Source organism: Eretmochelys imbricata, chromosome 21 (genome assembly GCF_965152235.1).
Source record: "Eretmochelys imbricata isolate rEreImb1 chromosome 21, rEreImb1.hap1, whole genome shotgun sequence".
In the NCBI taxonomy this organism is placed as follows: domain Eukaryota; kingdom Metazoa; phylum Chordata; order Testudines; family Cheloniidae; genus Eretmochelys; species Eretmochelys imbricata.
This window is the reverse complement of record NC_135592.1, coordinates 11,653,194-11,703,699: the sequence shown is the minus strand read 5'-3', so window position 1 is coordinate 11,703,699 and position 50,506 is coordinate 11,653,194. Positions and strand designations below refer to the sequence as shown.

The 50,506-nt window shown below is 50.9% G+C and overlaps 1 protein-coding gene across 1 annotated transcript; it reads left to right on the top strand.

The window, feature by feature from the left end:
* The first annotated feature begins 14,307 nt into the window (after window positions 1-14,307).
* On the top strand, window positions 14,308-46,185 carry TULP1 (TUB like protein 1). The gene is made up of 13 exons (XM_077839353.1): window positions 14,308-14,430; window positions 30,182-30,311; window positions 30,858-31,007; window positions 32,595-32,708; window positions 34,041-34,154; window positions 35,403-35,543; window positions 36,116-36,213; window positions 36,808-36,978; window positions 38,971-39,083; window positions 41,763-41,871; window positions 42,324-42,422; window positions 42,840-43,011; window positions 46,052-46,185. Exons 1-13 carry the CDS (start codon window positions 14,308-14,310, stop codon window positions 46,183-46,185), a joined length of 1,668 nt encoding a protein of 555 aa, XP_077695479.1.
* The last annotated feature ends 4,321 nt before the right edge of the window (window positions 46,186-50,506 follow it).

Below are 50,506 nucleotides of genomic sequence, written 5' to 3'. Positions count from 1 at the left end.
CCTGCAGGCCACCAGGTTAGAGACTAGGCCAAGCCTGCTGCTAAGGAGTGTTTTCTTGTGTGTTGTTTACTGTTCAGATGTTCTATATGGCACCTAAACACCTCTGCCTGTGGAGGTGGGGTTCTCGACACTGGCCACCCACAATCTGCTAAACAGTCTTCTGAGTGTCTGCTGCGTAACGTTGCTGACTGCAGTCCTTGTCAGTTATCGCAAGCTAAATAGGGTTGGGCTTGGTCTGTATGTGGATGGGAGATCGGCAGGGTACACCTTGGTTGTTCAGGTGGTGGCACTGGTTATTCAGCAAACTGCTCTCTTCCCTTGGACTGCTGAATCATAAACATGCCCACCCCTCCTATGGCTGGGGACGCTGCGCTTCTAGAGGTGCAAACTTATGGATGATACAGTCAGTTTCTTGGCTTTAATGAATGTGGCCAATTTAAATCTTATTGCACCTTTTTGAAGAATAAGAGGTCTGAGCACCAGCGTCCTGGCTAAATTCCCACTTGCCTACAGAGATCTGCCCCAGTGTTCATCATGAATGGTTTCAGAGGTTCTCTGGGCCCTGTTTAGAGATGGTTGTGTTACCAGGAAGGGGCAGGATCATGGAGGTGTCGTCATACAGCCTGGCAGCTACCTACTAGTGCACAGCAAAGCTATGAAACCAATAGGAGAGGAAATGACGAAAAATCCTGTATTGAACTGAAACTGCAGAGGGGAATTTAAAGGGGCCAGGATGTATGGGCCAGAAACTGGAATTCAGACAGGATCTGTTAGCTGACTGTAAGGCTGTCCTCAGTGACTTGAGAGCATGACTGCCATCGTCAGGGCAAACTGTTAGAACCAGGGCACAAACCCCAAACTGATGGTGAGTCCTACACTTGGAGTTCACAAACCACTTATCAAGTGTAAATCCTCATGGACTAGAACAGCCTGAACCTGGAGTCACAGACAGTCCCCTAGGGTACTCTGATCTCGCCACCCAGGTAAGCACACTTTTGTGATAGATATAGACCCTTCCACCAAGGGTCACAGCACTATTCAGGTTAGTCCCCGTCCTAAAGGACCTGTCAGTTACCCTAGGTCAGTCGCACCTTTGATCTCTCACCAAAGACAATGCTTATAGCCAATCTTACAATAAACTATATACAGCATGATGAATGGGAAGAGGAAATTAGAGAATTATTTACAAGGTTAAAGCAGGTAAACGTAAAGAGACAAATGAGTTCCAATCTTAAGTTTCAAAAGGTCATAGAAGCTTCTATGAACTGCAAGCTCTGTGTGTCCGTTAGGGCTAACCCAGGCTAAGCAACTGAGGATCTCTTGCTTATGCCTAGAAAAGCCTTGCCCCATGGAATCCAAGCAGCATAGCAATAATCAGTTCCCTTTTTTAAGAGGTTTTATACCCGGAGCTGCAAAGCTCAGCTGATGGTGGGAGGGGAGAATCCACTTGCCTGACTCACCCTCAAGGGAGGAGGGCAGAACAACCCACCCTTTTGTCCTCTTGTTGATGGTATGTAAGGAAATGCCCGTTCCAAAAGCTACAGATGCTCTAAGTGAGATTAAAGCATGCAGCAATTCATGTGCATTCAGTAAAGTCTAAACACATTCTTAGAAGGCTAATACCTGTTTGAATGATGGTAACATGCAGGTGAGCCAGACTGATTCCAGCAACGTCCTTGTCAACGTTCAGTTGAGACATGGGGATTTCGGCATATCCTGGCACCTGGCCTGCCAGTGTCCCATTCACATCCTGTCTCATGAAAAACGCCATGTGATCTTTAATGACTACACATGTGATCGGGACCATCTCCAAAAGACGTGACTTCCACCAGCACGGTGCCACCTGGCACATTGGTTTGGTCCAGACTCAGAGGAGAGGCCACTAACTCCATGAGACCTTCCACCGAAGTATTGACAACTACACTTATCCCAGTTTAGGTGAGAGTTGACAAACTCCTAAAAGCTTCCCTACTGGCCAAATTCTGCTCTTCAAAACCAGTCAGCTGGATTGGATGCCTTTAGCATGAACAAGGTGCAATCTTGCTAGTGTTATTTCTTATATACGACATAAGAAATGCTTTGCGCAGAGGCTATCCATGCCCTTCATCAAATACAAACCAAGCTTCACAAGATGTAGAGGTAGGGGTGTGTTTGCTGCTTCTTCTATAAATGGGGGCCAAGATGGCACAGAGAGGCTGAGTGAATTAACACAACGAGCCTTAAATAGAACTGGGACAAAAAAACCCAGACCTCCTAGTTCCAGTCTCTCAACTACTGACTTGGATTCCCTCCTCTACAATAACCACGGGTGATGGATCAGTTTGACCCAGCACTTGAAAATACAGGTCAAAGCACTGATTTGTCACCATTGTACATGACATGGTTCCTACCTCAGTGTCAAAGCACCTAAGAAGCACTTTGCTGCATGCTATGCTTTGTAAAACTCACCAAGCCGGGTGTGGGGGGAGAGGAGTGTTTGTGTATCAAGCGAGAACATCTCATAATGTGACTTCTTACTTAATTTATAGCAAAACTTTTCCTATAGTGGCAGTCCGTTCCTACGTTGCAAACAGTTTCTTAGAAGTGTATACGTAATGACTGTAAAAATAAGATCAGAAGTGAAACTGAACCCCCGAGAAGCCGTGCATGCATGGTTGGGTTTTACTTGCGGTTGTCTGTTTTTACTAAGCATTCGGGTAATGAAAAATGAGTGTGTTGCTTTGCTGACCTCATGTAACTTGAGCACTGGTCTGTGTTTAACTGACCATTTTGCAGGGTGCTGAGACAGTCAGTTGAGTGAAGGCCTGTTGGCTATTTTATTAAGTATCGCTGCCATCGGGGTGAAAAGGTACAACAGTAAAGGAGCCCAGTGTTTTGAAAGCTGTGTACAGCATCACCCACTGCTGAGATGCAGCCGCCTCTGGGGCGGACGGTCTAATGATGCACGGCGACACTACACAGCAGTTTTAAAATGAGACACGAAGGAGAGAGTTAGGCAGAATGTAGTTATGCACGTGACTGGAATTCAATCAGGATGCCTGGGCTAACTCCCTTACCCTTGTGCAAAATATGATGGATGTCTAAGGGCCATGGCTGCTTAGCAATTTTGGTTTGACATCCCCTGCTGGAGGAGATACCATCAGCAGCACATCACTCTACTGCCATGCTGGGCAGTTGGCTGAGGACTGGCTCAAAAGGGAGAGCACCCCCTGATTTGTTAGCCTTCCTGCAATGCCCACCTTTATTGGCTTCTGGGGAAGCGGTGGGTTGGAGGGACTGAACATGGGGGAGCTGGGGTAGAGTTTTCTGTGCTCTGGCAGGTGGTTGTGGAGAGGAGAGGCGCGGAGGAAGGATTCTGGTGGCAAGGAAGCCAGTGTTGGAAAAAGGATTTGAAGGAGTGGGAGGATGTTGTAGGTGAAGGAGCTGCTCGTTTGGAAGCTGTAAGCTGTGATTGCCAAATGCCAGTCAGAGTGAATCACTTGCTAAGAATAATGCATTAGCCTGGTCAAAGAATAACAAGAGCAATTGGTTTGGAGAGGGTGTTTGATGTGGAGGGAAAGGGCTTACACACTGCAGTCCTCCCTAGCCTCAGCCCATCACACGGGTCCCCTTTCCTCTTGGAAACCACGACATTCAAATAAATAAATGGTATTGTGATGCCACCTGGTGGCACAAGATGCAGCTGGTTAGGAAATAAGACCCAGCAGAACACACCATGAGCATTAAGTAGGATGGTTGCTGCAGATAGGTCAGAGTTGTACTAACCTAAGGGTCAGAGTTCAGCTCTAGGCGCTGGGTTCGAGGGGGGATCGTGGCCCATTCTTGGAAGCAGTGCTGCTGCATAACTCAACTCCAGCAGAGCTGAGAAAGCTTCAAGAGCGTCACCGTATGCGTTGTGTGGTCTCGGTGCTTCCTGTCTTTGCCACCTTGCTGTTACCTGCGCTTCATTAATAAACCATCACTGCCTTAGCAGCCAATGGCCTTAGCATCTCCTGAGCTCTAGACCCCCGGGATTTTACCAAGTGTTGCTTGTAGCAATGTGGGCTTAGGGGAGCATTCGCCTCCCAACAGGAATATTCTTCCTCCAAGATTGTTTTGTTCTGTTGAACTGTTCACATTCTGCCCCAACATGCAGGGATTCGGACTTCGGTGATTAGCACACAGGGCACCATTCAACTCTGACTTACACCAAGGTAGATCAGAAGTAACTCCACTGAAATATGGCTGAACCAAGGGAGTAGCTGATCCCATTCCTACAGCTCCAGTTCGGTGACAATGCTTCTGTCGCCTTGAGAAGTAGGAATGGGACCAGAAACTTGCCTCTTTGGCTAAACAGATGGGGAAAAACAGTGGCTAAGTCCCAAATTGTCCTCCAGGCTACAGGATTCTGGAAGATAAAATGGAGAAAAGAAACCAAAATCTGGGGGTGAAGCCACTGCAGGAGTTGAGCTGAGAAATGACTCAGGGAGTCGTTCATGGTTTAGTAGTGGAAATGGTACGAAAGTTTCCTATTCTAACACATTTAAATGAATGAAACCAACATGATTTAACAGTGGAATGGCTCAGGATACGTTAGGCTTGAACCAGTGGCTGCGATTTCCTTACTCTGGTCCTTGCTATAATAGGGGAAGAGTTTATCTCCAGTGGACAGACATTTTGACTCCTACCACCTGTAAACAAGGCCTTGGTCTTCATATTCACAGTCAGAAAACTCTAGGGCGCCCAACTCTTGACGTCAGCAGACAGCCCTGAGAGACGATGCACGGCCTGCTGAATGAAAAATAGCTCATCGGTGCTGACAATGAAGCCGAATACAAGAAATTAAGTGCAATGACATGATATCTTGCATCCCTTCGGGCTAACCTAGGGAATTTTGGAGCTTTCCCCATAGCATTTCTTGATAAATGTTTTTTGTTTTGAGTAGGTTTCTGTTGCATTGTGCAGACCCTCAAGTGGTCACAAGAAACGCTACCCTGACTCCCAAATCGGATGCACGAGGCTAGAGCCCTGTTGATTTCGCTGGAGCTCTGTGCAGGCGCAAGGGACAGGATCAGGGCCTGACTTTCCATTACCACCAACTGAAGGCTGCACATGCTATAGATTTCGTCTTTCAGTCTGTTTCCATCCCATTTCTCCGTAAGTTTTTATACCATCTCTCACTCACATTGTGCTGGCTTTGGGACAGTCGCGTGACAATGGGAAAGTCAACAATACCATTGATCTGCCCTGACAGCTGAGTCGCATCAGATTTAAAAACCAAAACCTCTGTCACCTCAACAGGTAAAAAAGACCCAATGACCCTGCTCAGTCAGGCAGAGATGTGGTTGCTTGCATAATATGCAAACGAAGTAACTTCAAAGGGAATGCCAGATGCTATGGAGTTGCACCCCTGTAAATACATAGATGGATTAGATAGTACAGCCAGCTGCTAGCAACTAGCCTGTCTGTTCTTCAGGGTTCCTGGTGATGCTGTTATACAGGAAAGAGGGGAGAAGGTTCTGTCTTCGATCAGAGCACTGAATGGTTGTATCATTTCCTGGGATCCATTCACCCCCCTGGGTAGAGAGGGTTGGAATCCTGTCGACTCTCCTGTCATCTGTGTTCACGCTGACGGAGGGCAGGCACTGGTACTGCCTCCTCCCAGAGGTTCCAGGCCTGGAAAGAGCCCCGATTCAGCTCCTTGTATGGGTGCTTTGGCTACATGCCCTCCATGCCCGGCACCCACCCCATTTCTGGGCTTCTCCGGCTGGCTCTGAGCCCCAGGGTGTGGCTGGCAGGGCTGGATTAAGGTTATGAGGGACCTAAGGCTAATGGGAGGGAAGTCATCAAACATTTCTCTCCAGATACTTCTGAGTAAGAGGTAGCATGGGGGATGCTACGCTCTCCTCCTGGGGTTCCTTCCTCCTATGTAGTAGAGTGCTCGTCTGTATGAGGATGAACACTGCAACATGCTCCATCCTGCTCACCTCTTTCAGCCTTGTGCTTCTACCCGCAGCTCTCCACATGGCAGAGTGCAAAGCCAAGCCCTGCAGGTGTTTCCTCCGAGCTATGGACTCTACACCACAGACCCTGTCTCACTCTGGGAGGCAGCCAGCTTTTATTATGTAAAAGAAAACCACTCAGGTGTAAAATCCACTGAAGTAGAGGAAGTAGTAGTGGGGAAATTACATTGGGTGGTGTTGTATTTTAGGCTGTCTTGCTCTGAAAGCTGCCTCCCCATGTTGCACTAGCTGAGGACAATGAATTACTGTTTTCACGGTGAACCCAAATAGTATTTGTGGGATGATACCCAGTTTGTGTCGTTAAACTGCAGTGATTCACCACATCAGGCCATTCTGTCACCAAGCTCTGCCACAGTGAGAATCATAAAATAGAATCGTAGGACTGGAAGGGACCTCGAGAGGTCATTTGGTCCGGTCCCCTGCACTCGTGGCAGGGCTAAGTATCATCTATTCTAGATGTGCAATCAGCAGCTCTGACATGCGGTTTTTTAAGCACGACCAGCCCCCTGCAGTTTGCCTTTGTTTGTTTTAAGCTTTCTGTAAGAAAAAGGTACCAGAGAGAAGTGACACAGATCTTCAGATGGCTGCCCAGTCATAATATTTAGCACTTCTGTGCTATGTTAGTTCTTCAGAATCACTGTACAAACATTAAACAGACTTAATCTAAAGCCTTTCAGCTTTTGAATGACGAGGAGTTGACAAAACAGACTATTCCCTGTTGTGTTCTCTGCTCCCCTGAACAAAAAGACTTCACTAAAAATCAGCATCTTAAAAGAACCATTAAGGATCTTTCAAAAGAACAGTCCAGCCAAGGCTGCTGTGGTGACACCCTTGTTACATCAGGTCTGGTGTTTGTTTAAGGCTGGTGTAGAATGAAGGGAGAGCTTCCTGTTTCGTTTGCATGTGTAAATCAAGCAGACCTTGCTTATTTTTTTTTCCCTTAAAGTGCTCAGAGTTTAGGGGAGGAAAGTGAATGAGATTCTGCTTTTACCAGGTGTGAAAAAGCAGAAGGGACTAAAATCTATTCTTGTGCAAAAATCTGTTCTCCCTCAAGTCAATAAGGCTACACAGGTAACTGTGAGCAGGAGTTGGCCTGTGTTCTCCTTCCCTTCTCAAATCACATCCCATGCTTACCCAACGTTTTCCACTTGGGGAAGAAGCTAGTTTGAGTTGGGGCAGAAAAATGAGGACTAACTTCAGGTTTATTTAGCTTTAAGATTTTGGAATGAAACGCCAAAGAAATCAAATGTGAGGTACTTTTATGATGGATTGAACTGCTAGAGAACCAGCCTCTAGCCTATTCAGCCAGTCTTTCTATCATAGCCTGCTAAGAAGTGGATTTAAAATCCTTGAGGGAGCGGGGAGGGAGAAACCTACAACATTGTGTGTTGAGCTTCCTCCAATGCTTCTGCAACCTCTTAAAAGTACAAAGATGCGTTGGCCTGTGGAGCTAGGCTGAGCGTAAGTAAAGAACTTGGTGACCTGTGCATCCCAGTACAGAAAAATACATCAAAGAAAAAGGCTGGATGTCTTTGATTTTTAGTACAGTTCTATACAGTATTGCATACAGTGCATCGTAACTCTGAAGCCCCTCACTGGAAGGTTCTGTAAAAGTTAAAGGACTGGTATCCAGAATGGGATGGTTTGGTTTGTTTTTCCTACAAATGTGTGGGAATTCGTTCCTTCTACGTGGGAGGGGCAGTAGTCCTGACAGGAGCTGGATAGCGTGTGCCCAGGTTCTGTGCAAGCTTCCACACGCTGCCGCTCTGGAACTGCCTCTTCCTTCCGCCACCCCCTTACCCTGCCCCCACCCCGGCACTCACCAGTTGTCCAGAAACGGGACCCAGCACACATGGAAGAACACGGTGACAGGCAGTAGGACCCCGGCCGCAGCGTCCTGGAGCTGCCTGCCAGCCTCAACCCAAGAGAGGGACAGAGGGAGCCTCTTCCCTCCCTGACAGCCAAGCAGTGCTCCGGAGAAATCGGGGACGGGGGGAGTTGGGGGGAGCAATGCCTGCTCAAACGACACCCGCGGCTGGCACGGGTTCCCATGGTAACCAGATTTTTAGTGTCCAGTCACCAGTGTGAACCGGATCCCTGGCAGTGTGTTCTCGCAGACGCAGCAGGCTGCTGGCTGGCTGAGCTCCTTCCTAGCCACAGGGGGCTGCTTTGCCTTCCCTGCTGGCAGGAGCGTTCCCGCAGAGCTGCAGGAACAAGCTCTCTCTCCCTCACCTGGACCTGGACCTGGCCGTGGCCCCAGCCGCACCCCTTGCCTGACCAGTAGGACCTAAAAATAGGAGGGTCTAAGGCTGTAGCCTTATTAGCCTGTGGGTTAATCCGGCCCTGGTGGCTGGAACCCCTGTGCGGGCAGACTCATTGCTACCAGGTCTTGCAAGCTCGGCTTCTGCTAGCGGAAAGCGGGGGCTGAATATGCGAAGTGCTGAGCGTGGCATAGTTGGGTAAAGGGATTAGCTACGCAGAACCAAGCCCCTGGCCCGCGGGGTTTGACGCTGGAAAGCAGCTGAAGATACAGTTTGATGTAGCCCCGATGCTATATCTCGTGCAAGTTTTGCACGCCAGTCAGACTCCACTCCCCTAAGCACTGGGGTAAGGCAGTGCAGGATCAGGCCCCAGAATATTGTCTTCCACAGCAATTCTAGGCCGGCAGGGCGGTTACATCAGGAGCCCAGCTCAGTCAGATTGTTTCTCCTAAGCAGATCAGGATTGAAATCCCTTGTCTCCGAGGCTGAGCGATGTGGGTCTGGAGTGCCCAGAATAGCTTGCCCAATCCCCTGCTGCCTGCTTGTGTTTAAGATGAACCTGCCCATGTCGATTGGCATCAGGCCACCAAAATGAGGGAGGGAGGGGCCACGTGGGTGGAATCATTAGTGCTGACGACCCGGCGGTGCTGAGGGCTTTGTCTGCAGGTCGCCACGCTAGACGGAAGCCAGCTTGGATATGTCTGCGTGTGCTGCGGCCACACCTCCGCTTGCAGTGTGGGCATATGGAGATGGGTGGGGGGGTGTTCTGTGGTGCCAGAGAGGGCGAGGCGTAACTGACCCGAAGACATCCTAGGCCTGGTTTGCCTCTCGCGCGGGTTTCGTACTGGTGGAACGCCATTGATTGTCAGTGGTTTATACGGTGTGAGTCAATGGGGAGGCAGACCGGACTCTCTGTCGCACCGCAGTAACTCCGGGAAAGGATGAGCCCGATGCAGGAGCTCAGACATGTTCAGAATGGGCCCTCTGGCCTTAAAATCTACGCAGCCAGCCTGTGGTGCTTTCCCTTCCCTGCTGTTGCTGCTCCAGCACATATCCAGGGATCCCTCATAGGCTTGTACAGCTAGCTGTGATGAAGGCTAGTCTGGTACTATGCATGCTGCAGTCTCACCTCGGATCGCAGTGGAGACAAACCCACAGGGACTTATCCCCTGTGAATGGCCCTGCTTCTATAGCTGATCATGTATCCGGCTTTAGCTCCCTTGTCTTTCCATCCCAGCCTGGCGTGGGCCACACTGTGCCCTGCTCCAGCTTTCGTTCAGCACAGAGAGGTGCCATTGAAATGATCTGTGTGCTGTGCACTCGCACCCACTAACGGTGTACACGCACACTCTGTGTGTGTGTGTCTCTCTCTCTGTGCACGGCACACGTGCATTTTACACTCGCTCATCCAGAGGCACAGCGGTATAGCGTGGGATCCATCAAGCTCTCTTGGCCCCTGTTTGAATGAATTGCTGTAACAGCTGCTGCGTTCTATAGAACCTCCCCGGAGGCCTGGCTGCCTGGCCATGAGCCCCTGAAATCCTATTACCGAGTTTCAAGAGAAATAAAAAGTTAATCCTCTCTGTGGCTCTCCGCGGCCACCGAAGCACTACGCAGAGCTGCCTGCGCTGAAGGCTGGGCCGCTGCAGTGCTGGTGGGTAATAGAGAAAATGAATTTGACCGGCTAATCGACTTCATCGAAATAAGCAAATGTTGTGAGGCTGGGGCAGATTAATGGGCAAGCCAGAGTGGGGATTCCCCAGCCAGACAGGGTCAACTCTGTAGCTGGTCATGTCTTGCATTTAAAATCCCACCCCTGTCTGTGTACGGTGTTTTCAAGTCTGTGCCGGAGAGGAAGAACATCAGGGCGAGGAGAGGGGAGCGCTCCAGCCTCACACCTGCCAATAAGGTGACTCTGTGCTCCAGGTCTGGGCCAGCCTCGCTTCCCTGTGAGTCAGAGCCCTGCCAGCAGCTTGCCATGCCCCTCCAGTCGGAGATCCTGCATGAGGTGTGGACCTCAGACAGGTGAGTGTTCGGTTCCTTCTGCCCCTGGCTACTCACACACATTTGACATGGTCCTGGTTGGAGGGAGAAGGTGCAGGGGGTTAGTGTTTGTCTGCAGATCAGGCTCCAGGGTCACAGCGGAATACTGCAGCCTGGGTTTCTAGCCTCGGCGCTTCTGTTCCCCTGAGCAGTCAGGGAGCATTGCCTCGGTCAAACAGACATCTCCCTAGTGTAGACCCTACCCCTGATCTGGACGAACCTTGCTCTCCAGGAAACCAGTCTCTCCATGTTCATTCAGGGCCTCATCCAAAGCTTATGGAAGACGAGAGAGGCTTTCCCACGCACCCCAATGGGAGCCTACCATTTTAGGGTTCCCCCACAATCTATTAGTGTACCTCATTCTTGCTCTGGGGAGATGCCATCCCACTCCCTCCTGTGGGGAGGGATACTCTACAGTCATCAGTCAGCAGACCTAGAGTGTCCAGAGAGGGAAATTTCCATTCCCTGGGAAATTTCAATATTTTGGGGGGAGGGACTATTCATCTGGAATCGGAAGAACGAGATGAAATTGGCCAGAGAACAAAAATTCTAAAATACGTCAATTCAGGGCCATCAAAAGGTTTATTTTCAATCATGTCAAAACAGGATGCTGTATGATATATATAATCATATTATTATTCATATTCAAATTTAGTCTAAACGGAATGAACTGAAACGATAAACACATTTTGTATCAACTTTATCGACTTTGGGCCCATCGAAATTTTCATTGAAATCTCCGAGGAAAGGTTTTGGTTTCGACTAAACTTGCCCTGTTCTTACGGGAAACCCTCCTGCCTGTAAGCAGGCAGAGTCTGTTGAACAAAGAATGAAGAACGGGAGCTGCTCATGGAGGGGGTTGGGGGCAGGGGCCTGCTCCAGAGGTCTCCTGTTTCGGAGGGGTTTGTTGGGGCTGGCTGCATGCAAACACTGTGCTGAGGGATCTTTGTCATCAGGCTCGCCTACCAGAGAGGCTGGCTGTACCTGGGAGCATGGAGCTAGTACCCAAGCCCCTACGCACCCCCAGGGTACACCCTCCGAGTCACTGGCACGCTCTGGACATGTGAGTCTGATTACAGAACCCAGTTCTTTGTTGCTGCCCTAGCCAACATATTCCTTGGGCTCCTATATGTCCCGCAGGAAACTGGGCTCTGATGGGCTCCAGACACCTGAGTTAGACGAGAGGCCTGCAGAATTTTCTTGGGCCAGCTGGTGCTTCCTAGTCCATTCCAAAACGAGCAGCAATCTGTGAGACTGCAAACAGATGCTTGCTCCAAAACCCAGGAGGGAGTGAAGCCAGTAATCTGCAATTCACCATCTCCATCAGCCACAATGGGCCGGAAAGGACCAAAGGTTGGCTGTCGCCTGCCATGTCAGAGACCCGAACATCCGTTCCTGGGCCAGCGATGACAGAGAAGTTTCTCAGGGATCAGCACCACCCCCTCTGGCATTCCCAGGCTCCGAAAGGGGTTCTGTCCATCCTTGGCTGGAAGGATGGTCACAGTTCAAAAAGGATGTTGACAGATTCAGGACCAAAAAAAAAAACCCTACAAGAACGACTGAGGTCTGGAAAACCTGCCTTTGCAGCGAGACTAAAGAAGCTCAATCCATTTATCTTAACAAAGGGGTAGCTTTAGAGGAGACCTGATCACTGTCTGTAAGTACCTAACGGGGGAGAAGCTTTCTGAATCTTGCAGACAACGATCCAATGGCTGGAAGTTGAAGCTAGACAAATTCAGATTAGATATGAGGTGCAATTTGTATCTAGGTATTGATTATTTTACCAGTGAAGGTAATTAACCCCTGGAATATCTTACTCGGGGGTGGGGCGGGGTGTTTAAATCCAGGCTGGGTGTCTCTTTCTAAAAGATCTGCTCTGGCTCAGCCAGCACTCGTGGGCTTGATGCAGGAATCAGTCACTTGGTGACATTCTCTGGCCTGGGTTAGGCAGGAGGGCAGACTGGTTGATCCCTGCTGGTCTGAAGATGCATGAAAACATGCCCCTTGGGGTTCCTCTGCCTGATCACTGGGCCACAAGCCTACCAAAGGATCCCTTCTCCCAACAGCCACTGTTGTGTGTGTGCATGCGTGTATGTGTATTTAACAATAAACATTACTAGCTACATTGACAGGCTGCAGTGTCATCTGCTGGAATGAGAGGGTCACCTCTCCAGAGGACGGTGGCATCTGCCATGACCCACCCCACTCCACATCTCCAGCTCTGAGCAGCATTAGACTTCCTGGGATAAACTAGAAGCAGAATCTCTCTCCCTCTCCTCCCCCCCCCACCCCCAGCCTTAACAGCTGGTGCAGCTGTTCTGCATGTCCTTGAACTGCCTTGTTGCGCAGCTGGGTTTGCTAGGGGTCCATTTGCTGGTTCTTCTATTGTAAATGTTCCCAAATTCTCTGTTACCGTGACAAACAGCCATAGGTTCTGGGAGCAGCCGGAAGAACAGGCAAGGATGGGAATGGGAACTGAGACCCGTGGGAAATAAAGGAGATAGGAAACGGCATGTGGCAACTTAGGGCACACAGGGTGCCTCTGTGGCTTGTCCACCTCTTGCTCAGAGGTCCTGTGTTAGTGACCTGTAATACGCCAGTCTGCAGAATGCTCTCTGGTACAGAGGTGTGTCAAGGTTCCTCCCCCACTCTGAACTCTAGGGTACAGACGTGGGGACCTGCATGAAAAACCTCCTAAGCTTATCTGTACCAGCTTAGGTCAAAACTTCCCCAAGGTACAAAATATTCCCCCCGTTGTCCTTGGATTGGCCGCTACCACCACCAAACTAATACTGGTTACTGGGGAAGAGCTGTTTGGACGTGTCTTTCTCCCCAAAATACTTCTCAAATCCTTGCACCCCACTTCCTGGACAAGGTTTGGTAAAAAGCCTCACCAATTTGCCTCGGTGACTACAGACCCAGACCCTTGGATCTTAAGAACAATGAACAATCCTCCCAACACTTGCACCCCCCCTTTCCTGGGAAATGTTGGATAAAAAGCCTCACCAATTTGCATAGGTGACCACAGACCCAAACCCTTGGATCTGAGAACAATGAAAAAGCATTCAGTTTTCTTACAAGAAGACTTTTAATAAAAATAGAAGTAAATAGAAATAAAGAAATCCCCCCTGTAAAATCAGGATGGTAGATATCTTACAGGGTAATTAGATTCAAAAACATAGAGAACCCCTCTAGGCAAAACCTTAAGTTACAAAAAAGATACACAGACAGAAATAGTTATTCTATTCAGCACAATTCTTTTCTCAGCCATTTAAAGAAATCATAATCTAACACATACCTAGCTAGATTACTTACTAAAAGTTCTAAGACTCCATTCCTGGTCTATCCCTGGCAGAAACCAGCATATAGACAGACACACAGACCCTTTGTTTCTCTCCCTCCTCCCAGCTTTTGAAAGTATCTTGTCTCCTCATTGGTCATTTTGGTCAGGTGCCAGCGAGGTTACCTTTAGCTTCTTAACCCTTTACAGGTGAGAGGAGCTTTCCCCTGGCCAGGAGGGATTTCAAAGGGGTTTACCCTTCCCTTTATATTTATGACAAGGTGTATTCCCTCTAGCCCCCAGAGAAGAAAGAAGTGGGCAGGGAGTGTACGGGGGAGTGGGAGCCGGCAATGGATTCCCTCTCTCTCAGCTGGGATTGATGTAAACCTAAGGGTCAAAGTTTGTTTCCCTGACCACGATTTTCTAACAGGACTGGTGACTTTGGCTGCTTCCACTGTTGGGAGCCCAGCTTGAGGCATGCTGTATCAGACAGCACGGAGCATCCATCCACTGACAATCAAGCCCCTTTAAGCAGTGCTTAATTTGTAATGAAAGCGGTGCTGGGGCTCAAGCAATTTTTTTACATCTATAACTGATGCCACAAGCCCAGAGGTGCCGGGGCTATGAACTGCCAAGCCCAGAGGTGCCGGAGCTATGAACTGCCAAGCCCTGGCACAAATTAAGTACGGCCTTTAAGGCCACTCCAGGTGGGCCCTCGAAAATGGAGCCATGCAAAGTCACTGTGGCTTTTGGAGACACAGGCCTTCATCTCATTGCGCTGTTTCCCCTCCACAGTGTGACTGAGGAACCTGGGAGCCCCCAGAAGCAGAAACTTAACAAGCAGGTAAGAAAATCTTCCCACTCTTCTCCTGCCTAACGCTAAGCCCCTGTACATCTGCCTGCCTTAGGTTTTCCTATGGCTCCCATCACAGCAGTATCTCACACAGTTTCGGAGAGTAGATGATGAGAATGCAGGAGATTCAGACATGCCGTCTGTTTCGGGTACCGATTTGTGTTCCTGGACTGAGGTTGCTGGCAGGGCTGAGAAGAGGAGAGTGGGGTGGGGGGAGGTATTTTTTCATGCTTTGTGTCTATAAAAAGATCTTCTACACTTTCCACAGTATGCATCCGATGAAGTGAGCTGTAGCTCACGAAAGCTTATGCTCAAATAAATTGGTTAGTCTGTAAGGTGCCACAAGTACTCCTTTTCTTTTTGTGACTGAGAAGGTGCTTTGCAGAGATGGGCTAAACTGTGGATATGGGTTGTGAGCCCAGAACTGAGGGACTCTCCAGTCTCTTGTGCTCTGATAAAGCAGTTGTGTTTGTATATGAGGCTCTTAGAACTAACGGTGAGTTCTGGGAATGACACGCTGCCCTCTCTGCAGTCTGTACTAGCAGGTTCTACCCAAACACACCCATGCACAGTGTGGCCCCAGTTGATTCCCCTACACCACCCGCAGCCAAGACTTTCGCTAAATTCTTGTCCAGCTCTGAACTTGGGGCCTGAGCAGGCCCATGTGAACGGGGGTTCAAATGGTTCCAGTAGAACCAGGCATGTACAGGACCCCATGTTTTGTTTTGGTTTTTGTTCTTTCCTTCCAACAAGTGCCCCAAATGGACCATTCAGAGCCCTCTTTAATGCTTCGCAGATTTCATTGCTCTCCACGCCAAAGCAGGGCAGCGTATTAAAGAAGTATGGGCTGGATGAATGGACTATAAGGTGGATAGAAAGCTAGCTAGATCATTGGACTCAGTGTGTAGTGATCAGTGGCTCCATGTCTAGTTGGCAGCTGGTATCAAGCGGAGTGCCCGAAGAGTCGGTCCTGGGGCCAGTTTTGTTCCATATCTTCATTAATGATCTGGAAGATGGAGTAGATTGCACCCTCTGCAAGTTTGCAGATGACACTAAACTGGGAGGAGAGGTAGATACGCTGGAGGGTAGGGATAGGATACAGAGGGACCTAGACAAATTAGAAGATTGGGCCAAAAGAAATCTGATGAGGTTCAGTAAGGACAAGTGCAGAGTCCTGCACTTAGGAAGGAAGAATCCCATGCACTGCTACAGACTAGGGACTGAGTGGCTAGGCAGCAGTTCTGCAGAAAAGGACCTAGGGGTTACAGTGGACGAGAAGCTGGATATGAGTCAACAGTGTGCCCTTGTTGCCAAGAAGGCTAACGGCATTTTGGGCTGTATAAGTAGGGGCATAGCGAGCAGATCGAGGGACGTGATCATTCCCCTCTATTCAGCATTGGTGAGGCCTCATCTGGAGTACTGTGTCCAGTTTTGGGCCCCACACTACAAAAAGGATGTGTAAAAATTGGAAAGAGTCCAGTGGAGGGCAACAAAAATGATTAGGGGGCTGGAGCACATGACTTATGAGGAAGGGCTGAGGGAACTGGGATTATTTAGTCTGCAGAAGAGAAGAATGAGGGGGGATTTGATAGCTGCTTTCAACTACCTGAAAGGGGGTTCCAAAGAGGATGGATCTAGACTGTTCTCAGTGGTAGGTGATGACAGAACAAGGAGCAATAGTCTCAAGTTGTAGTGGGGGAGGTTTAGGTTGAATATTGGGAAAAACTTTTTCACTAGGACGGTGGTGAAGCACTGGAATGTGTTACCTATGGAGGTGGTGGAATCTCCTTCCTTAGAGATTTTTAAGGTCAGGCTTGACAAAGCCTTGGCTGGGATAATTTAGTTGGGGATTGGTCCTGCTTTGAGCGGGGGGTTGGACTAGATGACCTCCTGAGGTCCCTTCCAACCCTGATGTTCTATGGTTCTATGATTACTGAGGTTATTTTAGAGAAGCTGAAAAAAGATGGTTTAGATATGACTGATTGCTGGGGACAAAACTACGGCAACAGAGCTCACCTGGCTTCAGCATACAAAGGTGTTCAAAATCTAATTCAGCTGGGAAATCAGTCTACATCTTTCATCCCACATGATGCCTGCTCACTGAATCTTGGTCAGCAGGTGTTCCCCAAGTTGTCTTATTTTTGTGGAATCGTTCAAAGATTGTAGACCCTGTTTGCTGCTTTTGTTCATTGCAGGGAAGTGTTGAAAAAACATATGAGCATTATATTAAAGTGCCAAAGCACAACCAGATGGTCAGCAAGGATCGAGGCAGTCTGTCTGCTACAAGATCAGGTCGAGGGTGTTCTTGCCACTTTAGATGAGAACAAAACTGGTCGCAATCTTATGGCAGAACTTAAGTCGGAAGCTGATTGCTTACAAACCACCATTGCAGGGTTTTGGTTTCTTGTCGCGGCTGAGATGTGGTTTGCTATCTTACCAAAAATTAATGTTGTGAGCAAAAATGGTAGAGACCAGACGTTGGTGTGCGAATGACTTGTGGTTTACTTGTTGGCCTTCGAGACGCTTTATTGGAATTAAGGTTTTCTGGGTTTGTTAGGTGTAAGGATGGGAGCTGCTGCTTCGCAGACCGAAACGTTAGGAATATCCATGCAGCTCAAAGAGAGAGGTGAAGAAAGTAATTCCAGGCAAACTTGCAAAGGACGAAAGCTCATCAGAGCCCGAAACAGTTTTTGGATGCAAGGTTTCCTACCCTGTCTTAAAAAGAAAAGGAGTACTTGTGGCACCTTAGAGACTAACCAATTTATTTGAGCATAAGCTTTCGTGAGCTACAGCTCACTTCATGGGATGCATGCAGTGGAAAATACAGTGGGGAGATTTTATATACACAGAGAACATGAAACAATGGGTGTTACCATACACACTGTAAGGAGAGTGATCAGGTAAGGTGAGCTATTACCAGCAGGAGAGGAAAAAAACCTTTTGTGGTGATAATCAAGGTGGGCCATTTCTAGCAGTTGACAAGAACGTGTGAGCAACAGTGGGGTGGGTGGGAGGGAATAAACCCTGTCTTACACACAGTATTAACACAACTGGATGAGAGGAGGCCTAAGTACAGTGGAGGTTGAGAAGTATGAGCAAGAAACTGGGAAGTCTCATCAGTGAAGCCCTAGAAAGGCACGCTTGAAACTTAGCAAGCAGCTACCCTGAGATTTAAACTGAGTTTTGAGAACGAGATTGAGCACTTCACCGGGTGTTGCCAGTGAATCTTTATGGATGACTTGGAAATGAAAATGCCCATTGATCTCCTTAGCTACTTTCGCAAAAGGTCTTTAGATGTCAGTTTCCCTAACACAGAAATAGCACCGCGTGTGTTGCTGTCTTCCTGTAACCGTGGCTGCTAACGAAGGGAGTTTCAGCAAGCTAAAATTAATCAAGACCTATCTAAAAATGTCCATGGGAAAGGTAAGGGTCAGTGGGGAAAATACGCCCCTTCATTTCCCAGGAGCCACTTTATAAACCCAAATATTTGGGTTGTTTTGTATATTTATAGGGTGAGCTGGAGATGTTCTCTAAGGGTTAGAGATCAGGAGTAGGAGTCAAGATGGAGTTCTAGCCCCAGCTCTGACACTGATGTGGTGCGTAGCCTGGGGCAAGTCACTTCCTTGCTCCATGCCTCAGTTTCCCCATCTGCACAATAGAAGGACCGATCCTTCCTTACCTTGCAGGCTTCTTTAGAGTGGTGTGAAATCCTCAGGGGAAGGGTTTTTCTTGATTTTTTAAGTCAGGAGTCCCAAAAGGGTATGGAAAATTGATGAATCTTAAACTATTACAACAAGCCAGACCAAAGGACCTAAGAGGTCTAACTAAAATGCTACATTAGGCAAACGCCGACCCAGAAATCCCCACCGGTGCAGCTCCAGCAAGGGTGTAAACCTGTCTCTACCATCACGTCAGCCAATCCTGCTGAGCCGGCCCAGTCCCTGTCTGCACTAGAACTGCGACCACCGATGGAGCCGTACTAGCGTGAATTACACGCCCGTGTAGGCACCCCCCAGGCAGCCCCTCGCATGCACATGGGTGAAGCACTATAGGTGAATGATAACCACCTGCATGCATGGAACTGCCATTCAGGTCACCTGGAGGCTGGAGAGGGGAGGGTTTGCCACACCAGGCCCCAGTATCCCATGGTGGAATGATGCTGGCTGCCGCAGCCCAGGGCTTGGGGGCAGGGGAGCGGCTGAATCGGGGAAATGGTGGGATCTACCCAGGTTAGAGTCCCTCGCGCCTGGGGAAAGTAGTCCCAGAAATGCCGCCCGGCCCTTAAGTAGAGCAGCACTTTGGTGTCCCTGTGTACAGTACTGGTCGTGCCCACGCATACTGCGTAAAGCAGGTCTTTGACCTGTAAGATGGGACTAGTGCATTATCCCTGCTGTCCTCAGTATCTCAGGCAGAGAGGGTGATAAAATGAAGCTCCCCTGTGCAGAGAGAATGACTGTTACTCCTGGAGGCTGTTTCCATCTTTATTCTAAAAGAATTTAGTGTTGGTGAAAGATCAACAGCCTTGTAGGCTGGACTTTATTTATCAACTTAACTTTACTCCTCTCTCTAGTGCTTGAGCACCTCACAAATATTAATGAATCAACTCTCAGATCCCTTGGAAGTGGAGAACCATTGTCTTCATTGTACAGATGGGAAAACTGAGGCACAGAGTGGCACTGTGAGTTGCTCAAGTCATACAGGAAGTCAGTGGCAGAGGCAGGTCCCAGCCCAGTGCCTTAACCACAAAACTACCTGGCAATGTGCAATGTGGGCTGTTGTTACAGGGTGTGTTTCTCTTCCAGAGTGCCTCAGCCGTGATCTGGAGAGCCAGATTCTGATCTCTGTTCCACCGGAGTAAATTGAGAGTCTGCATCAATGGGCCACAGTGGAATGACTCCTGATTCACTCTGGTGCAACTAAATTCATAATCTGACTCTCTAGCAAGGGAAATATTGAACCCAGGACTCAGGTCCTGGTTGGTTGAAAGGGGTCTCAGTTCACCTTTCACATGTTTCTGAAGTAGGAGCAGCTAGATTTCACCCAGCAGGACTGTGCTGGGAGCTATTGATTTCAATGGGAGTTGTGAAAACCTTGGCTGCACCTCCCTTATTATTACCTGCAGAGTGGAAGGACCTGATTCTAACCTCCCACGAATTTGAATCCTTATTTGCACCAGTGTAATTGAGAGCAGAATCAAGTGTGCACGGAGCTATACAAAGTCATAAAAAAATTAGATCTGTCCCCGCAGGTGATTAGAGTCTATCTTACACAGATCCACATCACACCTGATGATTTTATACAGGTGATTTTATACCATTTTTAAAACTGTCTTTTCTTATCGTTATTAAGGCTACACATGAGCTCTGTTAGCGAGGTGGGATCTCACAGTTCCTAACTGACGTAATCTCTTCTGTTAATCTTTGTCATGATTCACTTTCCAGGTGCTTCAGAAGGGGGTGAGACAGAAAATGTCTAACCACAGCTACTAATGACTATAGACCAAACACTGAATTCTCAGCAAAAAGAAAAGGAGGACTTGTGGCACCTTAGAGACTAACAAATTTATTTGCATTGCATCCGATGAAGTGAGCTGTAGCTCACGAAAGCTCACGCTCAAATAAATTGGTTAGTCTCTAAGGTGCCACAAGTCCTCCTTTTCTTTTTGCGAATACAGACTAACACTGCTGCTACTCTGAAACCTGAATTCTCAGTGGGACTCTTTGATGCAGCCTTGTTTGTGCAGGGCCTGGCAGAATGGGGGCTCCAGCCACTACTGCAGTAACAAGCAAGAAGAATCCTCTTTCATACAAAGTGCATGTCCCCAAAATGCTTTCACGTGTGAAGGCACCAGGTTAATTAGCTCCCCCTCCCCTGCTGTGTAAGAGGTCTTAGGAAGAGCAGAAGATTTTTCAGGTGAGGTTTGAAATGAGCAAGCTGATGCCATAAAGAGAAACAGATTTCCATCTCTGCACAGATGAAGGCTCCTACAACCGACAGGGCGGACCAATGAATAGAGATGCCATGAGGCAATTCAGGTTTGTTTAAAAAGGAAAAGAATTTGATGGACAGAAATCAAATGGTCGTATGGTAGGTCAGGAGACATGTCTCAGCACAGTTAGGAACCTGAGACGGGCTGGCTTAAAAGACTGGGGATGTCAAAACGATCTCGGGGGGGGGGGGCGCTAAAGGAATTGCATGGACCTTGTGTGTCTCGAAATGATGTGCTATTGCTCCTCTGTCACTTCACATGTGTCACGCAACCGACTTAGACACAGAGGCCTCTTCTCAGAGCATCAGGGGTGTTCACAGCTAAAACACACTAGAGGTCTGGGAGAGAAGGCCCACCTGAGAGGCAGACGCCCTCTGTGCCCAAGAATGAATCTGGTTGTCAGTGAATGCTCAGTGTGCCTATCTCAAGGTCTGGGCTGATATATGCATGACTCCTCAGTGGGTGGAACGGTTTCTGATCCATGGCAGCAGCAGCTGGCAGCCCCATTCCGGCGCTTACAGGTCTGTCCGTATTTCTGTGACAACACGCTCCTTTCCCCAGTGCTTCGTAACAGTTGGTTTACAGCTGAAACTTAGCCTGGAAGGTCTTATTCCGATGAAGGTAATTGCATTCTGCCTACCAAAATCTCCTCTTCTGCTGGAACTCGATGCCGTGGTCAATAGAGCAAAGACGGACAGGGAGCTGCTTTTCTCATTAGGATCTGACTGTGATCTTCCAGTTTTCATCCAGACGGAGCTAGAAGAGTTTCTGTCCATCAAAATCTTTTTTTAAATAAGTGAATTGCATATGTACAAACTCTCTGGAATGAAAACTAGGAGCACAAAGGCCTTATCTTCTCAGTAGTCTGGATAATAATGTCCTCATCATGAGGGCTACAGAAATAGTTGGAGCACAAATTACTTTGCACATCCTTCAAGGGCGGCCACCTCTGGGGTGCAACACATCTGCTGTTTAGCAGCACATAGCAACCACACATGGCAGTTTGGGGAAGGAGAAACCAGTAGCCCGTTGAAGCTGCAGGGGAAAGTAGGGAGGCAGACTAAACGATGCAATCTGGCCAGGGGCAGTGGAGGTCACACCCCTTCTCTTGCAAAATATCCCAGCAGATCATTAATTATCACAATATGGCGCTATTTCATTGAAGTGACTCAGACCTGCTCTGTTTCCTTTTTCGTTTCGGTATCAATTTATACTTAGCCCCAGCCCACGCAGCAGCACAGAATAATAGCTCAGAATGAAACTGCTGGAGCACAGCTTGTAGGTGGGGACAGAAAAGGTGATTTGATCTAATGGTGAATATACCAGCAATCCAGCGAGAGGCTTCAGGTGGTGTTATTTACATCACCTTGCACCAGGCAGCGGGCTCTAAATCAGCACCTACCTCCCAAATGTTTATTATCTAGCTAATTGCCAAGCCATGTGGTCTTTATCTGATTAATCCTCATTATTTATAGCCCCGGCTCAATGGGATTAGGTGTGGTACATCTAATCCATCTGCTTCCTCTGTGCTCTGGCTCTGGGTGACCTTAATCTCAGAGGAACTGGTTCTCACAAGCTATTTCTGGACACCTTGGAGTCACTGAAATCTCTTTACCTGCCACCAGTTTTCCATAGGACCCCAGTCTTCTTTAGCACAGGCTCCTCCTGTCACTCCCTCACTGTGAAGCAAGACGCCTCCTTCACAGTCTCCGCTGTAGACGGCTGTCGGGGCACCGTGATTATGCTGGGCCTGGGGGAATGTGTGACATGAGCCTGGCCAGCCCATGCAGAGCGGTGCTTTGCTGTTTTAGAGGAGGGGTGTGAATTGGCCAGCGCGCATGATGGCTCTCTATTCTTCAGCCCTCCTTTGCCCCATCAGGACTTTCTTGGCTCTCTCCCCTTCTAGCGTCTTCCCGTTTGAAAAAGAAACACTCCCTTCCCAGCTGCTGCTCCCAGCCCCAACACTGATGCCCACAGGGGGCGCCATGTTCACCCCTGCTGCTTGCACAGCCCTAGCCTGGTCTCCTCCCAAGAGGTGGCCTCCCACGCTCACCTGTAACACCCAGATGGTGGCTGTGTTTGTTACAATACATGGAACGCACCTGAGAGAGCATCCTGGTCGAGTGAGTGGCTGAAACGCCCTTCCCAGGGAAGTTATCCCTTCTCCACCAGGTGCCGTGTAGATGAAAGAGCTTTATCAGATGAGGCTGAGGATGCATTCCAATCTTCTTCTCTCCTGACACGAATAGTGCCTTGGCAGGACCAGCTACAACACCTTACCAGCTGGTACCGTACCAGCTACAGACCTCCATGGAGCCCTGGATGCAGATGGAACCTGAGTACACCATGCTCTGTATCCCCTAGCTAGTGATCTCTCCGCCTCCCTTCCCCTGGCTGTTTACTAACTGCCTTTTCTCTTTTTCCCCCCTTTGCTTCCATTCATTGGGCCACTCGGTGGTAAGTCATTCTGCTTTACAAACCATTGTTTCAAAACTGTTATTTTAGAGGTGGGTAAGAACCAGCCCACAGATCCAGATGCCCCCTCCTCCAGATTTGGGACTGTTCTGGTGCTAGCACCATCCTACTGTCTAGCAGGTTGGGCTGAAACCCCGGATCGAACCCACCTGAGCTTCAGGGACGTTCTGATACTGGCCCAAACTCTGCAGCTTGGGCCAACCTCTGTTGTTGTTTAAATTTGGTGACACCTTGGTGAATGGCAGCAAGGTTTATCCAGGGGGCAAAGGGAATGTTTGACGAAGAAAGGCCTGAATTTGGACCCACCTGGCAAGCCAACAGGTATGCAGATACCTAGGCCTGGAGCTTAGCAGGCTTCAAAGAAGGACTGGATGGTTGTATGGGTAATGAGGCTATTTAGATTTAGAATAGTTTTGGAATGGCTATAACCATCCTGCTTCAGGGCCCAGGCCAACCTCTAACCATTGGGGGTCAGGAGGAAACTTCCCCTAGGGGCAGGTTATCCCATAACTGCCCACTTTAGGGTTTCTTGCGCCTTTCTCTGACGCAGCTGGTGCTGGCCAGTGTTGGAGCCAGGGTCCTGAGCTAGGTGGTCTGATCAAGTCAGGTAGTTCCTATATTCCTAAGGACCCACACGTTGAACCAGAAGAAGAGAGAAGACCACCTGCTCTGAGACCTGGGTGACATGAGATTAGATTACATATCTGGAGAGGCTCTTCTGAGAAGAAAGCTCGCTGAACTGTCAACTAACCGGCAAGAATCTGAAAAAACCTGAAGAAGAGCTCTGTGTGAGCTCGAAAGCATGTCTCTCTCATTAACAGAAGTCGGTCCAATCAAAGATATCACCACACCCACCTTGTCTCTCTCGTGTCCTGTTGGGACCAACACAGCTACAACAACACTGCATACAACAAATCTGCAAAGAATTGTAGAAGCTGAGAACTTAAGGCAAGAATGGAGAATTACCTCAAACTCCCAACATCTCTAGCTACATGGGGGGAGAGGTGCGGCTGTCCTTCTGTGAAACAGAGGCTCAATTAGGTTGACAGGCCAAAGGGGTTTTCCATCCAAAATTTGTTTCTATGGTTTTTAAAATGTTGTGCCCTTGATAGAGGTAACACAAATGAAGACCCTGTCACTACAGACACATAGCTTAGTTGCAGGGAGCAGAAGAGAACATGAGCCAGGATTCCTGGGTTCTGTTTCTGAATCTGCCACGTGCTGAAATAACATAAGAAAGGCCAGACTGGGTCAAACCAAAGGTCCATCTAGCCCAGTATCCTGTCGTCCGACAGTGGCCAATGCCAGGTGCCCCAGAGGGAATGAACAGAACAGGTAATGATCAAGTGATCCATCCCCTGTCGCCCATTCCCAGCTTCTGGCAAACAGAGGTGAGGGACACCATCCCTGCTCATCCTGCCTAATAGCCATGGATGGACCTGTCCTCCATGAATTTATCGAGTTCTTTTTTGAACCCTGTTATAATCTTGGCTTTCACTACATCCTCTGGCAAAGCGTTCCACAGGTTGACTTTGCGTTGTGTGAAGAAACACTTCCTTTTGTTTGTTTTAAACCTGCTGCCTATTAATTTCATTTGCTGACCCCTGGTTATGAGAAGGAGTAAATAACACTTCCTTATCTACTTTCTTTACACCAGTCATGATTTTATAGACCTCAATCATATCCCTCCTTAGCCGTCTCTTTTCCAAGCTGAAAAGTCCCAGTCTTATTAATCTCTCCTCATACGGAAGCTGTTCCAGACCCCTAATCGTTTTTGTTGCCCTTTTCTGAAACTTTTCCAATTCCAGTATATTTTTTATTGAGATAGGGTGACCACATCTGTAGGCTCATTAACTCTTCATTTAATCACATGTGTGAAGTAATGCCTGCATTAGAAGGTGAAGCTGTTTGTAAAGAGCTCGGAGATCCTCAGAGAGGGCAAGACAGAAGGGCAGAAAGCTGTTAGTGCTGCAATAGCCAGATGAGCAAAGAAACAACAGGCCTGTGATTAGAACGAAAGCCAGAACATTCCCTTCTCCAAAGCGTCCTTCCCTGGCAGTCAAGCCCTGTTGGTTCCCAAAAACTGTAAATCTGTGCCGCTGGAGGGGTGCCCAGACACATATGCAGTGCGTACTTCACACACAAGTATTATTTTGCTAGCAGGTGCAGTGCAGAGGCTTGGCTTTGGGGCAACACTGGTTTTGTTTTGTTCTGGGAACGCACCCAGAGACTACTGTGATGGACGCGATACAGACTCTGCCATGAGTAAGCATCTCTCAGCCGCCCCTCCCTGCTCTGTCATTTTGGTGTTTAGTTAGAGAAGGGCCTGAGCTTTTACATCCGGAGCCAGGCGTCCCCAGGAGCTGGGCGAGGTTTGGAGCCGAGTTCAGGCTCGGACCCGTTTCTATGCTGCCCTCTCTTGGTGAGGGAGATAGCCATCGCTAGTAACTGGCATGAGGCACATTCTACCCTCAGAAGCTTTCAGCTGCTGGGCTGAGAGTTTCAGCACTGACACAGGGACTTAGACACACAGCTCCCATTCATTTCAATGGCCCATGTGACTAAACCCCCTCGTCCCCTTCGCCTGTTGTCATTTTTATTTTAAAGCAAAGGTATTACCAGCCCTGCAGACTGAAACCCTCCCTTTATCCCCAGAGTAGGCACAGCACAGGTCCCAGAGCTGCAAACTTCTACCACCAAGGTGCCTGTGTGCACCTGGAGGGACTGCAGAGGGGAGCATATTCTTCAGAAGCCATTTATTCCTTGGCTTCTCTGCTGAGGGTGCCGGCAAACCAGGGCCAGCTGGTGTGTTTTGAGCTGTGGAGACCACTAGGAACTGCTGTGAGATCTCCAATTCCTCTCACAAACCTGTTTCCTTATCACTCTCTGCACCTTTAATGACCCCCCCTCAGCCTCTATTGCTCTTGTCTCTGCTCAGAGAAGGGGTTGGCTGTTTACATCGATATCAGGAATACGCAGTGTTACAGCTATCCCACTGTACTTGGCACTGGCGAGGCGTCAGCTGGAATCCTGGGTCCGGTTCTGGGTGCCGCGCTTCAGGGAAGATGCGGACAAATTGGAGAGGGTCCAGAGGAGAGCGACAAAAGGTTTAGAAAACCTGATCTGTGAGGAAAGGTTAAAAAAGTGGGCATGGTCAGAAGACTGGGGGGGGGGAAGGGACCTGATAACGGTCTTCAAATATGCTAAGGGCTGTTATAAATAGGACGGGGAGCAGTTGTTCTCCACATCCACTGAAGGTAGGACAAGAAGTAACGGGCTTAATCTGCAGCAGGGGAGATTTAGGTTAGTTATTAGGAAAAGCTTGCTCACTGGCAGGGTAGTTTAAGCTCTGAACTAGGCTTCTAAGGGAGGGTGTGGAATCCCTGTCATTGGAGGTTTCTAAGACCAGGTTGGACAAACCCCTGTCAGGGCTGGTCTAGGTTTACTTGGTCCCACCTCAGCGCAGCAGGCTGGAGTAGGCTTCTTGAGATCCCTTCCAGCCCCGCATTTCGATGATTCTGTAGTTGTTCAACTTCATGCTTTAGAGGTGCCAACCTCTTAGAGACCAGTGCTGCGGGCATGTTACCCGGCTCTGCCTCCTGCAGGGTTCTTACATCTTCCTCCAAACAGCTGGTTCTGACCATTGTCAGAGACACGATACTGAGCTAGACGGGCTTCTGGTCTGCCCAGCCTAGCAGTTCTGGAGTTGAGCAGAGAGACGTTTCATTTGTAGCCAAGCCCCATCCATTGGCTTAATTCTTCACTCTTTCCCCATAAGAACAAACAGCCATCCTGGGTCAGACCAAAGGTCCATCTAGCCCAGTGTCCTGTCTTCCGATACTGGCCAGTGCCGGGTGCCCCAGAGGGAATGAACAGAACAGGTTATCATCAAGTGATCCAGCCCCTGTTGCCCATTCCCACCTTCTGGCAATCAGAGCTTAGGGACAGCATCTCTACCATTAACGGACCTATCCTCCATGAACTTATCTAGTTCTTTTTTGAACCCTGTTATAGTCTTCGCCTTCATCACGTCACAAATTGTCTGGCCCATCCCGTGACGGCATATCCCATGTCCTCCTGGCCCTGGCTTTGAGCCTGTTACCACCACTTTTACACTGAGGTAACTCCCTCGGCTCCGGAGAATCTCTCCTGACTTACACCAGTGGGAGTGGGAAGGCTGCAGCGCTCCCTTTCCAATTTACTCTGGGCATTTCAACAGCTAGTGACACTGTGTGATCACTAAACCCCAGAGACTGACCTGCATCAACTCTCCAGAAGGTTGAGTCATCAGCGCTCTGGGCTCTTGGCCAGCAGCCCCTCGTCACTCTCCTCTGTATCATATTGGCTCTGGACAGGGTCTTGACATGTAATGAGATGATTGTGTTGTGCTGGGGAGATTGCTCCGATGTGCTGGTTCTGGGGCCGGAGGCAACTACTCCAACTGCCAATTGACCTGCTCCTGTAGCCGACGGATGCTGCCTTCTCAGGAATTCCATTCTCTAGCAGGACAGATTTTGGGGAAACTCCGACCCGAAGACTGTGGAAAAAGCGTAATCCACACCCACTAAGCACCCGAAAGACTTGCGGGCAAAGTACGAAGTTCAGCGGGAGGGTGGCTTCAAAAAAATGATTTTGGCAGGAGAAACTTTTAGAAGAATGTAGCCCAATATGACTTTTCATTTGTTCTTTGAAGCTGTTTCCCCGAGGCCCAAGGAATTCTTGGAAGGATATTTTTGGATTGTTTAAAAACCAATCCCCACCCATCACAACAACAGCAGAACTGCCGCTGGAGCAGGTTGAGCGAGACAATGAAAGAGCACAGAGGTGGCCGAGTAGCCCAGGGGAATGGTAATGCCCTATGGATGGTTTCTGCCAGTCCAAATCATGGCAGGTTGGTAGTGACCAAGAGGGTTCCGCGGTGTTGTAACCAAGTGGCTGGTTGTGACATCAGGTAGTGGCTCTGTTTTGGCTCTAGTGGATGGTTTCTGAACACAGACATCACCCCCTCAGTTAGCACTAACTTAGGGTGACCAGATGTCCCGATTTTATAGGAACAGCCTTGATATTTGGGGCTTTTTCTTATCATAGAATCATAGAATAACAGGGTTGGAAGGGACCTCAGGAGGTCATCTAGTCCAACCCCCTGCTCAAAAGCAGGACCAATCCCCAATTAAATCATCCCAGCCAGGGCTTTGTCAAGCCTGACCTTAAAAACTTCTAAGGAAGGAGATTCCAGGAGATTATATAGGCTCCCATTACCCCCCACCCACTTCATGATTTTTCACACTTGCTATCTGGTCAGCCTACACTAACTGTCCATCTCAACAAAGAGATCAAAGTCTGAAGTGGCCTGGGAGCGCCCATCCAAGCCCAGGAATGGTTTCTGGAGATCCCGGATGGGATGGCGTGAAGGCAGCATGTGCCCGATCATGGTCTGTAGCAGGACGTCGATCAGTCTCTAGGGCTGGCCATCTCTCCCCTTATGTCAGCACAAAATTCACGACAAAAACAGTGACCACGGTGCAGTTCCATCCCCATCCATAGGGCTGTCTATGAAACAAGACAGGGAATAGAACGTAATAAAGAAGCCTGGTTTGAGTTTTGGGCGATTGTGACTCTCTCTGGACACCATCCACGGCTAGGAAAGGCTTGTCTGGCTCCTGTTTCTGGGCATGTCTCAACATTAGCCTGCTGGCAGAATGACTGTGAAGGAAAGATCCAGGTGTTAATGGTTAGCTCTTAAAGGAACACTATCAGATTAAACATCCAATTAAAAAAAAAAAAAGCCAAGGGGTCCGGCCCTGTGTTTCTTTTAACCCCTGAAATGGTTTAAGATGGAGGTTTCAGAGTAACAGCCGGGTTAGTCTGTATCCGCAAAAAGAACAGGAGGACTTGTGGCACCTTAGAGACGAACAAATTTATTAGAGCATAAGCTTTCATGTAATGACCCAGCCACTCCCAGTCTCTATTCAAACCCAAGTTAATGGTGTCTAGTTTGCATACTAATTCAAGCTCAGCAGTTTCTTGTTGGAGTCTGTTTAAAATTTTTAAAAAAATATCATTCTCTTATTTGGTGGTGGTGGTTTCCTTTTTGACATTTCAGATCATTTCACTCTGGCTCCCTTGCCCTTGCACAACGGGGCAATGCTTGGGTTGTGGATGGTGCAGGGGCACGATGAAAAGAAATCCACGTTATTGTACAACGATGCTTTTCATTTTGTTAAGAAAGGGGGGAAAGGTTTAAAAAAAGATGAAATCAGTGTATTAAGATTGTTTGATCATCTTTTTTTTTCCCCCAACAAAACTTTACTTTTGAACCAGCTGGGCAACGTCTTTTTAAAATTGTGAGGGGGAAAATGTTACTGCTGAATAGAGGACTGAGAACAGGAGAAAGATATCAGGCATGATTCTGATCTCATTCACTCTGCTTTTACATCAGGGTAACTCCGGTTACTTCAGCAGAGTTACTCCTGATGGGAATCAGGCCCTGTGGAACGACTCCTGATTTATACCAGGCTGGGCGAGATGGGAATCGGGCTCTAGGGGCTGAAGGCGGGACCCACTAAGGAAAAACTGCTTTTTTCAAGCAGCGAAGGGGATATCTAGGATAGGGATTTCTTCCCTAGCCAGCTAGGTCCCTTCCCTGCATGCTCTGTTAGCCCCTCCATCTGCCCCTTCATCCCTGGCCCTCACCTTTGCCAGTGCTTCACTGGAGCATTTCTTTCAAATCTCTGCTTAGTCAGTTGGCGAGTGTGTCTGGTTTTGAAGGTAGATCCAGATACTGAACAGATTGGGCTGGGCTGATTTTTCCTTTATCTTCTGCACTCTCCCTCTGTCTCTGTATTGGACCCTTTGCCCCTCTCCTGCCTGCATAACCTCCTGCTCTCAAGGTGCATCATTCTTCTCATCCTCACCTGGCAGCTCTGTTCCCTCCTAGATCTCTCGCCTCAGTTTCCCCTCCCTGCACGTCCCTTCTCTCCTCACTGCTCCCTGCCCATGCCCACTCCAGCCTCTCTCTGTTCTGCCCACTGTGGTTTTCTCATATCCTCCTATCGCCCTGCCCCTCCTCTCTGAGGCTTGGTGGAGACCCACTTGTCCCAGGAAGCGTTCCAGTTATGCAGACTGCACCCCCATGCAGAGGGGTGCTGGCCCCCTCGTGCATGTTCTGTATTGCAGTGGGTTGCACAGAATCCTGCCTGTGGACTGTAGGGTCTCCAGGGCTGGGGCTCTGTTACTGGGTCTTTTGTACGCCTGTAAATGATGTGTCCCTCCATCCAGCGCCTCCTGCCAAGGCAGAAGCAGAAAAAGAAGCACCAGGAGCCCACGCTGGAAGCCAAGCCCAAGAAATCGAAAGTGAAAAAGTTGGACGATCCGAGCCCCGCAGAGGAGCCCAGTGCCCCCTCTCAGAGTAAGAGACGCGAGCGGCTCGGCCACAGCCGGGGACAGGCAGCCCCTGGGAGCTGCGGATGGGGTGATAATAAATCGGGGAGGGTTCTGAATCACACATGCAACTGCAGCCCACACCTGCTGCCCTCTGGGCTGTGCATTCACTGAACCACTTACCCTTCTGTGCTGGTTTCCGGCCTCTCTCCTTCTCTCCAGCAGCACAGGGGCAGCCAGCAAAGCCCTGGGTTTGTCCCCAGAACAAGGCACGGGCCATCTCTCTATGCCTGTGCCCACGCTGGGACTAGGACTTGAGAATCCCAGCTGGGGGGCCTCACTTCCATGGCCTCCCAGAGACAAACGGCCCCCCTACATCCTTCCCCGGCGAGACGCACCCCCATCCACTTCTCCCCTCTGCCAGTGTGCTATGGGGTAAGTGGAGTCTGACTTCATTCCAAGCCCCACCACACAGAGCATGTGCTGTTCCGCTCCCACTGCCAGCTTCCCGCCTGTCCCGGCCTGTCCCGGTCCGTGTTTCTGTCCTCACTCTGGCCACTCTCTCCACATGCAGCTGTCAGGAAACTGAGGAAGAAGAAGGAGGAGAAACTGGAGGAAGAGAGCGAGAAGCAGCCCTACCCCAAATCCACCAAAGAGCCCAGGAAGAAGAAGGAAAATCCCACGTCACACTTCAGTGTTGCCAAAGCCTCAAAAAAGAAGCAAGGTAAGAAGGCATTGGGCTCCTTCCGCCCAGGGGGTCTCTAACGCATGCTGCAGACCCTCACGCCCACCGCACCCAATCCTAGCACACAGCCACGACCAGCCACACACCAGCATACAGGCCACAGGCTCCTGCCCGTGTCACAATCCAGCCACATAACACTCGCTTTACACTCTCAGCCCAAACACAACAGCCAGGCATGCACGCCACAATGCAAGTGCACCCTCGCATCACTGCAATCCAAACACAGCTACGCCACGTGTCCCCGGCCAAACACAACCCTCGTACACTCACGTTGTGCTCCCAATCCAACACACTGCTCTGCATGCAGGACCTGACCCAAACACAGCTACGCCATGCAGATGTAGTCCTCTCTCTCTCACTCACTCACTCAATCCAGCACACAGCTCTGCACATATCCCACAATCCAAAAATCACACTGCAACACAATCTCCATCCAAACCCAAAACAGCACCATGTGCCCCAGTCCAAACCCAGCCCTCCCACATGTGCTGTGTACTTTCGATCCAAACCCATCTGAAAGCCTTCCTGAAAACACTCTTGGCTCCGCTGGAGAACCGACCCCCCCTCCACCCCTAAAAGGCAATGAAAGGACATGTCCTGAGAGAGTCCCCCAGCTCCCACGTAGGGTGAGTAACGCTCGTCTCTGCTTTCAGAGGACAGCTGCACAGAATGGGCAGATGGCTGCTGCAGTTTTCGGCCCCATTCTAATGCCTGTCCTCTCATGCATACAAGGTCCATTTTCCAGACAAATATTTCACCCGCCCTGACCCACCAGGGTGGGTGTCTATGGGCAATGGCTCCTTTCCTTGTGACTGTCTCTCCTGGGGAGGGAGGGAGGAGGCGAGGGATAGAGGAAAGGACTCCCCATGGGATGCGTGTACTACACAGACTCCTAGGAAAAGCCCAGGAGGCAAGACAGTCACTAGGTGGCAGCCTTGTACCACACGCCCTCCGCAACCCCAAACTCTCGCTCTCCTGCACACAAATACAGCGGCCTTTATTTTCTAACCTACTATTTCCTATAGGGTAAACTCCTAGGGTAAAAAGCCCTGATCTACACCCCAGCATTTCCAACCAGGTTTGAAACTGGTTCAGCTGGTGTAGTGGAGGCCACGCTCCAGGCTGCCCAAACTGGTTCTCAAAGCGGTTTGACTTGGGGGCGGGGGAGTTCCCAGCGGGGGCCCAGTGAAGTCAGAGCAGCCCTCCGGACTGGAGATTCCTACGTAGGCTTTTAAGCACACATTTAAGCTTTCTTCTCACCTGGATTGATCCCATTTACACTGGCTGGCCAAGCTGGTTAGAAACCAGTTTTCCAGGATTCGTGATCAAATTTGGTTTGAGCCCCAGCACGGACTAGACTCCCAGACACTGGATGGGTGAGGCGTAAGCAATGGCTGACATACGGCAATGGGTAGGTCCAGGTCCAGTGGGCCCCAGGCTAGACCCCAGCAGTGGAGAAAGTTCCTCTAAACAGGGCAGGCGGAGCCGTCGTAATGTGGCAGTGTCCCTTTTTCTTTAATCTTCATTTCATCCCCTCTCTGCTCCCCCCCACCCCCAAACTTCCAGAGAACTCTGAGGAGGAGGAGGCGGAGAACGATGACCCGCCGAAGAAGCCAAAAAAGAAGCTCCCCAAAGAAATCCCAGCTGGAGAAAGCAGGGAGAGAAAACCCAAGCTGAAAGGTCAGCAGCTGGAGCCCCGGAGAAAGGGCTGGCATGTGGAGGTGAACCCTGGGAGTGAACCCTGCTGTGTGAGTGAGAGGAAGGATGCTTCAGGGGTGAGGGTGCTAGACTAGGACTTGGGGGAGCTGGGTCAATTCCCTGCTCCTCCGCAGACCCCGGGTGTGACTCTTGGGTAAGTCACTCCCCCTTTACGAGCCTCAGTCCCTGTTCTGTGCGATGGGGACCACAGTCCGCCCGGACAAAGGGCGTGAGGTGCTCAGATGCTATGTTGAGGCAAGGCCAGGTGAGGTACCCTCTGTCTCTGGGGATCTGTGTGTGTACATCAGAGTCCCTCTCCAGGAAATGCCCAAGGGGACAGGAGTGGAAGGATCCTTTAGCTGCATATTTCCATTTCCCTGTCAACCGAGGCAGCTGGGCTGGAGCTGGTGTTTCTTTGCCTGGCTTCGGGATGTCTCCGCCTTGTAAGCGGACAGCCCGGGAGTCAGATGGACCTCGGCATTTAGAGTCCTTCGCAGAGCTGAGCTTCCAGAGCCTGAGGATCCACCGCCGTGCATGGCGGGGCGGACGAGGCTCTTTCCAATCAAGCACCCTTGAGGCTAAACCACAGGGGATTTGTTTCTCCCAGCCAGAGCCCGAGTCCGAGTTCCCCGCCAGCATATGGCTGAGGGAGAGACCCTCTGCTGGCAGGGTGTTCTCAGCATTGTCTTCCAATTAGCCTTCTCCCGGAGGGGCCAACAGGGAATCTCTCTCCCCCCTGGGTCAGTGGAGCAGGCTCAGCCTGGGTGTTAAGGGACACACACTGCTAGAGAGCAGGAGATGGGGGCCTGGGACGCAGGCAGGACATGGAGAGGGCAGCTCGGATCCAGGGAGAGCCCTGGCTCAGGGCTGGCCTGAGGGAAGCGCCAGCCAGAGGTGGTGAGTTGCAATGGGTGGTTATTAGGGAAGTCAGCAGGACTGAGCAGTTAACACCCAGGCTGGGAATGAACAGGGACCACTGGCCAGCTGAGGCCCCAAGCCTCCAGGGAAGTGGCTGAGGGAGGAGGGCAGCAGAGGGCTGGGGCTCTCCTGTGTCTGCGTCTCCAGAGGCCCCAAAGTTACATCCCTGTGTCCCCCTTCTCTCTCTCATCTCCTCCCTGCCCTTTGCGCTCTCCCCTCAACACACCTGGCTTTTCCCCCGTTCCTCCCCCTCCCTCTTTCCTTGCTCCCGGGCTTGTCCCCACTCCTCCCTGTTCTCTCTCTCTCCCCCCCCGCCCCATCACTTACCCCTCACTATTCCCTCCGCCCTCCCTGCTTCTGCCCTCTTTCTCCCTCCTCCTTTCTCCCTCCCAATAGGAGACAAAAGTGATTGCGATGCCAAGCCCAGAGCTGCCAAGCCCATGAAGAAGGAGCCGACGTCCATGTTCCAAGTGAGCGGGGACAAGAAGGAGAGAAAAGGCAAAAAGAAAGGTGAAGGGCGACAACTGCCCATACATCCCCTGGGCCCCCAGAGCTCTCGTCATCAACAAAGGGCGCACAAGGAATCACCACTGGTACCACAGGAGCCCTTGGGATATGGCTAGGGCTGGGTGGTCAGTACTTGGATGAGAGACCTCCCAGGAACTCTGGTGATGCTTCAGCAGGGGAAGCACCCTGCTCTGCCTCAGTGCTGACCCGGTTCCCCTGGCACGTGGCTGTATGACGTTTGGATGAGGCCCGTGCGATCAGTAATAGACCCATGGCACGTCTCCGAAGAGTGAAGGTGTTACATAAGAACATAAGAATTTCCATACTGAGTCAGACCAAAGGTCCATCCAACCCAGCATCCTGTCTTCCCACAGTGGCCAGTGCCAAGAGCTCCAGAGGGAATGAACAGAACAGGGAATCATCAAATGATCCATCCCCTGTCGCCCATTCCCAGCTTCTGGCAAACAGAGACTAGGGACACCATCCCTGCTCATCCTGGCTAATAGCCATTGATCGACCTATCCTCCATGAATTTATCTAGTTCTTTTTTGAACCCTGTTATAGTCTTGGCCTTCACAACATCCTCTGGCAAGGAGTTCCACAGGTTGACTGTGCGTTGTGTGAAGAAATACTTCCTTTTGTTGTTTTAAACCTGCTGTCTATTAATTTCATTTGGTGACCCTTAGTTCTTGTGTTATGAGAAGGAGTAAACAACACTTCCTTATCTACTTTCTTTATACCAGTCATGATTTTATAGACCTCAATCATATCCCTCCTTAGCCGTCTCTTTTCCAAGCTGAAAAGTCCCAGTCTTATTAATCTCTCCTCATACGGAAGCTGTTCTAAACCCCTAATAGTTTTTGTTGCCCTTTTCTGAACCTTTTCCAATTCCAATATATCTTTTCTGAGATGGGGCGACCACATCTGCACGCAGTATTCAAGATGTGGGCGTACCATGGATTTATAGAGAGGCAACATGATATTTTCTGTCTTATTATCTACCCCTTTCTTAATGATTCCCAACATTCTGGTCACTTTTTTGACTGCCGCCAGCCAGATCTTGACCAAAACCCACCCTGAGTAACTCCATTCTCCTGAGCGAAATATTCCCTTGTCATGACAGATGCATACGGGCTCCATCTTCAGCGTCTCTCGATGGCTTTGAGATTCTCAGACGAAAGGCACGAGCATTAGCACAGGCATCCGTAGCCCTCTCTTGACTGATTCCTCTGTGCGCGTGTCTCCCCATAGCCCCAGCTCTCACGAACAGCGAGGCAGAAGACGACTCCGATTCCAGCACCAAGCCAATCAAACCCAACACGAAAAAGGACGCAGCTTCCATGTTCCAGGCGGGAGGCGACAACCACAAAGAGAAGAAGACCAAAAAGAAAGGTGGGTGCTCCCTGAGCTGGGGGTGCACCATGGCAGGCTCTGGGCACAGACGGGTACAAGTCCCATTGCTCAGGGCCAGCAGCAGGGCAGCACATGGGCAGATACTGGACCCCTGGGGTTACAAACTCTTCCATCTTCACCAGGTGGGGGTATTATTGTGTGTCATATATTTGGGCTCTAGAGGAGGAGAATGTGTTGCTCCCTGCTGGCTACTTTAACTAGTGGAATCGGCCATGTCCGTTGACTTGCCTCGTGCACAAATGCCCCAGTGGCTGCTTGTCCAGGCCAGCAGCTCGATGTGACCGAGTTAGGATCCCCTTGCCCTCCCTTTGCTAGCAGGGTACCCATCACATTGCTTCAGTCATGAGCTGCCACTGCCGGTAGGCTGTGCGGGCCATTCCACATGCTCTGCTCCCGGGGGGCAATCAATCCACCGGTGCCCTCCACCTGCCAGCGCGCTCAGCTCCTCCCCGCCATCCCGCTGCGATGCCGGCGGAGCTGGGCTGATGGGGTCTGGGCCGCTTCTGGGCAGCAAAGCGGGCGATGCCCATTGTGCGCGTTTCTGTCCGCAGCTCTCCCCAAAGCCGCCAGGGAGGGGAGCGAGGGAGAGGCCTCGGAAAGCCCTCAGAAGAACTCCAATAAGAAAGGGAAAGGGAAGAAGTCCAAGAAGGTAAAAGGCCAGGGCTAATGGCCAGCACTGGGAACAGGGGTTTCCTCACAAGCTCCCTCACCTCTGGGGTACGGCAGACCCGGAGCCAAATCCAGGGGCAGTCGCAGGAGCTTTCTGGTGTTAATGCTGAAGGAGGGCGGGAGGATGGGCAGGAAGCCCATCTCGCAGAGCAGGGCCACAGAAAGAATGGAGGGTGGGGCTGCCTAAAGGGGCTCCCGGCAGGTTCCCACAACAGCTGGGAGGAGGGGGTCGCCCCGGCAGGTTCCTGCAGTGGCCAGGGGGAGGGGGTCGCCCTGGCAGGTTCCCGCAGTGGCTGGGGGGACTGAGTTCAGAGAAGGGAGATGCTGAGGAGCCTGGCACTTGACTGGCCAGACCCAGGGGAGATGAGGAATATGGCCCAGGGAGCAGCTTTGTGACTGGAAGGGAAAGGAAAGTGCCAGAGCGAGATACGTTTGGGCACACAACACTTGGCGGTGGGTGTGTTTCTGGCTGCTAACGCTTTCTTTCCGGAAAGCCCTAGAGCGGCGTGTGCCTGAAACAAGCCCTCCCTAAAGCCTTCTCCCCTTTCCGTCCTGGGTGCCGGCTGGGCCACAGAAGGAGGAGAGGCCGCCGTCCCCTGTCATCGAAGTGGACAACCTGGAGGACTTTGTGCTGCGGCCGGCCCCTCAGGGGGTGACCATCAAGTGTCGGGTCACTCGAGACAAGAAGGGGATGGACCGGGGCCTCTACCCTACATATTACCTGCACCTGGACAATGAGAAAAAGGCAAGCAGTGAAATGAGGTCCCAGCCTATTAGACTGTGGAGTATGCCTCCCAGGGATCGGGGCAAACCCCTCACTCAGGGTGAGAGCTCAGTGGGGAATGGTTTTCCTGCCCCACGAGAGTTTTTGCACAATTTTTCCCACCCTGAAATGAGGCAAAAAGTCCCCATCTCAGAAAACGTGGTGAGCCAATGATCATCTCAGCCGGCATCCATCAAAGTGTTCCTTTTTGCGAAGTTTGAAATGTTTCACTTCCACTCGGACCTTGTAACTTGGTTTTTAACCTGGTGTCAGTTGAATTGACAGAGATGTCGAAAGGGAATGTCATTTTGAATCGTAAAGTGAAAGGTTTTGTTCTGGACCTGTGGAACAAGCCGACCTGGCAGCTTCAGGAGGTTTCAAACGTTCTTCGAATCGGGAGATTGGTTGAAACCAACCTTTGCTCAGGCGCGAAAAACGTTTTGTTGGAGAATTCCTGAGTAGAGCTGGTCGGGACACTTAAAGCTGGACAAAGTACTATAGAGATGAACAATGGCCTAACAGGTCAGAATCATCCCGGGCGTAAGCCCATTGCCATCACTGGAGTTACACCAAGGCTGAGTTTGTCCCAATGAGTCTTTCCCATCTCTGCCTCCTGATATTCCATGGTGGTTTCCCCTCTTTGCTGCAGCCTGAGAGCAGTGTCACGGACCCATGCGGCAGCCATGTAGGTGTGCGTACTGCTGGGAGAAGGGTGACAGTCAGCGCTCCTGTTCAGTTCAGGCCCACTGTGTCTCCCTGAAGATGCACCCCTCCCAGGAGCTGATGCCCCATTTCCAATGGTGATGCTGATTCAGTGGTGCAGTTTTCACGCTGCTCCTGGAGTAGGGCTGCAGCTTGCGATTTGAAATGCATTTGTCTGCTGATGGATCTGTTCCCTTCCGTCCATATTCCCACAGTCCGCCTTGGGAGATACCCCAGGCTCTTTACATCCAGTGCGATTCTGTCGCTCAGCAGGTGCAGTTAGAAAGCCCTCGCCACGGGGGGTACGTCTACACTGCAAAGAAAAACCCGTGGCTGGCCAGGTGACTTGGGCTCGGGATGCGGGGCTGTTCCATTGCTATGTAGACTTTGGGGCCTTCCCACCTCGCATACCCTGTGTAGGCATATCCTGAGAGCCCAAGTCAATTAACCCAGGCTCTGAGACTCTGCACCATGGGTTTTAATTTGCAGCGTAGACATACCCAGTGTGTGAATACAAGGCCCGGCACAGAACCGAACTCCCCAGGCAGGGTCACCGCGTAACCAGTGTCTTTGAGAGTGTCTCCATTTGGGAGACCCATAAGATGTCATCACAATCACAGCCCGGTGACATTGGGCTGCCACCCTCTCCTCTTGTATCTTGTTCTGCTGCAATATGGGTCACGTAAATGTCACAAGACTGGCCCTCATGAGCTTGTCCTATCGCACAAGCCAGAATGTCCAAGAACCACCATCCCCAGAGACTTTAAAAAGACCCCCCCCCAAAGGAAAGTAAGGATCCATGGAAATCTAAGTCCCAGACATGAGTCTAGCAGTTAGTCTGGAACATGGTGAGCTCCCTAGTCATTCCCATCTCTTGCATCAGTGGGTCTAGGCCCAGCTCCTGTGAAAGCTGCCTCCTGCAGAGCACTCCGAGCTTCTCCTGTGTGGTGTTTCATTGTTCCAGGGAAGGCAACCGTCACAGACGGTGGTGGTCCTGGAGACATGCGATCTCTATGGTAGCTAAGGCAGGTCACCAGGAGGGCTTTGCATATCAGGACAGTGGCCTTGTACTGAGCTCTGTATTTACTAGGGAGGTCATGCACCACGTGCTGTATTCCCAGCAGCCTGTTAGTAAGCAGCTTGAGTGTGTTTTGAGCCAGGTAGAAGTTCTTCAAGGTGTGTGGCTTCAGTCCTACTTACCGTGAGTTGCAACAATTGAGCAACTCCCGCTCAGCCCCTGTAATCCTGCCCCTTCCTTCCTGTCTCCGACAGGTGTTCCTGCTGGCTGGTCGGAAGCGGAAAAAGAGCAAGACCTCGAACTACCTGATTTCCATTGATCCCACTGATTTGTCCCGAGGCGGAGAGAACTTCATTGGGAAGTTGAGGTATGAGAAAAGCTGTGGCACCAGCAAAACAGAGTCCTGTCCCGCCTCCCATTTCCATGACTCCAGAGCAATTTCTCAGCAGGTGACCGTGCTAGGGAGTGAAGTGAGAATATCTGCTATATTGCAGCGTCTGCCCTGTATGGCTGGAATCATGCCAGCCTAGGTCTCCTGCTGCCTGGGCGATTTCCTGCATTCTCCTGTTCCTGCGGCTCTGAAGCCCCATCTGCTGGGATTGTGTAAAACCCTGGTTTAGCAAACGCTGCTGCATGGTGAAGTGAATGCTCTGTGGCAAGTGGAGGGCTCCCGGGCCCTTCCCTCCAGACAGAATTTGACAGCCCATGTTGGGAGGGATGGGTCACGGGTTCAGATCCCATCCTGGTCGGTAATGAGTGCAAGTGGTCACCAACCAAGGGCTGTTGGGTAGGCTGCAGGCAGTGATTTGGTGGGTCCCAATCGTGTTCCCCATGGACAGTTGTTCACATCATGAAAAATGCCTTCATACTTGACACTAATCAGCCCCCTGGCTAGCAGCCTCGGCAGAGCATCCAGGGGCAGTCTGGGCCATTGGGACTGAACTTTATCTCAGCCCTAGAGGGGTCCGTCCAGAACAGGATGGGCCCCTGGTGGGTGCAGCGTGAGAGCAGCTAGCCCTGTCCCTCTCTAGTCTGTCCCGGCTGCAGGGATACAGGGAGGACTCCAGGACTGTCCATCTGGCTCCTTTCACTTGCACTAAATTGATGTCTAAAAGCTATCAGGAGACAGTGGGCAAGGGGTGATCCTTCCACCCCTGCTTCCCTCACTTCCCGGGCTCAGGTATAGTTTCCCATGTACGTACCCTCCTTCCTACATGGAGATGTGGCCCACACTGCACCATTCAGCTTCCCCCCCAGCTCCATTCGGGCAGGTTGGCTTACTATCTACAGTGCAGGCCCTGCACTGATACTGCACATAGGGTGGAAACTGGTCCTTCGATGGGTGATGTGGGGAGAACATGTCCCCCATGGACATGGGGCAGGGGGAACGGGGCTTGCACTGAATCCCTCGGGTGGAGGAATGAGTCCCACACAGTTCAGCCTCCCAAAAGACAACTCTTGGCGGGAGGGGACCCAAGATTGGCAGCTGCTTGGAAACACAATGAGGAGCCGAAGAGGGTGCACGTGTTGTCTAGGTTGCTGCTTCCCACTGCGACCCAGTTGAGTCCTTCTGACTTTGCAGCTGGGGGTCACAGCTTTTCTGGCTGGAACTGGAGCCTCCTGTGACTAGATCTGGCTTCTGGACTGGCGCTGGGGGGCAGGGAGGGGAGAACTGGCTCGTCTGGTTCTTTCTGAAGGGGAGAGAGGTCGCCTCTTGACCCTGCTTTCAGCAGGGAGGAGTCCTGCACGTCCCAGCAGCCTTCGCTGCCGGCCAGGGGAGTTCACTGTGGTCTGTTGGAGCAGGGGGTGGGAGGCAGCTGTGTGTATGGCAGTTCAGAGACAGGTTCCACCCTGCGAGCACCCATAAATGACAGGATGTTAGCTCAGTGCAATGCAGTGACTAGCGGAGGCGGGCTACCTCAAGCGTAGGCTAAGCACAGAGCTGCCCAGGGAGCCAAGACCTGCTCTGCGTGCAGAGTTGCACCAGTTTACCTAAAGGTGTGATTGCAAACAGGTTTTGTTATACCAGCACAACACTGTGTGTGGACTCTCTTCGGTCAGTGCTAACCCGTTGTCTTACATCGAGGTAGCATGAGTGAGTAACTTTGCAGGTGCAAGTTACAGAGAGAACCAGTTTAAACCCATTTACGAGGGTCAACGTGAGACTTTGCATCCCTTATTTAAACCCTTTTAAGTTAAACCAGCGCGCACACAAGCCCCCACTTATATGGGGGTATAGCAGGACTAGTGCAGGGGCCATGGGACTCACCCACAAACTGACCAGTGTCTGTGACATGCTATTCTCCCGCTGCAGAGTGTATGTTTCTGCTCAGTTGTGTGTAGCAGGTGCCTATCCAGAATCTTACCCACAAAGCCCCTCAAAGCACGACAACCCTGGTGTAAAGGAATCCAGGGTGCATTTGCAGTTAGGAGACCTGCTTGGTTGCTGCATTGGTGAAAAGGGTCATTGGGAAGCACGGTGGGATTGGGACCCCCAAGTCTCCTCTGTGCCTAGATCCAGCCTCACTTGGCTATCCAGGGAAATGCCAGCAATCTACACAAATGTGCAAGGCAAACTGAAGGGTGCGATGGATCAGGGAAGCTGTGTGCAAGGGGCAGCTGGGTCTGGAGGAAGCTCTTCCATGCCTTGGAGTCTCATGTGGCCGTACAGAGCTGGGCCTGGTGCAGGTTGTTCCCTGTGCAGGATACAGCCCATGCACCTCCCACCTCCCCATTAATCAGGTGCTTGTCAGTAAGTGACTGTCCTTGACAGACTCTGGTGGAGGAGAGCTGCTCCTCTCGCTCCCTGCGCAGAGATCTGGGCTTTGGGGACCACTGCAAAGACCCCACATTCCCTCCTGTTTCCTCCCTTTGATTGTGCTGCTGGGGGGCATCTGCTGAGATACCCTGGTGCCCTGGAGACCCCTTTCAGAGCAGCACAGAGGGTAACCTAAGGAAGGACAAATAGAGGATCAGGAGAGGGGTGATGGTGGCACATACACCACCACCCCCAGGTCCTCAGCCCGATTTTTGTCTTTTGTTGTAGATCCAACTTAATGGGGACTAAGTTTACCGTGTTTGATAATGGCGTGAACCCCGACAGAGCTAACGCCGACTGGTCAAACGTGCGACAGGAGCTGTCAGCCGTCGTGTATGTAAGTAACAGACATAGGCTCCTTCCACCTTCCCCTGGTAGAGAACCACGCTCACTGGGCAGCATCCCACAGTGGCTACTCAGACTCCTGTGCCCGCTGCAGTCTGTGCCAGACTGAGAGATTCCCGGATTCACTGCCAGTAAACGCGGCTGTCCTGCATCCTGTCCTGGAGAGCAGAGGTTGAGCCACCGGGCAGGCACAGCCTGGGCGGCGGCAGGACGAGCTTCTCCGTACACGCATCCCAGCTGCGCTGTGTGCACATCTGGATGGGAGGCAGGGCAGTGTGGAGCACTGCGTATCCAGGTCACGATAGGGAGTCCCGGACGCGCGCTGCTGGTACCAGTGGGTCAGGAAAGAGCTGCTAAGTCCTGAGTGGGATGTTTGTTCTCCCTGTTCGGCATGCGTGAGCCTCCAGTGACGTACTGAGGAGACCGCTGGGGTTTCTGTTTCAGGAGACAAACGTTTTAGGGTTCAAAGGACCCCGGAAGATGACGGTGATCATCCCTGGAATGAATTCGGACAATGAGCGGGTGCCAATCCGGCCCCGAAACGTAAGTTGGCGCACCAGCCAGCAATGCTGGGAGCAGGCCCCCGCTTTCCTCCGTGGCATAGCCCACTTCTTAGCAATCCCTAAGGGAGCTGGTAGTTCCCCACCCAGGCACTCAGATGCCACGGGGACAGGCATGGTATAAGAACTCAAACAGAATGGCAGAAGCCTACAGCATGGAGACGATTTAAAGGGGCATGGAAGGTCCACACAAGTGCCCGGATGCACACATGGGACCATATACCGCCTTGGATCTCCGTGGCCAGCTCCCCTTGATGTCGGGAGGAGTACACGGGTGTGCAAACATTGTACACAGCCTCATCCAGACCCTGCACATCCTGGGAAATATTCACAGGGGTAGAAAGACTCACACACGCCTTTCTTGTGCTGTCTCCTGAGCGTGTTTTCTCTCTGGTCCCAGGATAACGACGGGCTGCTTACAAGATGGCAGAACAAGAACATGGACAACCTGATCGAGCTGCACAACAAGGCCCCGGTATGGAATGATGAGACCCAGTCTTACGTCCTGAACTTCCATGGCAGAGTCACCCATGCCTCCGTCAAGAACTTCCAGATCGTGCACAGCAACGATCGTAAGTCCATAGGGAGAGTCACCATGCAAGGTCAATTTCCCGGTCAGGGAACAGCGTGCGAGTCACAGGCAATTCCCTGAGCAAGCTATGGCAAGATGAGGTGGAGGTTGTCAGTCTGGAGGGCTCTCATGCCATCTCTCTGGCTTAGGTTTTGTGCTTGTGAGCTTCAGTCTGGTCACTGTGAGCAGCATTATCCCGGGGCAGAGTATCTGTGTCCCTGGGATATGAAGGGAAAGCTGATCTGGGCCTTGAATTGGCACCAGACAGGAACTGGGAGCCTGTGGAGGATGTGGTGTCCTCCGCAGCTTTTCCCGCTGAGGTCAGGAGGTGGGCTGCTGAGGTCTGTCCCCGGAGCACAGTCCTGGCGCCCTGCTCTGGGGCTCGCACGTTACTGACGTGGCAGCTCCAGTGCTGGGCACGCACCTTACTGAGCACGGTCACGTCATTCGCCCTTTCTGCTCCCTGGGCATAGGCAGCATCTGAGCCAAAGCGAGTTTCTGCTCCTGACGGCCCTTCAAAGCCAGCACCACTCCGGAGGGTCAGCTGAGTCTGTCAGCTTCAGGCATCAGCCGGAGAGTCAGGCAGCCAGTGGTGGGGGCAGAATCTTTACAGCGGGGGAGAAGGAACGGTCCCAGCAGGCTGACTGGTGGGATTTGCAGCTGGAGAGGTCCTGCTCCCGCTTGGAAACTTGCAGTCCATTTGATCTGAGAGGAGTCCGGGTGTGAGTTTCCGGACCATAATCTCACTTTAAATAAGGGGCTACGCTCTGCAAGGAACCTGCTCCGAGGGAGCGTTTGGCCCATTGTCCAAGCAGAATGGTACCCCTGAGGAGCCTTTCTACTCATAGCTCTGTGCCCATGGTGGGCCAAATTCGTGCTCCGTGTGGATCGTGCTGGAGTGGAGCACCAGGGGGAGCCAGAGGGCCAGGCAGGTTGTGCGAGGGGACTGGGGCTACCTGGATCTGGTGGACGGGGGAGCCTGCCCAAGTTCTGCCGTTCCCCAGCCCGGCTCGTGCAGCTTGAGCCTGGAACCTTCCCTGGGCGCGGTTCGAGCTGCAAGGAAACTGTTCCCCTCCTGGCCTTTAAACAAGGGCTCCTGGCTCAGTTTCTCGCTGCTGGTCACTGGATGAATAACTAGGATAAGGCCCTAGGACGAAGCTGTCCAGAAGTCCCCACCCAGGCCGTCGGTGCCGCTGGCCATTCCTGGTTGGGGCCCCGCTGACGGGGACAGCTCCAGGAGCAGGTCGCCCCAACCTGGGCCCGCTGGGCCCAGGTCCTGAGCTGGGGGAAGGGGGACAAGAGAGGCAGTGAGCACCCCGCACCGAAACCCATTCAATAAGCAAAGGGTAGAGCCCAGGAAGGGTCACAGACCAAATCCAGCCCTGGTGTAAGCAAGCCCAGCTCCCACTGATGCCAATAGCTGAGCACCTGCTTACACCAGTGTTACATGGGCCCCTTTTGTGGCTGGTTTTGAATCCATGGCATCTGAACTCCCCGCATCCCATGTACGACCATAGAGGGAAGAATGATTTGGGGCAGTTCTCGGGGGCCTGTGCTTTTCCGGAGGTCAGGCTAGGTAGGTGATCAGCTTTGGGGAGCTGGGCTCTTTGGGAAACCTGGCCCCAAGTTGGGGGGTGTGATGAGACTCTTTGAAAATTCTGGCCCCTGGGCATAAGTGGGAGTTCAGCAATCCACAGACCTCGTACAGCCTCTGCTCCAGGGCGGGGGAGTCTCACCCAGAGGGCGAAACAATCCTGTGTTGGCTCCGTTCCAACTCGGCTGATGCTGGAGACAGAGCGACATTTTACTTGGTTGGCTTCATGAGTTGGCTGGATTTGGAAGGTCCCTGAGGATCAGTCAGAGGGTTCGAAGTTCAGACAGCTGACTGCTTGGGGGCTGTCGGGCTCCACCCACCCTGTGCCCCAGACTCAAGGCAGAGACCACCTGCGAATATGTGAGCGAGGGCAGCTCAGCGGCTTTATGAAGTGTGCAAAGCAGTGAGAGACTCTTCTGCCTGTCACCTGTCCAGTCCAATCAGGGGACGTTTGTGTCCAGAGTGTTGGATTACAGGACAGAAAGAACCTGTCAGGGGGCCTCCCGGTTATTTTTACAGCTTTCCTGTCACCCTCGCTGTTGTAACAAAAGGAAAAAGGAGAGGCTGTGGGCTGGGGGAGTGCCACTGAGTTGCAGTGCTGAGAATGGTCAGGTCAGGAATTCTAGCAAGGGATCAGTTTCCCCTTGGGAGAGGCAGGGTCTGGGGCTCCTGTGGTCTCTTACCCTATCAGTAAGGGAGCGGCGCTGAGAGGGGCAGGGCTGGTTCTGCTGATTAAATGGCAACGCTTATTGTCAGGCAAGTGGCTGAGCTCTGCCTCCACCCTGCTCAGCCCCCTCCTGCTCTGCTGGGTTTGACATTTGAGCGAGAGCCCCGCGGCCATTCAGTCCCCCATGGCGCGGTGCTTCGCTCAGCCACCGCCTGGGAGCTGGCAGCAGGTGCAGGACCCACACACTGAAACGCGGAGACGTGACGTAAGCGACATTGCTTCTTTGGAAGGTCACCTTCGATGGACAAACTGCAGAGGTTGGGTTCAAACTGAGCCCCTGGGCATTCAGATCCCTAGGGGTATGACTTCAGCCTCTGGGATCTGAAAAACTGAGCTGGAAATGTCACCAGATGGACTTCCTCGTGGGTTTTCTGGATGCTATAGAGGAGCAGTTCATCTGGTGCCTCCTCCTCGTCAGGGATCTCAAAGCATTAATGAATCAAGCCTCTCAACCCATTCAGTTATCCCTGGGTCACCGATGGGGAAACTGATGCGGCTCACAAGGTTCAAAGTGACTGGGAGGGACCAGGCCGCTGGAGATCTGAATTCTGTTCTGGCCTCTGCCAGAGACTGCGTAGCCTTGGGCAGTCTCCTAAGCCAGAGTTCTGGCTGCCTGGCTGAGTCGAGGGTGTGGGGCTTTGACCCTTGGCACTCAGACCAGCCCAGGAACCTGTTTGTGTGCATGTTTGCCCTGGTGGCCTCTTACCTCCTCTCTTTCAGCTGACTACATTGTGATGCAGTTCGGCCGCGTGGCGGACGACGCTTTCACCATGGACTACAACTATCCCATGTGCGCCGTGCAGGCTTTCGCCATTGCCCTGTCCAGCTTTGATGGGAAGCTGGCCTGTGAATAACACACCTGGGAGCCCTACGTCCCTGAGCTGTCCTGAGCCTAGGCCAGTCGGAGGGGCTGAGCTAGACAGGGGTTTGCCTACAATACGGGGATCTGTGCTGACAATCGAGAACCCGTGAATCACTCTGCAGATGTGAATAACAGCTGGACTGGTATTACTAATGTTACCTGTGCACACCTGGACAGTGGTGCTGAAGGAGACCAAGTGGAGTCGTTAAATGCAAATATGTATCTACCGATTAGGGTGTAGCAGGTCAGATATCACACAGTCACTGTTCTGTCTTCCTCAGCTTCCACCCTGATGGAAGAGATGGCCCCAAGCACTGCAGGGATGCTCTTTTAAGCTATAGTGGGTTGGATCATTACTGTAGAATACCAGAATATCATGTACTCTTGTCTCCATCGAGTCTCTGGGTGGTTCAGAACTGGTCACTGGTCCCAGACCACAAAGCAGAATCGCTCCCTCTATATACTTAGCAGATGAGCCCAATGGTTACTCTGACTTCATCCTTTCAGGAAGTTCCTCGGAGTCCTGGAAGTACTTTTTTAGAGGTTTTTAGATTCTGTTTTATATATTGCAGCATTAGATTTAAATAACAAAGGAGTGTGGGAGGCAGTTAATTTGTTTTCTTTGTATGATAACGGTCAATAAATGAAAAACTGTGGTGACAAGTCTCTGTTCATTAAAAAAATGAAACTGAACTTCGTGCTGGACCAGAGTGCTTTCTCTATCCCCAGAATAGGTACAGCAAGGGAATGGAAGGGTAAGTGTATCCCTCACTCGCACTGTCCAGCCAATGTGATTCCTCCCTCTCCAGGCAGAAGATGTATTGATTTCTTGAAGAGCAATACTCTGGCCTCTAGCTATGCAGCAGACACGGCTGGTTCATGGTATGTACTTGTGAAGGCACTTCTAACCAGCACCTGGCCCAAGCTTTGTAAAGAGCTTGCCTGGATTTTGTAGGAGCAGAGATGGACCTAATTCCAAACCTAGGCATTACCATCTCCCCCCGGTGCACCCATTGGGAAGTGGCCCCTTGTGACTATCTGCAGGCTCTGAACCTGGGCCTGCATCCACAACACCAGCACCACCCGACGGGTCTACTAGTGACTGGAGTACTGGGGTAAGGATAAGGTATCACCCACAGGGACCTGATTGGAGAAGCTCCAGAGTCCCTGATTGGGCCAAGTACACTATTTAAGCTAGAAAGAGACACAGTAATGCATCCGATGAAGTGAGCTGTAGCTCACGAAAGCTTATGCTCAAATAAATTTGTTAGTCTCTAAGGTGCCACAAGTCCTCCTTTTCTTTTTGCGGATACAGACTAACATGGCTGCTACTCTGAAAGCTGTCAAGTAAGGTGTCTGTGCAACAAGGTGAGTCCTGGTTTGCTGCTACCACAGACCCTGCTGTCTGCTACCTGACTTCTAGTCTTGTACCGGATCCCTACCCTGTTCCCAGCTCCCGCCCTCAGCCTCATCCACTCCCTGTATCCTATCACCCTGGTTCCCAACGGCCCCAGCTCTGACCCCTCCTGCCTTGCTTCTTACACCCAGGGCCTGATTCTCCATTGCCCTGTGTCTTGCATAGTCATTGATAGCAGCACAAACGGGATATAAAACGCTGCCATTGTGAGCAGGTGCCGTTGAGCACTCGCTGTGCTACATAAAATGCTGAGCAATTTGAGTCTCTGTCCATGCTTCGAGGTCGTTAACCTTTCCTTACGCGCCAAGGAGTCGGCCCTTGAGGAACTCCAAATCCCCTCTGCATGGTGTATGTCATCTCCCTCCTTCCTTCCCTACAGGCCTTTCTGAATGAGAATGGCCCCAGCGCCACTTGCTTTGAGTGTCCAAATCTTGCCAATGGCTGCAAATATTGAAGCAACCAGCTGAGGCCACAGTAATGTAAAATCTCTCGCATCAAGTGGATGGAAGGTAAACGCAGCTGGGCTGCTCCACAAAGGAAAGATTCAGAGCCAGCCCCCTCCTAATGCCTAATGGGAGGGGACTCTCTTAAAAGACAGACTGGGCCTTGAGTTACCTTTATTGGATGAATATGAATTGCAAAGGCTCCTACCCCTGTTCTAACCTCCCTGCCTAGCAGGCAGTGCAGCCTGCAGCCACACCACCGCTGGCTGGGATCCGGTTCCACCTGGCAAGCTGAGCATGATTGGGTTGGGTCCTTACTTGGAGAAGAGACCTCAAGGGGGAAATGCAAGGTGCTCCAGGAAGTGCTGGTCATGACTCAGAAGGCGTGGCGCTCTTCCTTCTGAGTCAGTCCTTGTGTATTGATTAGTGGCATGGCCTTGTCTCTCTGAGAAGTCCTCCCAGCCCAGCCTTCTGACCACTCGTCACTTCAGCTCTCCAGGGTGTTTTCTGGAAGAGCAGGTACGTTTTGAAATTTGGCCAAGACACCAGGGCTAATTTGGGTAACTAGCTTTTGCCTACTGAACAGTCTCCTTTGTGCTTCGATTGGATGCCATGCTGTTCTTCACTTCCTGTCCTAAACTGCTGCCAAGTGCTGTGGGGCATCAGATGACTGTTGTCTGTCAGTGAATCATGCAGGTCGGTGCATCAGGAGGATTGGAAGGTGCTCTGTAAATTGACGCAGTAAGGAAGTCACTATTAACTGTTAAGCTGTCACCCTTTCCACTCCTTTAACAGTCATTGTTCTGAGGGCAGGGAGGGACTCTATCCCTGCTTCTCTTTCATAAACTCCCTCGGTGGAGTGACAACTCAACTGTACTGCCATGGCGAGGCTTCCAAGCAAATCCATGAATAAGGCAGTGGTGATGAACGCTTGCGGGGGGTGGGGAAGAAACCAGAGCTGCAGCCCCAAAACTAGCAGGGATCCGGGGGTCATGGCCTCTGATCTCCCATGGAAAATCTGTAGAGGCAACAACCCAGTGCTAATTATAGAATCTTAGAAATGTAGGACTGGAAGGTACCTCAAGAAGTCATCCAGTCCAGGCCCCAGCACTGAGGCAGGTCCACGTAAGCCCAGCCACACAGTGTAGTAACGGGGTATAAAGTACCTCCTTACTGCTCACAGTGCAAAGAAGAGAGCAGCCTTCACTGAGCCACTGCACCCCTTCCTACCCTGTGGGTTGTCAGGGGTAGGTAGGTACCAGACCCTGACTTCCTACCCCTGTTGTGCCATGTGGGGTCGTGCAATAATCAGAATGACTAACACATAGTAATGTTTGTGATCCCAGATGACTGATTTTTAAAGACAAATTATTAAAAAAACCAAACAAAGGCTGTGCTTCAGAGGAACTCCCAAAGAACTGTCGTCTTTTGCAACAGCCATCCATGTTCTCACCGGGAGTTGGTCCATGGGCTGCTATCAGCCACCCTCTGTCTGAGGCACTAGAGAGTTTTGTAGCTCATCCCCCTTTACCAGGATGTAGCCTTGTTGTATCAGGAAAAAGGTAGGGCCTAAGCATGGAGGAGATGGTGGGGATCGTTCATCCTACCACCACCAGGCAACCTGGGCACCTCCAAGCCTTATCTCCTACAACACACCATGAGAGCTGAGGACCTCTTGTGTGCTTAAAAGGTGGAGCATTAGGCAGGTCAGACCCAACTGTTCCAGATCAGAGGGTCGGATTGCATTGTTCCAGATCAGAGGGTCGGATTGCATTGTTCCAGATCAGAGGGTCGGATTGCATTGTTCCAGATCAGAGGGTCGGATTGCATTGTTCCAGATCAGAGGGTCGGATTGCATTGTTCCAGATCAGAGGGTCGGATTGCATTGTTCCAGATCAGAGGGTCTGTCCCCATTACATTCACTGTTCTTCTGTGCCTGCAGCCTCTAATGAGGGATAATCAAAGTGTAGAAAGTAAAAACTTTCAGCCCAGATGCCAAACTGGAACCAAACCTCTGCCGAGACTGGAAAAAGTCTGGATACCTTCTGAGGGTGGGTTTTTTCATGCTCTTCATGATTACCTGAGCATAGATGGAAAACGAAGAGCCAAAATACACCAAGAACAGCAGTTCAGTGCTATTTGGATCCATCAGAAAGGGGGCACCTATAAGTTTCATTAAAAGGCCTGGCCCAAAACTTTCCCTAGAGTGTTTTTTTGTTTTGTTTTTTTGGGTGAGTACCATCCAAGTCAAACATCTGAATTTTTTCAGTTTTACCCATTATTGCCTCTGATCCCTAGAAAAATATGTTTACCTAATCCAAATACCAGCCCAACACAACATAAACAATTATTGTAACACTACCGCAGAGAGCAAACACAAAGCTAATTGAGAAACAGACCCCACAGTGTATAAACAACAAGCACCTTTCAGAATTACTTCAACACGCACAATT

Coding starts and splice junctions, on each gene's coding strand:
- TULP1 (XM_077839353.1), top strand. CDS start 14,308: ATGGAGCCATGCAAAGTCACTGTGGCTTTTGGAGACACAGGCCTTCAT. Junction 30,312..30,857: donor GCCCAGTGCCCCCTCTCAGA/GTAAGAGACGCG, acceptor CTCCACATGCAG/CTGTCAGGAAACTGAGGAAG. Junction 34,155..35,402: donor GAGAAAAGGCAAAAAGAAAG/GTGAAGGGCGAC, acceptor GTCTCCCCATAG/CCCCAGCTCTCACGAACAGC.